Source organism: Notolepis coatsorum, assembly GCF_963971535.1.
Source record: "Notolepis coatsorum genome assembly, chromosome: 19".
In the NCBI taxonomy this organism is placed as follows: domain Eukaryota; kingdom Metazoa; phylum Chordata; class Actinopteri; order Aulopiformes; family Paralepididae; genus Notolepis; species Notolepis coatsorum.
Window position 1 is genome coordinate 85,223,495 of NC_140183.1, and position 72,089 is coordinate 85,295,583.

Here is a 72,089-nt window from a genome sequence, read left to right on the forward strand (position 1 = left end):
GCATTAACGCTGGTGTTAGTAATGCTGCTTGTTGTTTTGTTAGACAACCGAGTTGTATATCGGCGCCAGGGGCAGGATGTTTGGGTAAACGTCCCTCTGAGTTGGACGTTTCTCAGGCTGTCCTGGAGCGCGCTGCTAATACTAAATGCTATAATGCTGGGTCACTGTTCTACTGTTCCCCGCTGTGGGATGTCACTAGGCATGACAATGCTGGCGTTTGTGATGTTGCTCGAGTTGTCCCGGGAGACAACCGAGTTGTGTATTGGCGCAAGCGGCGGGATATCTGGGTAAACGCTGTTTTCCCCGTTATCCTGGAGCGCGCGGCTAACGCTATGCTATGTTGGGCTACTGTTTCTGTTTTGTCTCCCTGCTGCGAGAATGTCTGTCTACACTACAGTCTTCCCTCCTCTTAACCATTCATGCTGACGGTCAATCGGTGTCTACTGTGGGAGTATTGCGGGGGGGCTTTGTTTACCTTTTCATGGGTAAATGGGCTGAGGTCTAGGGCTGGTGTGCTGTTTGTGAATATTATGAATGAATGCGGGACTGGTTCTCTGGTCCGCATCCCCTTAACGTTGTGTGTATGGGCTAGCCCATTCTACAGTATATTGGTGGTGTTAGTTCATTTATTCATTAACCCCTTCATGGTGCACACCACAGTGGAGGTTGCTGGTTGCAACCACCACTGGTGCTCTGTGTTAGCATCAGTCCTTTGCTTTTGACATGTTGAAACAGTGCCCCGCCCGGCCGACGCCATGAGGTGGGTCGGCCCAGCGAGTGGCTGGTGGGTTGTTAAAGCCTGTACCGCCACGGTATGGAATTGGCAGCGATTAGTAACTGTGTTCGAATTGCTGTTTTTTTTTGTCAAAAATGGTGTCTGGTGGCAGGGCCTTGAGGGCCAGCCGACGTCGACACATCGCGCGAGGTTGTTGACGCCCTTGACAGGCGGCCATGTTTTTCCCCCGCCAGAGGTATCCTGGGCGTTGAGTCGACAGGTGTCCACAAGGCCGACAGCCTTGGCGGGCCGAGGGAGTGTTGTCAGCAGGGGGGCTCGAAACCTTTTTGAGGCACACAGTGCGGGCTTCCACGACCTCACCTTCGCCAGGCCGGGTATCATGTTGGTGCCTCCCACTCCTGAAAGATTGGCAGTGGTCTCGCAGGCGCGCGTGATTTGGGTGGTAGTAATATCACTGCAGGGCTACGGTGTGTAGGAACCCATGGGGGCCTCACACCTTGCATGTCCGGCTGCAGAACAACTCCTCAGCATGTTCTGGAGGGGTGTTCAGTGGGGGAGCTTTTGTCACCTAGACTGATGTCAGCTTCCCCCGTATCAAACCGGCCCTTTCTGTCGGGGTCCCCCCTTGGGTGTGATTGCCTCGTGGGTAGTGTCAGGGTCAGATGTCCCGACACGGAACGCTCTGCTCGCACGGGTCCAGGGTTGGCTACGCACAGCGGGTGGGACCGGGCCGCCTATCTACAGTTCCTAGCGGACCTGCGCCACATGGCGGCGGGTGCGTTGGGAGTGTCATCACATATGGCTACAGCAGTACCATATGTCGAGGTGGATGGAGAGAACGCTGAGGCGGGGACTTGTATTTACACAACCCCACCCGTTTTCGGGTTTGGTACAGACCCTATTGTCAGGGTCACCAGCAGTGACAGCTCTGGACGGTGATACGCCTGCTCGGTATGATGGCATCTGCTCATTCTGTGGTCCCTCTTGGCCTCCTCTTCACCCCAGGAGGAGGTTACGGAGGTGGTTCTTTTCCAGTATGGAAATAGACCCGGTGAAAGGCAAGTGGAAGCGGCTAAGGTTCCCGTGTCAGTACTGGGGGACCTCGCCCCCTGGGGAGGGCCTGGGGTCCTCACCAGGGGGGTCCCCATGGGCAGTAGGCTGTCACACGTCATGTTTTTCACCGACGCCTCCCTCGCTGGAGACGCGTCGGGCCAACGCAGTAGGGGGCAGCTGGCAAGCCATGCTGCCCGGTCTGCGCTACGTTCAATGTGTTGGTATTGAAAGCGGTCCTTCTGGTCCTCAAACGGTGTTTGATCAGGACGGACAATACGACATCAGCGTCGTATATCGACAGACAGGGAGGAGTACGCTCCCCCCGTCTGCACCGGGTGGCTGGCTATGGGCGTTCTCCATCTGCGCGGCCTGAAGGCTCTCCACATCCCCGGCAGGGTGAATGTGGGTACAGGTGTGATGTCGCGGGCGGTCCTCACCCTGACGGGTGGGGATTACGTCCGGACATAGTCAGGCAGGTCTGGGACCGATGCCGTGCCGCCTGGGATTCTTTCCCCCATACATCTGTTAGGTCAGTTGTTGGGGCGGGTACGTTGAGGAGCGCAGGTCCTTGATCCTGATTGCGCCGGACCGGGGCGCAGCTGTGTGGTTCCCGGTCCTGATCCAGCTCTTGGTAACCCCGTCATGGCCTGTTCCTTGGTCATCGCGGGCCCTCTCTCAAGCGCACGGGTCTCTGTGTTAGTTCCCTGTGCTGGGCCAGCCGCTGATGGTTTGGCTGGTGAGAGGGTGAGTCTGGAGAGGGTGGATCCTTCTGTGGTTGGTACCATCCGGAACGCACATGTTCCCTCCACTATCGCGGGTTACGCGGGTAGGTGGCGTACTTTCCAAGAGTGGTGTAAGGCCACCCTCTTGTGAAGCGTTTACTGCTTGGCGCTCGGCGCCTTAAGCCGGTGAAACGTTCTCTGGCTCCAAGGGATCTTCAATTGGTCCTCGGTCGGTTGTCCGAGGCCCCGTTTGAGCCTCTTGAGCAAGCGCCGTTGGAACAGCTGTCGTTCAATACTGCGTTCTTGCTGGCCACCACCTCCGCTAAGCGCGTGGGTGAGCTTGTGCTCTCTCGGTGCGGCCTGAGTGTCTGTCTATTCGTTTCGATAGCGGTGCCACTCTGCGGCCTAATCCAGCCTTCGTGCCAAAAAATATCCGGAGTTCTTTCCGCTCCAGGGATATTATGGTTCAGGCGTTACATCCGCCTCGTCACGCTAGTGAGTTGGAGGCGGGCCTTCACCTGTCATGTCCGGTCCGGGCTTTGGGGATTTACCTCAGCCGTACTCAGGGCCGCAGGGCTACCGATCAGCTCTTTGTCTGTTACGGTGGCTCTCGTGCTGGTAAGGCACTGTCGAAACAGCGCCTGTCCCATTGGTTGTGCGAGGGCATTGCCCTTTGCTACACGTTGGCCGGGCTGGCTCCCCCTGGGGGCGTCAGGGCGCACTCCACTCGTGGGGTGGCAGCCTCTGCCGCCCTGCTGGGTGGGGCCTCGGTGGAGGACATCTGTGCTGCGGCTTCATGGTCCTCACCGGGTCCCTTCGTAAGGTTTTACCTCATGGACATGACCGGGGGTTCTGTCTCCCAGGCGGTTCTGAGGTCTGGAACCTCTCCTGCTTCCCGTCCTTCAGTGGGGTAGCAGGGGTGTGTGGGTGTGGGCCACAATGTGTTGTGTCACACGTGGTCCCGCCTGTGCTGTGCGTTTAAGAGGTTCTAGTTCCCACTTTTTCGCACTTTGGTGGAGTTGACTGCCGCCCCCTCTTCACTAGGAAGGAGGGGTGACGGGACTCCCCTCCCCCCTGATGTGGGCTTTCGGGTCCTCAGGGGGTGCATTTGTTGGTCCTCGCGTCTGCTCTGTCCCCATATCTCAATGGCGAAGAGCAGGACGCGATTCGCCAGTACGACTATATAACGATAGGTTATGTATATAACCTAGTTATATGAGTACTGGCTGAGCGTCCTGCTCTTAGCTTGCCCTGAGGTCCCTTGGGGAAACATTTCTTTTGGAAACGGTTTTCCGAGGAAGAGCGAGTGGTGACCACGCCTAGTGCTTTATAGTACGTCACTAGGGCGGGGCCTGGCAGGTGCTGGGTGTATTTGTTTTATTCGTTGATGGAGTACACTAGGTACTGGAGATGAGGTATATCTCGATGGCGAAGAGCAGGACGTTCAGCCAGTACTCATATAACTAGGTTATATACATATATACTAGTGGTACTGCTGGTGGTACTTGAAAACATTTTATAAAGGGCGGCTAGGTGGCGCAGTGGGCAAGGCGCTCACCACCAACACAGGAGACGCTGGGTTCGAGCCCAGCTCTCTGCGTTGCTACCAGCTTGGCTGGTCGTTCATACTAATACAATTGGCAGTATTAGGGGGTGGGAAGCTGGTGGGTGGGGATCGGACGTTGTGGACATCGACTCCTACAGGTCGGTTGGTGCGCCTACGCAGTAGAATCAGGAAGCAACGAGGGTGGCGTGCCCATCCCACACAGACCCTCGCCGCTGAGAGATAGCGCTGTGCAGGTGAAAAGATGCGACGGCCGCTTCCTCGAGTACCGGAGGGGGCACGTGATGCAAGGCTTCGTCCACATTGCAGCCGGCTTGTGGGAGGCATGGCCAACAGCGTTCGAGACAGGGGAGGGTAGAATTGGACAATACAAAATTGGGGAAGGGAGAAAAATAGAAAATGGGGAGAAAAAGTAGATACAAAAATAAAAAACATTTATTTTTATTTATTTTTTTTGCAGTCAGGCCACTGAACTTAGCAGCAGGCCAGGCCAGTGTTTCTAGTTGTGGTGGCGCAATAATTAGATAACCTAAGTGGGGAACAACCAGGAGATCACTGTGACAGAGAGTAATGCAGTCTAAACAGTCATAAATCTTTTATTCAACTTCAGCCCTGATCATAACCATTTTTATTTTTAGATTTTTTGTAATGTCAGATAAAAAATGAAATACTCCCACTTTTCTGAAAAGAGTTGTTGTTAAATCTGACATTACAAAAAATCCATCAAAATCAGTGTTGTTGCTAATCATTGACACATGCCTAGCCTGTAATAATCCCCCCAGAAAAATTTACTTTGCATTTGATATATTGAAAATATTTTACTTTTTGTGTGTTTTTTTTACAATAATTTGTGATGCCCATCACAAACACTGGAATTTAAAGGGTAAATAAAAAAAATCCTGCACCAGAATTCAGGAAATTAAGTCTTTGTAACAAAATAATTCCTGGTGGGGGACCCCCACTTAGAAAGTGGCCTGACTGGGGCTATATTTCACACTATATTTCTCAGCCTGAATTATTTCCCCAGTCCGGCCCTGCTTATGTGAGTTGTCAATGGACAACAACATGCTGTGTGTGTGTGTGTGTGTGTGTGTGTGTGTGTGTGTCTGTGTGCATGTCTATAGGTACTTGCGAGGACATACTATGCTCCGCCAACCTTCATTGTGAGGTCAAATCCACTTGCGAGGACTTTTTCCTGGTCCCCAGAAATAATATACTTTAGATGACTTTAAAATGATCTTTAAGTCCCTAATATACATTTTTTAGACTAGGTCCTCACACTGGTATAATTGTTGATTTCACCCGACTCTACAGCATTCCTACAGGACACACTCGAGTACTGCAGGGGGAAATATGCGTTTGGCGCAGATGTGTGTGAGGACCTTTGGAGACTATTTTTGATTGGTTGGTCTGAGAGGGGATTGTTTTGATTGGCTGCTCGTGACCTGTCACTCATCTGCTAGCTACGTGACCTCACGTGGTCTGAGAGGGGATTTTTTTATTGGCTGCTCATGACCTAACGTGCATTCTGGGTAGTGTAGTACAATACTATCATATAATAATTCTACTATTATACAACGAGGGCGCCTATAGCACTGCTATCTTATGCAATGACACTATTGCATAGATTATGCAAATTAATGTTTGGCTGAACATCATAATCAAAATCGTAAAGGAGAATGAACGCTAGCTAGCAGGCTATAGATATCTATGACTATGAGCTAAAACGCTAGCTAGCAGGCTAGCAAGCTAAAAGTGACCTCACGTGGTCTGAGAGGGGATTTTTTTATTGGCTGCTCATGACCTAACGTGCATTCTGGGTAGTGTAGTACAGTACTAGCATATAATAATTATACTATTATACAACGAGGGCGCCTATAGCACTGCTATTTTATGCAATGACACTATTGCATAGATTATGCAAAGTAATGTTTGGCTGAACATCATAATCAAAATCGTAAAGGAGAATGAATGCTAGCTAGCAGGCTAGCAAGCTAAAACGCTAGCTAGCAGGCTAGCAGCAGCTGGGCAATCCAAAAGGAGAATGAATTAATGAAAACTTTATTAACAGATTGCAGAATGGGTACAATACAGTACGGCTCAATACACACAATTGTTAATGGGATGCAGACCAGAGAAAGACATTTGTCTTGTTTACAATAGTCATAATTAACAGTTTGTTATTCATTTAGATAATTATAAGATAAGATATTCCTTTATTGATCCCCTTGAGGAAATTCAGGCATCATAGCAGCATGGGGGAGGGGGGAGTTTGGATGATTGATTGAACATTTTATTAACAGATTGCAGAATGGGTACAATACAGTACAGCTCAATACACACAATTGTTAAGGGGATGCAGACCAGAGAAAGACTATTGTTTACAATAGTCATAATTAACAGTTTGTTATTAATTTAGATAATTATAAGATAAGATATTCCTTTATTGATCCCCTTGAGGAAATTCAGGCATCATAGCAGCATGGGGGAGGGGGGAGTTTGGTTGATTGATTGAACATTTTATTAACAGATTGCAGAATGGGTACAATACAGTACAGCTCAATACACACAATTGTTAAGGGGATGCAGACCAGAGAAAGACTTTCGTCTTGTTTACATCAGGGTCCCCCATTTTCAATTCATCAAAACATAACATGTTTTAGGACCATTGCTATTTTTATTGTACATAAATGATGGGGGGGGAGGCCTTACAGGTTTGATTGATTGATTGATTGATTGATTGATTGATTGATTGATTGATTGATTGATTGATTGATTGATTGAAAACTTTATTAACAGATTGCAGAATGGGTACAATACAGTACAGCTCAATACACACAATTGTTAAGGGGATGCAGACCAGAGAAAGACTTTCGTCTTGTTTACATCAGGGTCCCCCATTTTCAATTCATCAGGAAACTGGGTACTGGGTAAGGTAAATGCCCGCACCAGGTTTTAAAGCAGGGAAGGCCTAAAGGCCTCTACATGCTACAGCAACTTCTGCTTGTTATCAATGGGTTGGTTGAGAAGGGAAGTGTCATCTATCTAGGGAACCTAGCTACATACCGGGTACAATGTTACATTAGGCTGTGCGTCGATGTTGCAGAAGCATAAAGGCAGAGTGTTTGCAACACCGTTGCTTTGTCGATGTTGTGGTGCAGTAGACTCTATAGGTCCTACAGGCTACCACTAACAACATGAGTTAGCCCTGGCTAGTGCTGTAATGTAGACTATATAGCTCCTACAGGCTAACACTAACAACATGAGTTAGCCCTGGCTAGCGCCGTAATGTAGACTATATAGCTCCTACAGGCTAACACTAACAACATGAGTTAGCCCTGGCTAGTGCTGTAATGTAGACTCTATATAGCTCCTACAGGCTACCACTAACAACATGAGTTAGCCCTGGCTAGCGCTGTAATGTATACTATAGAGCTCCTACAGGCTACCACTAACAACATGAGTTAGCCCTGGCTAGCGCCGCCATGTAGACTATAGAGCTCCTACTGGCTACCACTAACAACATGAGTTAGCCCTGGCTAGCATGTAATGTAGACTATAGCTCCTACAGGCTACCACTAACAACATGAGTTAGCCCTGGCTAGCGCCGCCATGTAGACTATAGCTCCTACAGGCTACCACTAACAACATGAGTTAACCCTGGCTAGCGCTGTAATGTAAAGAGAAAGACTTTCGTCTTGTTTACATCAGGGTCCCCCATTTTCAATTCATCAGGAAACTGGGTACTGGGTAAGGTAAATGCCCGCACCAGGTTTTAAAGCAGGGAAGGCCTAAAGGCCTCTACATGCTACAGCAACTTCTGCTTGTTATCAATGGGTTGGTTGAGAAGGGAAGTGTCATCTATCTAGGGAACCTAGCTACATACCGGGTACAATGTTACATTAGGCTGTGCGTCGATGTTGCAGAAGCATAAAGGCAGAGTGTTTGCAACACCGTTGCTTTGTCGATGTTGTGGTGCAGTAGACTCTATAGGTCCTACAGGCTACCACTAACAACATGAGTTAGCCCTGGCTAGTGCTGTAATGTAGACTATATAGCTCCTACAGGCTAACACTAACAACATGAGTTAGCCCTGGCTAGCGCCGTAATGTAGACTATATAGCTCCTACAGGCTAACACTAACAACATGAGTTAGCCCTGGCTAGTGCTGTAATGTAGACTCTATATAGCTCCTACAGGCTACCACTAACAACATGAGTTAGCCCTGGCTAGCGCTGTAATGTATACTATAGAGCTCCTACAGGCTACCACTAACAACATGAGTTAGCCCTGGCTAGCGCTGTAATGTAGACTATAGCGACTTGTGTGACTGGGAGACTTGTGTGACTTGGAGACTTGTGTGACTGGGAGACTTGTGTGACTGGGAGACTCGTGTGACTGGGAGACTCGTGTGACTTGTGTGACTTGGAGACTTGTGTGACTGGGAGACTTGTGTGACTTGTGTGACTTGGAGACTTGTGTGACTGGGAGACTTGTGTGACTGGGAGACTTGTGTGACTTGGACACTTGTGTGACTGAGAGACTCATGTGACTTGGAGACTTGTGTGACTGGGAGACTCGGGAGACTTGTGTGACTGGGAGACTCGTGTGACTAGGATACTTGTGACTGGGAGACTCGTGTGACTTGGAGACTTGTGTGACTGGGAGACTCGTGTGACTTGTATGACTTGGAGACTTGTGTGACTGGGAGACTTGTGTGACTTGGAGACTTGTGTGACTGGGAGACTCATGTGACTTGTGTGACTTGGAGACTTGTGTGACTGGGAGACTTGTGTGACTGGGAGACTTGTGTGACTTGGAGACTTGTGTGACTGGGAGACTCGGGAGACTTGTGTGACTGGGCGACTTGTGTGACTGGGAGACTTGTGTGACTGGAAGATTTGTGTGACTTGGAGACTTGTGTGACTGGGAGACTTGTGTGACTGGGAGACTTGTGTGACTGGGAGACTCGTGTGACTTGTGTGACTTGGAGACTTGTGTGACTGGGAGACTTGTGTGACTTGTGTGACTTGGAGACTTGTGTGACTGGGAGACTCGTGTGACTTGTATGACTTGGAGACTTGTGTGACTTGGAGACTTGTGTGACTGGGAGACTCGTGTGACTTGTATGACTTGGAGACTTGTGTGACTGGGAGACTTGTGTGACTGGGAGACTCGGGAGACTTGTGTGACTGGGAGACTCGTGTGACTTGGAGACTTGTGTGACTGGGAGACTCGTGTGACTTGTATGACTTGGAGACTTGTGTGACTTGGAGACTTGTGTGACTGGGAGACTCGTGTGACTTGTATGACTTGGAGACTTGTGTGACTGGGAGACTTGTGTGACTGGGAGACTCGGGAGACTTGTGTGACTGGGAGACTTGTGTGACTTGTGTGACTTGGAGACTTGTGTGACTGGGAGACTTGTGTGACTGGGAGACAAGTGTGACCTTTGGCTGTAGCTAACATGTTTATACACGGAGGAGACAGAGGAACATGTTTGGACAGCTTGGCACCGGGGTACCTCTCGGACCTGCTGGAACCTTATGTTCCTCCAAGGTCCCTCAGGTCCTCTGACCAGCTCCTCTAGGCCGTTCCAAAGTCCAGGCTGAAGCTATGGGGGGGCCGTACTTTTGCTGTGGCAGCCCCAACGCTCTGGAATGAGCTGCCACTGCATGTTAGGCAGGCCCCCACTCTGCAGGTGTTCAAATCACGCTTCAAGACACATCTATTTGCTCTGGCTTTCGGTGTTTTAAACAGTTTTTGAGAGACCTGCCTTTTTATGTGACACATTGTACTGTTTTTATTGTGTGCTTTTATTAAAATGTTTTATGTTTTATGTTTTATCTTATGTTGTGGACTTGTACAGCACTTTGGTCAACTTTGTTGTTTTTAAATGTGCTTTATAAATAAAGTGGATTGGATTGGATGATATGTGCATATTTAATGTGGGAAGTGCCTCATTTGCATATATAAACATCAAATTCAGAAAACTTGTAATAAATTTTTTCTTAGTTTATATGTACATAACAAGCTGGGAACGTTTAAGTGATATCTATCCAAGTATCACCTTAATAAAATTTTCAATCAATCAATCAATCTACTGCCACTCTCAAAGACTCAGCTCAGCTCAAAATTGTGTAGCCTACTGCTGCATGCACCCCTCCCCCACAGGTTGAAAACATTATCATTAGTTGCAGTGTGGGGGAGGGGTAGTTTGTGGCGTTTGTGTGTCTCGACTCTCGACTCCTCTAAAATCCGAATTAACCCTTTCACAGTCGGCGGCATGTTGGAGGATTAGGTTCTATTAATCTGATGATAAACCCACGCTCCAATTTGAAATGTAAGTCTTATCTTGCATACAGCTTGTGTCATTTGGATATAAACGGTGTAATTTCAGTTTAGTTTATAGTAGATTAACACTAGCTATAGTGTTTCATGTGTTTGCTAAAAGGATTGTCACCGTGACGTTAGCCTGTAGCTACCAGGCTAATATAACACAGCTAAATTACTAGCAACGTGTTTCGCAGACTGCAGATTTACTAGCCAAGTTAAAAGAACGCCAACATTTTGGGATATTAGCTTATTATCGTCTTCTCCAGAGAGAGACAAGAAGATAGATACCAGTTTCCTCTCTGTGCGTTCAGTAGAAAGCTATCTGGCTGCATGTTAGCCTTAGCTTAGCACAATGAATGGAAGCGAACATGACCAGTTAGCCTTCGGGAGCGGTGTTAGTTGGACAATGCCTAGGCTAACCGGTCATGTCCGCTTCCATTCATTGTGCTAAGCTAAGGCTAACGTGCAGCCAGATAGCTTTCTACTGAACGCACAGAGAGGAAACTGGTATCTATCTTCTTGTCTTTTTCTGGAGAAGACTGTAAGCTAATTTCCATGTTAAAAACAAGTCACAGCAATGTGTTTGTTTTGATTGATTGATGTAATACAGTACAGCTCAATACACACAATTGTTAAGGGGATGCAGACCAGAGAAAGACTTTCGTCTTGTTTACATCAGGGTCCCCCATTTTCAATTCATCAGGACATATATGACATACAGATAGACAGTCCTGCTACATCTATACATTTATGACATACCAGATTTGCAAATACAGTACTGTTTGTGATACAAAAAGAGTCCAGAAAAGGGAGTATATACATTTGACGTTAAAAACTGTGCATAGGAGGAGGTTGGGTGGGGTTGTGTGGGACATATATATAATATATACATATATTATCTTTCAAATGCATGCATAAGAACAGATAATGAAATCTACTGTAATCTACTGTACTTTTAAATTGTCCCCACAGTGCAACCGTTTTTAAACTAATTTCAGATCTAATTGTTCCTACATGTTAACAATAGGGAAAGCATTTCATATAAAAGTATTCTGTATTCTTGTATGACAACTAATAAAGAAACTTGAACTTGAAACTTCCTGTTCATCATCGCTGACAATAATATTAACAACTATTGTCCATTTTATTCTCTACCTTCCAGAACTGTCTGATCAGGGTGACGTCGCAAGGCCGGGATGCCCTGGTCACTGACTTCGGCCTGGTCAGGGAGGTGGTCGAGCAGCCAGTCCAAGACCCCCCGGCAGGAAGCGCTACAATTGTGTGTATTGAGCCGTACTGTATTGTACCCATTCTGCAATCTGTTAAATATTGATTGATTGATTGATTGATTGTTATTAACAGATTGCAGAATGGGTACAATACAGTACAGCTCAATACACACAATTGTTAAGGGGATGCAGACCAGAGAAAGACGTTCGTCTTGTTTACATCAGGGTCCCCCATTTTCAATTCATTCATTTGGGTTTCTCTCCCAAACCAGAAAATTGAGAAGTAAGAATCAAACCTGTGATGTCATCAAGTATAAAGTCTGGACCCACAGAACTTTTGTTTACTTTTTTTTATATCCAAATTATCTTTATTCTATAGTAGAACATGTACCTACGAACTCAGAACATTCACCTGGGTGCTCAGTGTCACCTATAACATATTTCAAAATTCATTGTCTATTGAGCAGCTTCAGTGAGAGTTGGAGTTTTTTTTCATGTTCACTAATATTTTTGTACTTGTATGTTCAATTGTACAGAGGTATAACTGAAGGAATAAATTGTGAAATTGCATGTAGTTCCTCTTTAATGTTTTTCTCACTAACTTTCTCTTTTCTTATTTTACAGCTGCATGTCCATCTTGAACAGTGTACAGTGAGTACCTCCCCTCACCAGAACCAGCAGTACCGCTTTTGGAGTTCGCAAAGTTCTAGAGGAAGCAAGGTAAGCAAAAAAAGCCATATAATGCGCAGCTCCTCCCCCTCAGGGAATGCTACACCCATTTGCAAGGGGGCAGAACAGGAAGCACAGCCCCCCTCGTCCTTCGCATTGGCTTAGCGGGGCAGGCAAAGCAGAAAGCTTCAGAGAGTCCCCCATTTTCAATTCATCATAACATATGACATACATGACATACAGATAGACAATACTGCTACATCTATACATTTATGACATACCAGATTTACAAATACAGTATTGTTTGTGATACAATAAGAGTCTAAAAAAAGAGTATATACATTTGACGAAGAAACTGTACATTGGAGGAGGGGGGGGGGGGGGGCTGTACATTGGAGGTGGTTGGGTGGGAGGGGGGGGGGGTAACTGTACATTGGATTATCCACGAAACCGAAACAAGTAGGCTCCCTTAAAACGCTAACGCTATTAAAAAAAAATTCAGTGGAGGTTAAAATAAGAATATGACTTGGCCTGAAAAAAAGTTCAGTCAGGTGATTTAGTTTTTTGCTTTAATCCCTGCCCATACTGCTGCAGTGCTGGCATGGCAACAGCATTCGAGAATATGTTCCAGATGTGGCATATTCCGAAAGAAAATATTCATGTCATACTCCAATGCCCGAAACGTGGTCAAGACGCAGGATTACAACGTTTGGGATGTATGGCCCACGGCGCGCTTCAGCTGGCTGTCCAGTGTCCCCGCCAATGTTCTGAGACATATTTATATATTTGTATAATTGTTAGGCTATTTGAATCCACCATTTAGGGCTGGTGTATTCAAATAGCCTAACAAATAAAATGTAATATGTCTCGGAACATTGGCCGGCAGATGCACCACTGCAAACCAAAGAAATGTGAACTCAAGAAGCCAAAACGAAGTTTAGCCTGTTTTAAAAGGCTATAGCCTAAAAGAAAAAGTTGCCTTTTACCACCGCTTGGCCTATATTTTATGCAGTGTTTAGCCTATTAAATAGGCAAATTTTTTTTTTTCTTCGTTTTAACTTTCAGCCTGTTAATAAATGTGTCATTAATTCAGTATTTAACTTCTTGAATTCATATTTATTTAGGCTATGCTAATTAAAAACACAAATGTTATGGACATCTAATTTAATTATCTGCTTATTTATTAATGCTTCAATTCATTCAGAAACGTTGCAGCAAACAATCCATATGTGCATTTGTTTACATTAGGGGTGCACGATATTGATTTTTTGACCCCGATACCGATAACTTTCTGCTCCTCAAGGCCGATACCGATAACCGATATTTATTGTATTATAATATTTTTTTTAAATGTATATTCCTGTAGTTTTGACCTAACCAGATTTATCATGACATGAGCGTTATGAACAAAAAAAAGCCAAGACAACAGTTTTTCCAAATAAATATAATTTGAATCAGAAAATTCACAATCCGTCAATAACTTATAATACATCCAACCTAACAAGTCACCTGCAACATCACCACCGTAAAGCTGCTGTGAATCCAAAGCCAGCTACAAAGGAACCCGCAGCGATTGTACCTATTGACGAGGCGTTTGCTAAATTAAAGAAGTTTGACAGAAATGACCCAAGGGCTCAAGCCGCTAGCTTTTAAGCAGTGCTTGGTGGTGCAAATTAACCTGGCTACTACAGAGCAATAAGTGACTGCGTATTCAACCAAGGGTTGCATCACAGTCATGAAAGGGGCTAGATTTGCGTGTCGTCGTAGGCTTTTAACACACCATCGTAGCGGTGGTGATGTTGCAGGTGACTTGTTAGGTTGGATGTATTATAAGTTGTTGCCCGTTTCCCTCCTCATGGAACTTCTGCATTGCATTTGTTACAAATAGCAAGTGAACTTTTTTCCTCTAAAACTATTCCCACACTACTGACGCCATCTTTGTTTACATCCGCGCTGCTTCTGAAACTTACGTGGCTACGTCACAGCCAAGAATGGGAGTGCTGGATTTGTGTAAAACGCCCTCTTCCTAAACCACACGCTATCAGTCGTACCACAGTACTGGCAAAACGGGAGGAGCCTACAGTAAAAACAAACGCCCTTCATCCCAATTCACCCGCACCGCATTTTTTTTTACCAAAAAATATATTATATTATCGGAGCTATCACCGTTATCGGGATGATGTCATAATTGCTGATATCGGCCCGATAATTATCGTGCATCCCTAGTTTACATAATGATAACGTACATAAATAACATTATTGAGGGAGGAAAAAAAGGAAACTGATACCTACCTACTTCACCCTGTTAGTCAAGTTGAACTATCGCTCTGACTCAGACTGGATGTCTCGCAGATAATACAATAGTATAATTATATAATATATTTTTTTTCTGTAGGTAACGTTACATTTGGTTGACAATTTACTGACTGACTTTCACGACACTCCATATTTACGTAGCTATCTAACCGGCACTCTAAACCGGACCCAGCCCAAACCATTACCGTGACGTCACCATCCAGCTATATCTAAAATGGCGGCCCCCATGGCAAAAACGGGGAAATTACATTTGAGTTTTCAGACAAATAAGCAGGATTTCACATTTGATTATAGGACCATGTCTTACCCAAGGTACACAACAAACAAACTAGGCTCATATTGTTTAACGCTTCATCTCCCCTTTAAAGTATTCCATAAGAAACCTCACTCATATCACCACTGTCAGATTCTTCAGAGGTACCATTTTTTTAGTTTTGCCAATTTAATTTTTTTAAACATGCTATTGTTATTTACAAGACCCTACATGGTCTGTGCCCGCCCCCTCTGAGGGAATTCATAGAAAGGAAGCCCGATAGAGGATTCAGCACTAGAGGGGATTGCGAAGTGCCCGGCCGGCAAACCGCCTTTGCTAAAAACACCCTCTCAGTCCAGGGATGTTTAATCTGGAATGATCTACCACTGACCATACGAGATTGTACATCATTTCCATCTTTTAAATTCAATCTAAAAAAAATTGTTACTCGACAACCAAACCTGGGCAATGATGGGCAAATACACTACACATGCAATCGGTCATACAACTAATCCATCCATCCATTTCTCTCTCTCTCCAGGTGCAGTGGTTCTGATCCACGGGGAGGTGATCCACCGCAGTCCCCAGAACACCCACTGGAGCCCAGAGAACTGGTGAGTCACTGCGAAATCTGATTCTATATCAGTGGTGGAACAAGTACACAGTTACTTTACTTAAGAAATACCCAGATATCTGCTTCAGAGAGCCCATCTGCTTCAGCTATCTGCTTCAGAGAGCCCATCTGCTTCAGCTATCTGCTTCAGCTATCTGCTTCAGAGAGCCTATCTGCTTCAGAGAGCCTATCTGCTTCAGCTATCTGCTTCAGAGAGCCTATCTGCTTCAGCTATCTGCTTCAGAGAGCCCAACTGCTTCAGCTATCTGCTTCAGAGAGCCCATCTGCTTCAGCTATCTGCTTCAGAGAGCCTATCTGCTTCAGCTATCTGCTTCAGAGAGCCTATCTGCTTCAGCTATCTGCTTCAGCTATCTGCTTCAGAGAGCCTATCTGCTTCAGCTATCTGCTTCAGCTATCTGCTTCAGAGAGCCTATCTGCTTCAGCTATCTGCTTCAGAGAGCCTATCTGCTTCAGCTATCTGCTTCAGAGAGCCTATCTGCTTCAGCTATCTGCTTCAGAGAGCCTATCTGCTTCAGCTATCTGCTTCAGAGAGCCTATCTGCTTCAGCTATCTGCTTCAGAGAGCCTATCTGCTTCAGCTATCTGCTTCAGAGAGCCTATCTGCTTCAGAGAGCCTATCTGCTTCAGCTATCTGCTTCAGAGAGGCTAACTGCTTCAGCTATCTGCTTCAGCTATCTGCTTCAGCTATCTGTACACACCATATACTATACATACTGTGCACACCATATACTGTACACTTCAGAGAGCCTATCTGCTTCAGCTATCTGCTTCAGAGAGCCTATCTGCTTCAGCTATCTGCTTCAGAGAGCCTATCTGCTTCAGCTATCTGCTTCAGCTATCTGCTTCAGAGAGCCTATCTGCTTCAGCTATCTGCTTCAGCTATCTGCTTCAGAGAGCCTATCTGCTTCAGCTATCTGCTTCAGCTATCTGCTTCAGCTATCTGCTTCAGAGAGCCCATCTGCTTCAGCTATCTGCTTCAGAGAGCCCAACTGCTTCAGCTATCTGCTTCAGAGAGCCCATCTGCTTCAGCAACTGCTTCAGAGAGCCTATCTGCTTCAGCTATCTGCTTCAGCTATCTGCTTCAGAGAGCCTATCTGCTTCAGCTATCTGCTTCAGAGAGCCTATCTGCTTCAGCTATCTGCTTCAGAGAGCCTATCTGCTTCAGAGAGCCTATCTGCTTCAGCTATCTGCTTCAGAGAGGCTAACTGCTTCAGCTATCTGCTTCAGCTATCTGCTTCAGCTATCTGTACACACCATATACTATACATACTGTGCACACCATATACTGTACACTTCAGAGAGCCTATCTGCTTCAGCTATCTGCTTCAGAGAGCCTATCTGCTTCAGCTATCTGCTTCAGAGAGCCTATCTGCTTCAGCTATCTGCTTCAGCTATCTGCTTCAGAGAGCCTATCTGCTTCAGCTATCTGCTTCAGCTATCTGCTTCAGAGAGCCTATCTGCTTCAGCTATCTGCTTCAGCTATCTGCTTCAGCTATCTGCTTCAGAGAGCCCATCTGCTTCAGCTATCTGCTTCAGAGAGCCCAACTGCTTCAGCTATCTGCTTCAGAGAGCCCATCTGCTTCAGCAACTGCTTCAGAGAGCCTATCTGCTTCAGCTATCTGCTTCAGCTATCTGCTTCAGAGAGCCTATCTGCTTCAGCTATCTGCTTCAGCTATCTGCTTCAGCTATCTGCTTCAGAGAGCCTATCTGCTTCAGCTATCTGCTTCAGAGAGCCTATCTGCTTCAGCTATCTGCTTCAGAGAGCCTATCTGCTTCAGCTATCTGCTTCAGCTATCTGTACACACCATATACTATACATACTGTGCACACCATATACTGTACACACCATATACTGTACACTGTACACAACATATACTGTACACAACATATACTGTACACACTGTACACACCATATACTCTACATACTGTACACAACATATACTGTACACACTGTACACACCATATACTGTACACACCATATACTGTACACACCATATACTGTACACTGTACACACCATATACTGTACACACTGTACACACCATATACTGTACACACCATATACTGTACACACCATATACTGTACACTGTACACACCATATACTGTACACACCATATACTGTACACTGTACACACCATATACTGTACACTGTACACACCATATACTGTACACACCATATACTGTACACAACATACTGTACACTGTACACACCATATACTGTACACTGTACACACCATATACTGTACACAACACATACTGTACACACTGTACACAACATATACTGTACACAACATATACTGTACACACTGTACACACCATATACTGTACACACTGTACACACCATATACTGTACACACTGTACACACCATATACTGTACACACCATATACTGTACACAACATATACTGTACACACTGTACACACCATATACTGTACACTGTACACACCATATACTGTACACACCATATAATGTACATACTGTACACAACATATACTGTACACAACATATACTGTACATACTGTACACAACACATACTGTACACACCATATACTGTACACACTGTACACAACACACACTGTACACAACACATACTGTACACAACATATACTGTACACACTGTACACACCATATACTGTACACACCATATACTGTACACACCATATACTGTACACTGTACACACCATATACTGTACACACTGTACACACCATATACTGTACACACCATATACTGTACACACCATATACTGTACACTGTACACACCATATACTGTACACACCATATACTGTACACTGTACACACCATATACTGTACACTGTACACACCATATACTGTACACACCATATACTGTACACAACATACTGTACACTGTACACACCATATACTGTACACTGTACACATCATATACTGTACACAACACATACTGTACACACTGTACACAACATATACTGTACACAACATATACTGTACACACTGTACACACCATATACTGTACACACTGTACACACCATATACTGTACACACTGTACACACCATATACTGTACACACCATATACTGTACACAACATATACTGTACACACTGTACACACCATATACTGTACACTGTACACACCATATACTGTACACACCATATAATGTACATACTGTACACAACATATACTGTACACAACATATACTGTACATACTGTACACAACACATACTGTACACACCATATACTGTACACACTGTACACAACACACACTGTACACAACACATACTGTACACAACATATACTGTACACACTGTACACAACACACACTGTACACAACACATACTGTACACAACATATACTGTACACAACACATACTATACACAACAACATATACTGTACACAACATATACTGTACACACTGTACACAACATATACTGTACATACTGTACACAACACATACTGTACATACTGTACACAACATATACTGTACACACTGTACACCATATACTGTACACAACATATACTGTACACACTGTAAACATATACTGTACACAACATATACTGTACACACTGTACACAACATATACTGTACACACTGTACACACCATATACTGTACACACTGTACACACCATATACTGTACACACTGTACACAACATATACTGTACACACCATGTACCCTCTACTGTGAGCGATTTGTAGTGTAAAATTTCCCTGTGGATGATTAATTTCTATTCTGTCTAGGTGTCTGCGTGCTCCACCGTCCACCCAGGGGTCCTTCAACCTACAGACATGGTCCAGAGGAGAGTAAAGGTATATGCTTTATGTATTTTTATACCTGTTTATTATGTCTATTTTATTATTTTGTATTATTGCACAATCGAAGCGGGCATATACACAACATATACTGTACACTGTACACACCATATACTGTACACACCATATACTGTACACAACATATACTGTACACAACATATACTGTACACAACATATACTGTACACACTGTACACACACAACATATACTGTACACACTGTACACAACATATACTGTACACACTGTACAAACCATATACTGTACACACTGTACACACCATATACTGTACACACCATATACTGTACACACTGTACACACCATATACTGTACACTGTACACATATACTGTACACACTGTACACACCATATAATGTACATACTGTACACAACATATACTGTACACAACATATACTGTACACACTGTACACAACACATACTGTACACACCATATACTGTACACACTGTACACAACACACACTGTACACACCATACTGTACACACTGTACACAACACACACTGTACACAACACATACTGTACACAACATATACTGTACACACTGTACACAACACACACTGTACACAACACATACTGTACATAACATATACTGTACACAACACATACTATACACAACAACATATACTGTACACAACATATACTGTACACACTGTACACAACATATACTGTACATACTGTACACAACACATACTGTACAGACTGTACACAACATATACTGTACACACTGTACACAACATATACTGTACACAACATATACTGTACACACTGTAAACATACTGTACACAACATATACTGTACACATTGTACACAACATATACTGTACACACTGTACACACCATATACTGTACACACTGTACACAACATATACTGTACACACTGTACACAACATATACTGTACACACCATGTACCCTCTACTGTGAGCGATTTGTAGTGTAAAATTTCCCTGTGGATGATTAATTTCTATTCTATTCTATTCTGTCTAGGTGTCTGCGTGCTCCACCGTCCACCCAGGGGTCCTTCAACCTACAGACATGGTCCAGAGGAGAGTAAAGGTATATGCTTTATGTATTTTTATACCTGTTTATTATGTCTATTTTATTATTTTGTATTATTGCACAATCGAAGCGGGCATGGCCACCCGCATTTCACTGTATGTATGTGATGAATAAAACTCTTGAATCTCTTGAATCTTGAAGGTGCATGGGGTCTGGACGATCAAGATGTTTCGTAGTCCCACCACCATGATTCACTACAACAAATTCATGGGCGGAGTTGACCTTTCAGACCAGCTGATCCAGTACTACTCCACACACCGCAGAACTTCCCACTGGTACCGGACCATGTTCTTCCACTTTGTGGACATCGCGAGCACCAACGCCTACATCCTCCACTGTGAAATCAGTAAGGCAAAACAGGAGGCACACATGACTCACAAGGACTTCATGTGCGAGATAGCGCGTGAGTTGTGTGGCGTGGACATCACACTAGCTCCTCTTGACAGGAAGGTAGACCATATCCCTGTTGCCATCGCAGCACCTACAGAGGACGTCAGACAGAAAGCCACACATGGCCGCAGGATCTGCCAGCAGTGTCACAAAGGGGGGAAAAGGACCCTGACTCCCTGGAAATGCAAGCGCTGTGATGTAGCCCTCTGTCTCGTCATTGGCAAACTGTTTCGAATTGTGGCACAGTTGAGCACACAGTACAGCACAGTACAATGTCGCACACACACACATATGTATATGATGTACAGTAGTCTACAGTAGTCTATATAGTGTATATATGTATATTGAATATTCCTCTTTACTTTTACTATTATTATATTATAGTATTTTTATTGCACATTACTTTAGTTACATTCCATAATGATGCTATATTTTTTTTTTACTTTTACTTACTTTTTTACTGACTATTTCTAAAAAAGCATGATGGTGAGATTTTCCAGTTGAGAATCTACATTTCGTCTGGGTTTATTACCTGTGTATTAAGAAAATACTTGTTTTTGAATTGAATTCTGCCCTTTTCTCTTTTGTTTATGTAAATATGCTACCTGAGGGGGCATTTCCACTGATTTATATGCTTGATTGAATATGTTTGCATTGGTTCATAGTAAAAAGAACACATTTCTCAATCCGATTTTGTGTTTTGTGTTGTACAGTATACAGTAGTATATACAGTATTATGCAGTATGAAAACTGTCAGGTCATATATGTGAGGCTGTGCTGGAAAAAAAAGATACCAAACATACCATGGTAAAACATTTTAAAATGGGAATTATACCATTTAAATCAAAATTAGCTAAAACATTGAAAATATCCCACAACTCCGAAGAGAAATAATGTTTAACCCTTATGTGGTGGTAGGGTCTCCAGCGACCCGTTTCAAGGTTATAATATGTAATAACTATCATGTAGTTGATTTGATTAGAACAAGGCTTTATGATATCCTCCACAACACATATTATACATATTATATAAGCGCAGCAAAACTGTCACCATTTTGAAAATTCTGAAGGTATCTGCAGAAAAAAAGGTACGACTGTGGTGTTAGGGTCATTCTTGACCGGGCAAGGTAAACTATACCATAAAAATACTAAATATAAATAAATAAAATAATAAATATACTAAACTTTTTTTCAGTAGTTATATTCTAATATTGTTCTATTATAGTCAGAAAACATTATCTATGGGTTTCACATTTAGTATATTATGATTGAACAACCTCATTTTCATCTAAAAAATAAGGGACATGATGTGATTGTAATACAATCAAATTACAATGGGATTATATGGTTATGAATGCATATAATGTTAGTTAGGATGTAGTATTAACTATATTGAGTGATACTCCTTTCTTTTTAGTGGTCAGGACTGAGTTAGACCCCGGGTCAACATTGACCCGCTAACCGGTCAGTGGTGCCAATTCCTAACACAACATGAGGGTTAAGGAGGTGGACTGTAATGAGCATAGCTGCCTATAAATTCTCGACAGGTAGCCCTTTAGAGTGGGAAGAGGGTAAGAAAAATGTCGAGTTATTATGTTTCATATCAAACCTGAAGGCAGAAACTATGTTTCTTATAAAACCTTCTGAATGCAGAAATGATATATTTACCTTCTGAATGCAGAAACTATATGTTTCTTATAAAACCTTCTGGAGACAGAAACTAGGCCTATATGTTTCATATAAAACCATATAAAACCTTCTGGAGGCAGAAATGATATGTTATAACACCTTCTGAAGGCAGAAACTATATGTATTTATATAGACGTGTGTGTTCCGGTGTATATGCTTTTCTGAGGACAGGCGTGTGTATTCTTATTTATACGCTTCTCTGAGGACCCTCATGTCCCGCCCCACGTCTGTATCTGATTGGCTTACACCACTAGTCCTCACGAGTCTGTCCCATGACATAACATAACACAAAAAACAAACATGTGTGTTAAATTATTTTGAAGTCAGTTTCCAGCAGTTGAGCGCCATCTATTGGTAAATATATTTTTTTCAGGGTCCAAATCACAGCGGAAAGGGGGGTCCTCGCAACCTTATTGATATCTCAAGGTCCTCGGGAGTACCTGTAAACACGTATGTGTGTGTGTGTGTGTGTGTGTGTGTGTGTGTGTGTGTGTGTGTGTGTGTGTGTGTGTGAGAGAGTGTGAGAGAGAGAGAGAGAGAGAGAGAGAGAGAGAGAGAGAGAGAGAGAGAGAGAGAATGAAGGACAATTGCTTGCTGTGTGTGAGAGAGAGAGAGAGAGAGAGAGAGAGAGAGAGAGAGAGAGAGAGAGAGAGAGAGAGAGAGAGAGAGAGAATTAGGTACATTTGCTGAAATACAATGCCCCTTGCATTGTATGAGTTGTGTGGAAGAGTTTGCTAGTTCTAGTTGTGTCTGACAAAAGTTAACAATAAATAATGGTATTAGGAATACATTTGCCTCCTGCGTGAACTGTGCATAGCTGTATTATTATTATTATTATTACTGTATTATACGACTAAGGTACCCATGTACATGTCAAAATACTTCCCAAAGGTCAGTGAATACCACGACCACAACACCAGAGGAAGCTCAACAAATCATGTTAAACCCAGATTCGGCTCAAACAAGGGACTAAACACGTTTCGCAATTATGCCACATCAAGGAATGTGAATCCCTACCCACATTCAAAACCGCTCTTAAAGAGCACCTACGGGAGGCTGCAATTCGAAACTGGCCACCGTAAATGTCCAAACCCCCCACCCCCACCCCCTCCTAATAGACAGTCTCCTCCCCACCGCATGTATATATTCTCCCCCTCCAAATGTACAGTCTCCTCACCACCGGATGTATATTTCTCTCCCACCCACCCACCCCCTCCTAATGTACAGTCCCCTCCCCATCATATGTATATACTCTGTCAGGATCTATGAGTAACAGTACTGTATATTTGGATACCGCATATGTCACAAATGTATCAGTACTAAATACCTATATGTCCCTATGCCATAAATGTCATGTATGTTGAGTATGTCATAAATGTCAATATGAATTGAAAATGGGGGACCCTGATGTAAATAAGACAAACGTCTTTCTCTGGTCTGCATCCCCTTAACAATTGTGTGTATTGAGCCGTACTGTATTGTACCCATTCTGCAATCTGTTAAATAAAGTTTTCATTCATTCATTCATTCACACAAGTCTAGTTACACTAATACACACACTCAACTAGGAGCTTCCCAGTACAGTCTTCTATTGTATGCCACTTAGCAGCTCCATTTGTGCAATTAGAGGTTAAGTGCCTTGCTCAAGGACACATTGACTATAGGAGAAATCAAACAGCTGAGAGCGCTGACCCTCTGGGCACATGCTGCTTCTCTAGACCTCACTGTGATACACAGTGTGATGTATATTCTTTAAACCATGGGAGTTCTTTCTCTGGAATAGTGTAGGAAATAGGAATAGGTCAAAATTCTAAGCCCTTGAAATATTTGTGTTAAATGGTTCGTTATGCAAAGAAACATAATAATCCAGTACAGTGCACATCACAAACTTGAGTGTAATTACTGTTCTTTTGAGCTACAAAGATCATCAGATGATTCTGATGAGTGGTTCTTTAATTAACATCCTCCTGAACTGATGCATTTGGCCTACATGTGCACTTGCTGCATACAAATTGATAGCAGATTGGGTCCAAAAAGGATTTCAGAGATGAAATAGCCTACAGGTGTGCCTATGACTTTTCTATATGGTCATTGGTCAGGTCACTGACTGAGATTTACAACACGTTTGGTTCTGCTTATGAGATGGTCAGGCAAGAATGACACGGCAAAGAGGCAGGGGCTCATGGTCAAGCAGACTTGCTCTCAGCACCAGGCTGGACATCTTGATATCGCAGACTCTTGAGTCTCTTCTCTCTCCATGACTGGTAATGATGTTCACAAATATGGACTGAATTCACCAAGGTTTCTTCTCAAGGCCGTCCACAACTAAAGAAATCTCTGACTCCCGTCTCTCAGCACCACACTGGTGACCCCGACGTTAGTCTCGAAGAAGTTTCCGAGACCTCGACCAACATGGCAAACCACACAGTTTTTCTCAGACTGCCAGCATTTTGGGAGCAGTCGGCAGCAGCATGGTTTGCCCAAACGGAGGCGCAATTCGCCCTGCAATTCGCCCTGAATTGTTGATGACACCGCAAAATATTTCCACGTCGTCTCAAGCCTTAACAGCACTACGGCAGCGGGACGGTAGGGTTCATTACAGCTCCACCTGCCCATAATAAATATGAGGCGTTTAAGACGCACCTTCTCAGAATTTTCGAGTTGTTGCAGTCAGAGCGGGCCCGACGCTTGTTAGCTATACGAGGCTTGGGGGACAGCAAGCCGTCGGAGCACATGGAAATGATGCTGAACTAGGACGGTATTACGGTATACCAGGGTATTTAGAAATCCCGACGGTATTGAAGATCAATACCGTCAAAATCAGATGCGTTTCAGTTTATATTACACTGAAACTGACAGTGGTTCATTGTAGTGCACACACGCGCCAGCAGAGGGCGAGACCAGTCCTCACTAGTGGAGCAAGCCGCAGAGCTGGTTGTCTTCTACACACAGGAGGAGGAGGGGAAACCCCGCTTCAGTGGTGGAAATTAAATGAGACACGCTTACTGTTGTTGGTGCTGCAGGCTAACTGGCTATTCTGAGAGCTAACTGTTGTGTATGTGGATCACAACGGCGTTCACGCTTTACGGTAATGTTGCGACAGTGCTGTGAAAATACCGTAAAGCGCTGTGGTAACGAGAGTGTGTGTTGTTGTGCACTGGTGAAGCAAGCAAATAAACGGTAAAACGTTACGTCGCAGTCCGGTGCGTTTTTGAATACACAATACTAACGTTACTAGTACTAGGGTGCTGTGGGCTTCTGGCTACCATTCTGAGAGCTAACGTTAGTAGTACTAGGATGCTGCGGGCTCCTGGCTACCATTCTGAGAGCTAACGATAGTAGCACTCTGATGCTGCGGGCTAACTGGCCATCTCCGTGACTTGTTTACTTGGTAACACGGGTATACCGGGGTATTAGGTCATCAAGGTATGACGGTATGAAAAAAATTATACCGCCCAAGCCTATGCTGAACCTACTGGGCGCCGAATAGCCAAATTCTTTGTTTATAGAGCTGTTCCTCAGGCACATGCCGCCACAGGTGCAGACGGCACTCGCCAATAGGGCAATTACTGATCCCCGTGCTTTGGCAGAGGAGGCGGACCGATTCTACCTAGCCACTCTGCACTTAGCCCCAGAGGTGCTAGCCCCGACACGAGCGCACACGCCCAGAGGGGGAGGGGCGAAGATGGAGAAAGGCGCCACTGCCGCGGCCGAAGGCAATAATGACACTGGCCTGTGTTATTACCACACGCGTTTCGGCGCAAGAGCGACAAAGTGCCGCCCACCTTGCACTTTTGTCAGAGGGGGAAACGCCAACACCTGCGCCCAGTAGCGGCCGTGAGTGCAGGTACGTCAAACAGGCAGGCTACTGTTCATTAAGGACACACTCTCCGGTTGAAAATGTCTCTGCGACACCGGAGCGCAGAGGAGCGTCCTACCTGCGATGGTGGGGGACACCGCCGGCGGGGATGGAGGTCCGCGACTGACGACCGCCAACGGTAACCCTATCCGCACCTACGGTACGAGGACCGTGGAATTGTGTTTTGGGAGCCAGCGGTTCACGTGGGACTTCGTCACAGCCGACATTTCGTTCCTGCTACTCAGGGCGGATTTCCTTTGTGCACACGGGCTCCTCATGGACGTTAGGCATGGCCGCCTAGTAGACGCCAAGACATATGCTTCATTGACATGCATGCGCAATGAAGTGGTATACAGCGGGCTAGCCAGCTCGCTCGCAGAAGGTGACGTGTACCAGCGCCTACTACGGGAGTTTCCCAGCTTAACACAGCCTACATTCTCTGTCGCGACCACCAAACACGGGGTCGAGCACCACATCGAGACTGAAGGAGCTCCCGTGTACGCTAGGGCCCGCCGGCTCAATCCTGACAGACTAGCAGTCGCTAGGTCAGAGTTTGCCAACATGGAGAGGTTGGGGATTATCCGACGCTCGGACAGTCCCTGGGCCTCGCCGCTGCACATCGTTCCTAAGGCTGACGGCGGATGGAGACCGTGCGGCGACTACAGACGCCTCAAGGATGCTACTACGCCAGACCGCTACCCAGTCCCCCATATCCAGGACTTCTCAGTGCACCTGGCGGGTAAGCTGGTCTTTTCAAAAGGTGGACCTGGTACGTGGTTACCACCAGGTGCCGGTACACCCCTTGGACGTCCCGAAGACGGCGGTGGTAACACCCTTCGGACTATTCGAGTTCCTGCGGATGCCGTTCGGGCTTAAGAACGCGGCACAGTCTTTTCAGAGGCTAATGGACTCGACACTCAGAGACATGCCGTTTATTTTTGTTTACCTGGACGACATCCTCGTTGCCAGCTCCTCGCCAGAGGAGCACCTGGCGCACCTCCGGTGCCTCTTTACGAGGCTTGGCCAATACGGCCTAATCATCATCCCGGCTAAGTGCCAGTTCGGGTTGACCTCCATACAATTCCTCGGACACCTCATCGACAGGAGGCTTTCCGCGCTCGCCACGGCCGTTTCGTGCCCCCGGGTGTCGTGGAGGGCGCAAGCACTTACGCCGCTCCTCCCTCCCCGCCCCCGGTTTTCCGCACGCGCCGAGGCCGGACAGTTGTTTCCCCCCGCCGGGGGGATTTTGACTATGGGTGAATTCTGGGGGGGCTTGTGTAGTGATTGTACATAATTCACACAGAACTGTTGTTGGGAATATTGGTTCCCCCCGAACGATTTAGGGTGTGGCACTTTTTCATTCTAGCTTTCCAGTAACGTACTGTAGCTTGTAGTTGTGCTGATGAATATTAAAGGAGTTACATTCAGCTTTGCAACACCGCCTCCGACTCCCGTCTCCCAGCACCACACTATTCGATTTGTTGATTTAATCAACAAATCTCTAAAATGAAGAATGACTTTATTAAATCTAGTGCACTTATCAATTATGTAATTTTTCACGAAATAACTCATTCAGAGTAAGACAAAAAAAACATAAAACAAACCAATAATTCTAACACCCCTGGCAGATAGGGGAAACAAAGTTCTGCCAGGCTTGGGTTTAGGGTTTTCTAGGTAGCCAGTACTTTAGAGCAGGGGTTCCCAAAGTGGGGGTCGCCAGATGATTTAAAAAAATAAAATAAAAATCCATATATATATATATTTATGCAGTCAGGCCACTGAACTTAGAAGCAGGCCAGGCCAGTGTTTCTAGTTGCAGCAGCGCAATAGTTAGACAACCAGGAGATCACTGCAACTCACACAAGTTGGAGAACTATCTCTCTCTCTCTCTCTCTTGCTCTCACAAACACACAAAGGGAGCCGCATGTGATTAGTGGAGGCGGGACCCTTACAAAAAACAAAAAATCCATCAAAATCAGTGTTGTTGCTAATCATTGACACATGCTAGCCTGTAATAATCCCCCCCAGAAAAATCTACTTTGCATTTGATATATTGCAAATATATGCCATCACACACACTGGCATTTAAAGGGTTAGAATTATAAAATGAATATGTGGTGTTATTATCAGGGCTGAAGTTGAATAAAAGATTGTATTTTTTTCAATCTGACATTACAAAAAAACAGAAAATCCATCAAAATCAGTGTTGTTGCTAATCATATATGCTAGCCTGTTTTTTAACAATAATTTGTGATGCCATCACAAACACTGGCATTTAAAGGGTAAAAATAAAAAAAATCCTGCACCAGAATACAGGAAATGAAGTATTTGTAACCTGGTGGGGGACCCCCAGACCCCCTGCTTAAAAAGTGGCCTGACTGGGGCTATATTTTGCACTATATTTCCTGGCCTGAATGATTTCCCCAGTCCGGCCCTGGTTAAAAGCCTCCAATGCTTATTAGTGTGTATGCGTTTGAACGTTTGCATGTTTCAACCATACATTTCCATTAGGGATGCACCGAAATTTCGGTGGCCGAAAACTTTCAGACGAAAATGGCCAAAAATGGCCTTTCGGCTTTCGGCCGAAAGAGTTTTTTCACCGAAAATATATCACCGAAAGTCAAAGAACATAAACAACCTGTAACCTAACGCGTGTTGTTGTGATGTGTTACGGACGGTGTCCTTATGTATGTATATAGAGGGAGTAATGTATGTTATCTGTTGTATATATAGGCATGTTTTGTTTGTTGTTGTCTTGTCTCCCTCTTGTGTCTACATATCCCCACTCTCAGGTGTCAGTTCCAGCAACAACAGCAGCAGCAGCAGCAGCAGCAGCTGAGACTTGTCAGGCAATCAGGCTCCACACTCCTTCATATACCCATTTGTGTGCAGTGTTAGTTAGCTCCCTGGTTCGTTTGGTTGTGGTAACTATGCTGTGTCTGTGTGGGAGAGCTCTTTGATGTGTTTTGGTATAGAGCTGAGGCTCTTAGCTAGTTTTGGTGTGAGAGCTGGTCAAAGCTCTGGTTCATTGTTTGTTAGCATAGGAATTATTGTCAGTGTTGTGTATTTGGTGTAGAGCTGGTACCTGAAGCTCTGGTTTATTGTATTGTATTTAGGTCATTAGTTTATTGCACATTTCTGTTCTCTTGTATCACCCAGCCTATGGTGATTGTTTTTCTTTGTTTATTAATCTTTTGTTTCGCACACAGGGACATTGAGGACAGGAAGATACCCTGGGTCTACATTTTGCATCACATAGGTGACTTACTGTTAAAGACACCAGCCTTGGGGTGCTCCAGTAGCACAGGGGTTCCCAAACTTTTCAGGCCGGGGCCCAGAAAATAAGGCGTCAGAGAGCCGCGGCCCAATGCACATCGTCTGGCTTTTTTTTCTTTTTTTTTTTGCCAGGCGACCGATTTTTTAAGCCAAATATCACTTCAATCCTATTAAGTTAGTTCAAGTTAGTTATTCATTTATATGTGCTATTTATGAGAGGGCTAACTTGTTGCAAAATAATAATGATAATAATAATAGCCTCATTAAAATACTATTGTTGCTTCGGTTGTTTTCAGCGTTTTATGTGCATAATCTGTTATTTAGTTTGAAATGTTCGTTGAAATAAGTAGATTTTTCGTTTTTGTTTATTTATTAAGTTAATATAAAACCATATAGTCACATTTTAGAATACAATAGAATAGAATTTTAGAATACAACTAGAAACACTGTCCTGGCCTGCTTCTAAGTTCAGTGGCCTGACAAAAAAAATAAAAATAAAAAAAAATAAAAAAATAAAAAAAACATTTTTTTTTATTTTTTTTTTTAAATCATCTCGCGGCCCACCCGTGGCTGCTCGCGGCCCACCTTTGGGTCGCGACCCCGACTTTGGGAACCACTGCAGTAGCACACCATGTTACCGCGCTGCGTCGCGGGACTCCGTGCTGTGTCACGGATCTGGTTGACTCCGAGTTCGATTCCCGGACTCGCCGTCATTTGCCGAATGTCTCCCCCTGCTCTCTCTCCCGTTTCACCCTACAACTGTCGGTCATGCTTGACCAGAAAAGCGATAAACGCTAAAAAAAAATAAAGTTAAAAAAAAAAAAAAAAAAAAGACACCAGCCTTAGAAGTGAGCACCACCACCTGTACTTTGGGGCGTCCGCGCCTGTAAGGGGGGGTGGGCTTTTATTTCTTGATATTTCATTTGGTGCTCACTGGTAAGTCCTCCTTGCTCTCTGTGTTGCAGAGTTTGTGTTTGTGAAATAAATATTATTATTTTGCAAATAGTTTCTTGTGTTTTGTGTCACTGCACCCTCACCTATCCTGTCTGTGGCCTAGTGTTGCGTCTCCCCACTGGGGTACGTAACATGATGACTTAATCAAAACGCGGCTTCAGTCATTACATGCGCAACGTGAGCTCTTCAGTCCTGCGTTCTGGCAGCCTGTGATAATTTTTATGTAGATTGGTAGCGAGCTGCAGCGCAGTTCTCCTCTCCGGTCTGAGACCAATAGGGTCCAGCTGCAGCGCCGGAGAATCCTCTCACTGGGCAATCCTGTGGCAGCCACGAACCTTCTTTCTATAGAAGCAGCTCGGATGTTCAATCAATCAATCCAATAACACACGCTCGTCGCTCACTTAAAACAGCGCCCCTCCCAGCTGCTATATATAAAGTAGTAGGTTCGTGGCTGCCACAGGCTTGCCCCTTGAGAGGATTCTCCGGCGCTGCAGCTGGACCCTACTCGCGGAGACACACTGTGCTGTGGGGTGTTGCAGCCTGTGATAACTCCTCTTGGGACTCGGGAGTCGCGCTGTTTCTATGTAAACTCTGCGCGCAGCCCGTCCAATAAATGCGTCTTTAACATGCTTTATATCCTCGCCATTACTATATGCCCGTTGCGGTTAAAAACCTTAACTAACGTTAGCGTTAAGCTAGCTAACAACGCTTCAGTTCCTCTTTCAATCGTCTTTCTTAAGCTACGTCATCCCCCGCTAAGAGTCACGGGAGATGTAGTATATACAAGTCCTTCCATGTAGGCTAGAACGCAGTGAATTATGACAGTAGTTCAAGTTTCTTTATTAGTTGTCAAGTACTTTTATATAAAATGCTTACTGTAGCCACTACAGTAACATCATTAAGTCTGCTATAAGCTATTCTCCCTCTTGTGTGTGCAGATCTTTAAGCAGTTTTAAAGCACCTTGGCTTTGTTCTGAATGCACTTGGTTGTAGTTATCCTACGGAGAAAAGAAAATGCACTTTACTCTTTTTTTTTTTTTTTTTTTTTGTCTTTTTCCCCCTCCATTTTTCCTCCGATGTTCTCCCATCCCAATGTTAGTCGTATGCCAATTCCCAGTCCCTTCCTGGTCGCTGCGCACTTACCCCCCACAGTCAGATCATCTGGGAGAGTGGAGGCTACCACGTGCTTCCTCCGACACACGTCCAGCCAATCACCGCTTCTTTTCACCTGGCAGCGCGGATTCTCATTGAGAGGGCGTAGCGTGTGGGAGGACCACACTATCCCCCTCAAGTCCAATCCGCGCTTAGCAGGCGCCCCGACCGAACTGTAGGAGTCGCTGTTTACAACGACCCGGACCCACCCCGCCAGCTTCTCCCACCCTCTAATACAGCCAATTGTATTAGTGCAGACGGCCAGCCAAGCTGGTGACAACCCCGGAGCTGTGAGCTGGATTCGAACAGGCGAATCCAGCTCACAGCTCCGGGGCTGGTGACGAACGCAATCTCCGCTCGGCCACCTAACCGCCTAATGCACTTTACTTTTATTAATATTATTTAAGTTAAGTTTTGCCATAATCATGTCTTTTGTCATAATCAGGTAGCTGAACAATACATTATATATATATATATTTCTATTAATCATTTTCGGCTTTTCGGCATTCGGTTTTCGGCCAACTGTTTCCTATTTTCGGTATCGGTTTTGGCCAAGAATTTCCCATTCGGTGCATCCCTAATTTCCATTTATAAAAATATATATATATGGTAATTTCCGGACTATAAGGCGCACCTGAATATAAGCCGCAGCAGCTAAATTGAATGATGTGTACATTAACATTTCAACAAACAAGTTGCATATTTGCATAACGTATTCAAGTGTTACCATTTAGTGCAATAGTAGCTACAGAACATGTACTGTGCTGTGTAGCTGTAAAAATCCATAGATTGGGGGGGAAAGGCGCGGCTTATAGTATATATATTATCTTTTTTTATTTTATTTATTTTATTTTACCTCCTATAATAGTGGGGGTCGCGGCTCTCTGACACCGTTATTTGGGGGTCGTGGCCTGAAACGTTTGGGAACCCCTGCTTTAGAGGGCAGTCCTGACCTTGGCCTTGGTCCCCGTCCTGTGGAACCAAATACGCAAGATTCTCAGGCCTGCTATCTCTGTGATTGGACTGAAGTGGTGCAGGACGACTGATGACAGTTGCTTAGTGAGGTGATGAGGGAATGTGTGTGTGTGTGTGTGTGTGTGTGTGTGTGTGTGTGTGTGTGTGTGTGTGTGTGTGTGTGTGTGTGTGTGTGTGCGTGCGTGCGTGCGTGCGTGCGTGCGTGCGTGTGTGTGTGAGAGAGAGAGAGAGAGAGAGAGAGTGTGTGTGTGTGTGTTTGTATCTAAGTGTGCGTATGGGCTATATGAGCGTGTACGTGTCTTTAGGTAAGCTGTATGTGTGTGTTTGCCTGCGACCTTATCGTTGTGAGGTGGGACATGTTTCAAATAACCCCTCGCGGGTGAACATCCATGCAGGGGAGTCTGGGAAAAGTGACTTGTCAGTTCACACTATCACAGCCCCCTGGACAGTGTCAGATCCACAGCACACACACCAAGAATGGTGTGTGTGTGTGTGGGTGGGTGGGTGTGGGTGTGTGTGTGTGTGTGTGTGTGTGTGTGTGTGTGTGTGTGTGTGTGTGGGGGGGGGGGGTTCTGAGGTAGCATACTGACTGAAACAACACCTCTCACATTACAGTTACTGGGTACAGGTATTGGATATCGTCCTGATACCAGACTGAACTACCTGTACTTGGTGTAAGAGCTATAGATACTAGGAATTGAAAATTATTACAGTGCTATTCCAACATGCTGAAATAAGTAATGGATAATGTATAAGTTATACGCTATCATTGTCGCTAGAGCTGCCGCGGTATTGATTATTTCCTTACCGCACAAATTTGCTAAATATTTCCTACCGCCGCGGTTATTACCGCATGCACACAAAAAATTTAAAAAAAAAGTTTGAATGCATTTTTTTTTAGTAGTAGTCTACTCTTTATAGCATATAGCCTGCCTCTAGTCTAAATGTCTATTTTTAGAGGATGACTTTGCAGCATGAATATTGTTTGGGATTCGGCAAGCACGCATTAGTTATTGAAAGTGAAACACGGATTCGAAGTTTACCCTCTGGTCGTGCGCCGTTCACTCGGTGTCGCGGGCAGGGGTGGTTACCCCTAACCACCCCGACCCTTTCTTATTATTATTACTATAAAGTTACTACTTTATAATAAAGGCATTAGTTTTGTGGCATTAACATTATATAGTTATACGTTCAATAACATCAGCGTATTTACCGGACAATAGCAAGGCAAGCAATACTCTATTCATATCTCAGTTCCTTTCTTTGCTCAGAGCGTGCTGAGATGTCCCATTCTGCGGTCTGTTAATAAAGTTTTCAATCAGACAAGTGTATAGAACGAAGGGCTTTTATTATAACATTCGTTGCAGACAGTAAAATCATTATGTCTCGTTTAGTACTCCTTAGGAGCGATCGTAGTCCACTCCGGCGGAGAGTTAAAGCTAACGTTATTAGCCGTGTTGTGATGATCTGACATTCAGGAAGTAAAAACCTAATACGCGCTTGCCGATTGGTGGTGACGCTACAACGTGTGACGCGTCTCTCTTCTGACCAATCAGTGGTCTGCAATGTTTCACGTGACTTTTCTGGTACCCAATAGGGTCGCTTGGAACCTCGATAGATGAGTAGGGTATATCTGCAGAGCCGCAAGCCCAACGAGAGGCGGGTAATTTATTATTATTATTATAAAAAACAGCGGTGACGCGGTATTCAGCCTACTCTGCGGTGGCCGTGATGTAACAGCGATACCGCGGTAATGCGGTAATCGCGGCAGCTCTAATTGTCGCAAAATAATTGACCGACACTGTGTTCTAAACAATGACATTATCCCGCTTATTACAGGGCTAACTTACTAACAATATACGTAATTCATTTTACACCATCGACAAGACGAGATCAAATGCAGACGCGGTTGTTCTTTTGCTCCTCTGGCGTCGGCAGGTGTGCGGGCTTGATTGCACCTGATGCAGTGCAGCTGTGCATATGGTAAATCTTAGCCCCTTTCGTGACTGCGATCAAAATGCTTGATTGTGATTGGTCAATAGCGCTCCGTTGCCCCTAACAGCGGTCATTATTGCGCGTTGCCCCTAGCAGCGGTGAATTATCGAGAAATAATTGACCGCTGCTAGGGGCAACGGAGCGCTATTGACCAATCACAATCAAGCATTTTGGCACATTTTAAAACGCCATGTAATAATCTCTATTAAAGCAGCCACTAGGATCTTTAATTTTGTGTTGATTTTGGCGTCCCATGTGGACAGAAGCGGTAGCTTCCCCTGGAGAGAAGACTGTGACATTTCCCATGAGAACCACTGCCTTGTGTCGTTAACACAATGGCGCCCGACCACGGAGATGTCCGTGTTTCGAATCCAACGGTTGAAGACCAACCACAGACATGTCCGTGACAAGGTTGTTTTGGCTTTTATTCCATTGTAATAACCTACTCGATTTAACCGAGCAGCACTGCAGAAGTACCCTACTCTTTGAATTCGAAAAAGTGCATTACCGGCCAGATCCTCTTAGGGGCGCTATCTCGATAATGCGGTGTTCCCTGTGGCAGAAGTTGTCTTCTTTTTTCTGGATCTCCAATGTAGTTTTCTGCTAACATGAAGCGATGCCTATAGCCTGTAGCTTGGAATACGTTTTGGGACGTGGATTTCAGTGTGCAGTAAAGGAATATATCATCAGCCAATGGACATATCGATCTACCAGATGGCGATCGATAACTGGGAAATCCTTTGGGGGATCCAACCGGCCCACGGTAAGAACTTTTTCACGTAAATTACATGCTGATCAGGGCTTGTTATGATAGCCATCCACCCGATCAGCGAATGTGGTTACTGAGGCTGACGCGGTTATTGGTAATCAATAATCAGAAACGACGTCCCCCGCCCCCCCCCCCCCTTTCATGCATTCATGGTGGACCATCATACCGATCATATGCAGTTTGAGTTTTAACTGTAGCTTCTGTATATCCGAAATGCCATTGGATTTAACGTTAGTAGCTTAGCGGCCTGTATCTCGCCTTCCAGGAAATATACTAGCCGAAATCCCTTATAACGCTTATATTCAAGACGCTATCAAATGAGAATGTATTGATGAAAAAAATATTTCTTTAAGCCATTTTGAAGGGACGGTTTATGGTGTCAATTGACAATGAGAATGGACAGATAGCAATACTATAAAGTATAGATTTAGCTCTACAAACAGCCCCACGGACTATGCAAGTCTATTATGAAATGCTGGCCGTCTAGAGTGATTTTAGACTAGGGTGACCAAACGTCCTCTTTTGCCCGGACATGTCCTCTTTTCACGCCCTGTCCGGGACATCCGGGGGGGGTTTATAAATTCATGGAAATGTCCGGGTTTCATTGTTTTTCAGTTTCAGTTTCAGGCCCTTTGCGAGCATCTGAAGGCTCGGGACTGCATTTTGCGCTGAACATATAAATTACAGAATTAAAGCGTCATTCGTTGCCGTTCGAATGCCATCTGAATCGCCAGAATCCGTGCCTCGGTTCTCGAGTTACATGCCGATATGTCAGGCGTGCGACAGATTATCACCCCGGACTCCCGGAGAAGCATGCAGCTGCAGAGCCGCAGAGCCAGCGGCGCTCTCAGGGCCGCGCTCTGACGGCCGCGCTGTGAGGGCCGCTCAGCAGCGCCACCCACCCAATGGATGAATTGCCAATGGCTGAATTGGAGTATTGCACTGTGCGGGCACAGCTGTGAGATCCGCATGAGGCCTGAGGATGTACATACTGTATGAGTAAATTAACTATACTTTTGCTCACACAATATCTTGAATGAATGCGTTTATTTATTTAGAATATAAATTGAAAATAAATAATAATAAAAAACAAGTAATAAACAGATTAAAAAACAAACAAGCAGGAGTAGGATGAAGTGTAAACGTATGTATTCCTACCCCCTTGATTGATTGATTGAAAACTTTATTAACAGATTGCAGAATGGGTACAATACAGTACGGCTCAATACACACAATTGTTAAGGGGATGCAGACCAGAGAAAGACTTTCATCTTGTTTACATCAGGGTCCCCCATTTTCAATTCATTATAACATATATGACATACATGACATACAGATAGACCAGTGGTCACCAACCCGTCGATCTTGATCGACTGGTCGATCTTTGAGACTGTCCCTGTAGATCTTTCCATGAAAATTTAAAATAAAAAAATAGATAAAAAACGTTTTTTTTTTAGATCTTACCCTGAGAGTCCACATTACAGTTCTACCTTTGTTTTGATGTGAAAAGTGATGCTGCACTTAGCACTGACTGAGAAAGTACACATACAGTTCTACTTTTGTTTTGATGTGAAAATGATGCTGCACTTAGCACTGACTGCACTTAGCACTGACTGAGAAAGTACACATTACAGTTCTACTTTTGTTTTGATGTGAAAAGTGATGCTGCACTTTAAGCACTGACTGAGAAAGTACACATTACAGTTCTACTTTATAAAATGCTAATTGTAAATATGTTTGTCAATGTTAATAATATGAGAAAGTCCACATTACAGTTCTACTTTTGTTCTGATGTGAAAAGTGATGCTGCACTTAGCACTGACTGCACTTAGCACTGACTGAGAAAGTACACATTACAGTTCTACTTTATAAAATGCTAATTGTAAATATGTTTGTCAATGTTAATAATATGAGAAAGTCCACATTACAGTTCTACTTTTGTTTTGATGTGAAAAGTGATGCTGCATAAGATGACTGCACTTAGCACTGACTGAGAAAGTACATAATAGTTCTACTTTGACGTTTTAATGTTGGACCAAAGCATTGCATGTAATTAGAATACAGGCAAATAAAAGTCATTTAGTTTAAAGTACAATCTTGGTTGTCTTTTTCTCTCAACGCTTCAATAGGTAGATCTTGCCTTCACCAAAAAAAATAAGTGATCTTGGGCTTAAAAAGGTTGGTGACCACTGAGATAGACAGTATTCAGTATACCTTCACACTCTATTATCTTATGCAACTCATATTCACTTCACAAACTGAAATATACATACATTGTTGAATCAACAGCCTGTTTCTTGAAGTTAGACTATCCTCTAAAGTCTAAATTGTAACCCGCCTCTCTATAACAGAATTTTTGGATGTTACCCGGGAGTGAATTGTTTCGTGCTTTAAACATGATTTGTGCAGTCTTAAATTCAGCCAGGTCCCAGAGTTTCATGGCATGTGATTTAAAAAGTTGTGTGTTTGTGTGTTCCAGATATCACCTTATTGATAATCAAATCAAAATCAAATGTATTTGTAAGGCCCGACAACATGTGTATTAGTATGGACGGCCAGCTAAACTGGAGGCAATGTGGAGCGCTGGGCTCGAACAGGCGAGCCCAGCGTCTCCGTCATTCGTGGTGAGCGCCTTGCCCACTACGCCACGTAGCCGCCCAGAAAATGTGTGTTTTACACATGTTTTTATTATGGTATGTATAGGTATGTTTATCCAAAATGGCCATTGGCACCAATTAAGTAATACTCGCAGCAGATGTCGAACGAGTCTGAACCTTTACACAGAGAGAAAACCATGTATAACCTGGGAAACATCCCTCAAGTCAGGTATCGTTGTTTCCAGAATTTCATTGACTACAAAAACTGTCAATAATTTTCACCGTCAGAGGTGATTGGTCCGGTCACCGGGAGGCGAAACCGGAGGTGATCACTCAAGCTTGTTGGCTGTTTGGTCTTATAACTGGAAATTGGAAGCACGTAATAGGTCAAGTAGGGTGTCAATCACACAGCGGCCATCTTAGCTTTCAACTGATGTATTGGTTCAGAGACACTAAAACAGCGGTACACCGTCAAACAAGGGCAAATGTGCTGTGACGTGCGTTAAGAACTAATATGGCGGGGAGCTCCCGTAGCTCACCGCATATCTCGGCGCTATTTCTGCGTCGGGGAAAACCGTGCTCGTCACGGATCTGGGGGACACGAGTTCGATTCCCGGACCCGCCGTCATTTCTCAGAATGTCTTCCCCTGCTCTACATCCCATTTCAACCTGTTTCTGTCGGTCATGCTTGACCAGAAAAGCGATAAACGCTAAAAATAAAAAAGTAAAAAAAAAAAAAAAAAAACTAATATGGCGATGGAGGAATAAAGTTAACTTTGTTGTGATCAATCGAGTTTTGACTTCCCACGATCATGAAAACACGATAATCAAGTGCCGTGTTGCTCTCATTTTGTCTTGTGTTGTAAACGCAGTACACCCTTCCTTCATAGTGGTGTGCTCCAAATCCTGCAATTCTCTCCATCTTGAGCTTTTTTTTGTTCTTTGGTCAATTATTTTCTTTGCTGACCCGGCCCCAGTATCAGCCATCACCACAACATATTACATCAAAAATAAATTTCTCTAAAGAAAAATCTCCTGCTTCCTTTGAATTGGCTAGTTTTGTTTTTTGCTTAATTGGCTGTTTACCTATGTAGGTCATATCAGGCATTATATTAAATTGAGACTGTTTCATAACCAGTTAAAAACTCCTAGTAGCTGCTTGAATTACTTGGCACCATTTGATTGAAGGATGCCATTTGATTAGATTGAGGCTAACATGAAACGGCTAGCAGAATGCTATCTTATTCTGCATATCTACATGTTTTCTATAAAACCAGGAAGCTAGGGAAGGACTTGTTGCGGATATTGATTGCAATAGCGCTGAATGTGTGTTATGGTCAACCCATTAGCTAGCAATGTTATAAATATTATAAATGTTACACAATGTTAGTAACGATAGCAAGATAACATTGAACATTGTTAGTAGAGTGCTAGCTGAGTTACAATGTGCTGTAAATGTCACTCTATAAAACATTTAATTGGATGCAACATTTGTATACACTCCTGTGTACAGGATGACTCATCAACTTTAAAAGAAATTGTTTTCTAGGAAATGACTACTCTAAAATACCATTATAAGAATACCTACAAAAATAAATTGGTAATTGTTGGGACAGATACCGTATAGGTGACAATCAGTGCAAGAGATTTGTGATAAAATAACTTAACATTTATTTTGATATCATGCAGCCTTTAAAAATATAACAGTCTGTAGAAAAGTACAACCCCCCCCCCCCCCCCACCCCCATTATAGGAAAAGTATATAGTCCATATTAAGAACAGTATAGTTCATATAAAGAACAGTATAGTCCATATTAAGAACAGTATAGTTCATATAAAGAACAGTATAGTCCATATTAATAACAGTATAGTTTATATTAAGAATAGTCCATATTAAGAAAAGTATAGTCCATATTAATAACAGTATAGTTTATGTTAACAGTATAGTTTATATTAAGAACAGTATAGTCCATATTAAGAAAAGTAGTCTAGAGTTTAGACGAGGGTTTTCATGATTTCGTACTCGTGGGCTACTTGGTCAACAGGAAATGGTATGGATGCATACAGTAGGAGGTAATATTGCCAAATGCTCTGTATCCTATAGAGTCTGTGTTCATGAACAAGATGATGAATGCAGCTATAAAGGTATGATTTCCTTACACAGAAAAGCTGATAACTGATAACTATATCACCTCAGGACTGATAAGTGTTCAGACCTTCCTTTCAAACTAATTTCATCATGGAGGTCAGTACATAATAAGATATGAGATAAGATAAGATACTCCTTTATTGATCCCCTTGTGGACATTGGGGTTTATAGGGCTCTTGGGGCAGAGCTGTTTCCCAGACTGTGTGTGGAGCAGGCGTAGGGGCAGCTCTGTGTAGGAGTGTGTGGAGCAGGCGTACTGTAGGGGCAGCTCTGTGTAGGAGTGTGTGGAGCAGGCGTACTGTAGGGGCAGCTCTGTGTAGGAGTGTGTGGAGCAGGCGTACTGTAGGGGCAGCTCTGTGTAGGAGTGTGTGGAGCAGGCGTACTGTAGGGGCAGCTCTGTGTAGGAGTGTGTGTGGAGCAGGCGTACTGTAGGGGCAGCTCTGTGTAGGAGTGTGTGGAGCAGGCGTACTGTAGGGGCAGCTCTGTGTAGGAGTGTGTGGAGCAGGCGTACTGTAGGGGCAGCTCTGTGTAGGAGTGTGTGGAGCAGGCGTACTGTAGGGGCAGCTCTGTGTAGGAGTGTGTGGAGCAGGCGTACTGTAGGGGCAGCTCTGTGTAGGAGTGTGTGGAGCAGGCGTACTGTAGGGGCAGCTCTGTGTAGGAGTGTGTGGAGCAGGCGTACTGTAGGGGCAGCTCTGTGTAGGAGTGTGTGGAGCAGGCGTACTGTAGGGGCAGCTCTGTGTAGGAGTGTGTGGAGCAGGCGTACTGTAGGGGCAGCTCTGTGTAGGAGTGTGTGGAGCAGGCGTACTGTAGGGGCAGCTCTGTGTAGGAGTGTGTGGAGCAGGCGTACTGTAGGGGCAGCTCTGTGTAGGAGTGTGTGTGGAGCAGGAGACACAACAAGGACTCCTTCCCGATCAAAATCACTTTCAGGTTTGTGGACTATCTCACCACAGGAATCATCATTCATCTCACTCCAGAGTGACTCTGGAAGACGACAACGGGACAGCCGCTAGTCGAATCAGTTTGATTGCGTTAAAATGGGCGTTACTAGGAACCGGCCCAAAACATCCTGCCTCCAAACATCTGCTTCAATGGACCTATCTCAAACCCCACCCTCCTTTCTTGATCCTCCAATCACAACTTTTTCTTCCCTCTGACAATTTGTTTATCTGACGGAAGCAACAGTTGTGATTGGAGGATCAAGAAAAGAGGGCGGGGTTCGAGATAGGTCAACACAGACCCTCTCTTTCACCTGAAGGGCCCCACTAATCAATTTTTATACTATATAGTATATTATATATGTCTTTCACTCCTTTCCTTTATTCTTTGTCTGTCACTCCTACGCTCTTTCTGCCACCTCTGCCTGCCCCTCACTCCAGTCAGATTATCTGATCATATTAAGGTGTTATGTAGCCAGATTAAGGTTTGCTTGGAATATGATTTCAATGACATTGAATTAAGCCACAGGATAAACTACCTCTCTCTCTCTCTCCTGTCACGTGTACGACCTCACCCCTCCTCGCTGTGGCTCAATTCTGGTAACAAAAAACCTGCACACGTCAAAATGTCAAACCTGAAGCCAACATCTAAGCTTCACACTAAACGCCTTCAACTGCTTGAGGATGTGCTGGTATAAACTCTGCAGTTAGTGATGACCGGAGTGTTGGACGTCCCGTGATGATGATCGGGAGGTTGCGACCCTCTCTGCGTCGCCCCCTGTCTCCCTGTCTCCGAGTGATGAACGGAGTGTTGAACGTCCCGTGATTAAGACGGGGAGGACACGACCCTCTTGCGTGAACACTTTCGGCAACCAACATGCCCTTCCGCGTTGCTCTGAATTGCTCTGATTGGCCGAACGCGCGCATGCGCATGAGCCGCGATGCGCTCCTCAGAGGCAGGAATACTAAGCTCCCCCTTAAAGGAACACGCCAACATTTTGGGAAATTAGCTTACCGTCTTCTCCAGAGCCTATCTTAGCACAATGAATGGAAGCGGACATGGCCGGTTAGCCTTGGGGAGAGGTGTTAGTTGGACAATGCCTAGGCTAACCGGCCATGTCCGCTTCCATTCATTGTGCTAAGCTAGGCTAACGGGCTGCCAGATAGCTTTCTCCTGAACGCACAGAGAGGAAACTGGTATCCATCTTCTTGTCTCTCTCTGGAGAAGACGGTAAAGCTAATTTCCCAAAATGTTGGCGTGTTCCTTTAAGCTCCAGGAGAGAGGAGAGAGGCTGAAAACCTGCAGTTCTTGCCCGACTGATGGGAGCCGAATCCCGGATCCGATTTTTCTGATGAATACCCCCAAAACATGGAGGTCCCGAACGCAATTTATACGCATGGAAGTATTGATTTGCGCCGTGACGAATCATAAAAAAAATATATACCGTTAACTGGAATATGTTGTGCCTTTACACATATGTTGGATTATGTAATTGGTTTGTCATGACAAACCAATAAAAAAATCACGATTTACCCGGTGGCTACAACAACACACAGTGACTACATGCATCATTGTTTACAATGAACGGTGGGGCTAATCTAAAGGACTGGACGCGGACGCGTTAAACTAACCTAAAGTTAGTTGTTCACCAACAATCTACAGACACAAACAAACACAGAACCGGACTGTTATATTAAATTAATTGATTGCTGTTTAATGCGTCCGTGTCCAGTCCTTTAGATTAGCCCCACCGTTCATTGTAAACAATGATGCATGTAGTCACTGTGTGTTGTTGTAGCCACCGGGTAAATCGCGATTTTTTTATTGGTTTGTCATGACAAACCAATTACATAATCCAACATATGTGTAAAGGCACAACATATTCCAGTTAACGGTATATTTTTTTAATGATTCGTTACGGCGCAATCAATACTTCCATGCGTATAAATTGCGTTCGGGACCTCCATGTTTTGGGGGTATTCATCAGAAAAATCGGATCCGGGATTCGGCTCCCATTAGTCGGGCAAGAACTGCAGGTTTTCAGCCTCTCTCCTCTCTCCTGGAGCTTAAGGGGGATCTTAGTATTCCTGCCTCTGAGGAGCGCATCGCGGCTCATGCGCATGCGCGCGCTCGGACAATCAGAGCAATTCAGAGCAACGCGGAAGGGCATGTTGGTTGCCGAAAGTGTTCACGCGACCCTCTTTGCGCCGCCCCTGTGTAGGCCTGTCGCGATAAGCAATAAATCAATTTATCGCCCGATAATTAAAATGAATGCAATGATTTTGACGGGGCGCGATTAATTGCTATTTGCGTGTTTGTTTTAACACAAAAGCCCATCGTTTTCAAGGAAAATATAAAGATTCCATGATAAAAGACATTTACTGGAATATTCTAGAATACACAAAAACGTTGTCATTTTTCGGCCTATTTATGAATCGTTTTCAAATAAACGCTAGATTATTGATAGTATATGTGTACGTATGCACGCTATGGACGCAAGCTGAAAAATCGATTCTCTTATTTCCTCATCAGCGATCGCGCACACACAGACATCACACATAGGGCAAATGCTGAGATCTCAACGAATACAACTCTGATTATCCCAAGACTGGTAAGATAGATTCCTTACCTCAGATCAGATGTTCTCCAAAAAGATCATTCCAATTCCTGATCGCCATTCCAAATATCGATCACGCTTATTGATTGAGTATTGGCTGCTGTGAATATATATTCCAGGCTGATTCCCGTCCCGCGATGACTTCCATGTTGATCAGACTTCTTGCTAGCACAAGGAACCAGCTGGCTCCGCCTCTACATATCTACAGATCCCAGGTCAGTCTAAGCGACTGACCTGCAGTTACACAGGGATAGACGATAGGGGGCGCTTTTTTCCATTCTGAGCTCCTGTAGGAGCTGGTGTACCAACGGGAGACTCGGTTGATGAAATATGATTTCAGATCGCTAATAAAACAATAAAACGATATTTGTCGTCGTCGGCACTCAGTGGGGGGGCTAGTAAAACAAGATATGTCGTCCGTGGCACTGAAATGTTTTATTTTTATTATCTTTTTCCCCCTCCTTCTTTTTCCGATTTTTCTCCCATCCCACTGCTAGTCGCCATGCCAATTCCCAACCCCCCTCCTGGTTGTTGCGCACTTTCCCCTACTGTTGGTTCGAGAGGCCGGAGACTGTCACATGCTTTCCTCCGACGCATGTGCAGCCAGCCGGCAGCCAGCCTGGCCGCGCAGATTCTCACCGGGAGAGTGTAACGTGTGGAAGGTCGCACTACCTCTCTCCAGATCCTACACTCGCTGAGCAGGCGCCCCGACCGAACTGTAGGGGTCGCTGTCCACAACGCCCAGGACCCACCCACGGCTCCCCTCCCCTTAACTCAGCCAAACGAGTTAGTATAGCGATCAGCCCGAGCCAAGGCAATGCTGACTCTCCGGGAGTCGAGACCGCAGCCTCTTGCATTGGTGACGAGCACAATCTCCGCTACGCCACCTGACCGCGGCACTGAAAGGGTTAATGAGGCGGAACCAGTACCTCTTGTCAGTCACTCTCCGTGTGGGGAGGCGGGCCGCTGGCGTTACTAGAGTACAGCACGGGAGCTCCTGTGAGCACCATGCGTATGTTGGGCAGTAGCAACGCTACATAGCTTAACTACATTTCTCAATAGTGTTGCTCCTTTTGAACCAAGTAGCGTTCTTTGTAGTGTAGCTATTTTTAGACCCAAGTAGTTACTCGCTACTGCCCGGAGAAACTGGACTGCTAAATAAAGATTAAAGATCTAGCGTTGATGCTATTACATTAGCTAAATAGCTAACCAACGAAATACAATGTATAACATAGCTATAACACACAATAACGTTAATACAATTACATGCATCATTGTTTACAATGAACGGGTGGGGCTAGTCAAAGGACTGGACACAGGGACAAGTTAAACATGAATTAATTTATTATAACAGGTAGTTTCGAGTTGCGCTGTCGTGCCTACACACCACAGGGCTATTCTATTATAATATATAAGGCTTTGACGCTTCCTCCTCATCGTTGATTGCCTGTAGTAGCTGCATCTAACGTTAGTAGCTAACGTTAAAACTAACCTAAAGTTAGTTGTTCACCAACAATCTCAACATTTGTTTTATCATTAGCTCAAAAACACAGAACCGGATGAGACAAGTTGTCCGCTCAGGATAATAACAACAATACTTTGGTTGGTGGGTTTCAAAATAAAAGAGCAAAGTCTAAAACACCAGAAAAGACGTTTATTTTGTACAGCGTTTTCCTCCACGAGTACTCGAGTACATCATGTGATCAATCGATCTGGATTATATAGTATATATTTTGGTGTTTATTTGATTATTGTTTCACTGCCTTTTATTTATTACGTTTCCACAGTTTTTTCCTCATACTTTATTAACATTTTGTACATGGTACCGCAAGGTACATTAATAATACAAGTACATGTTAAAAGGATGACACAAAAAGCCAGACAGAGGGCTTGTTTCCAGTTTCAGTTTGTTTTATAATAAACAATCAAACTGAGCATTTTTGGCCTGTCTATTTGTTTGGTGGAAACTCGATCATGAAGTTGATAAAAAAAAAAGGTAGTGCCGATGTAGCTAGCTATTTTTTAGGGATGCCCCGATCGATCGGCCACCGATCGTTATCGGCCGATAATCAGTATAAATATGCGATCGGGGAATTCCGATAAACGGAAACTGATCAAGTGGATATCTCACTCGCTTGTCTCAGACGCACAGGACCTGCAAACTGCTCCTCCTCCCTAGCCCCGCCCGTACCCGTGTGGAGTTTGTAAACACAGAGGAGGCGGACCTCCTCTGCTGAGTCTAGATAGTGCATTCGACCTGAGCTAACGTTAGCTACCTAGCTATCGTTACTGTTTAAACAAAATTACCCAGTCAACTATTCACTTTTAGTAGGCATTGTCTAACGGTATTTAGCCGGCTAGCTACTGATAGCTCCGGATATCAACAAATGCCCCAGGAAGTCTAGTAGCCCATGTTGATATCTCCGTTAGCTTGCGTTAGCTTGCGTTAGCTGACGTTAGTTCACGGTTCAAAACGAAATGTCCGATTGAACTAAATAGTTGTCTTAACGTCATCTAGCCGGCTAGCAGTAGCTACAGATAGCTCCTGATATCAATGTCTTATAACATTGATTGAATGCGTATTCGAGCTGAGGGCTTGCTGAATGTGAAATGACCAAAGCATAACGTTACAAATAGGGTCCCGCTGCAGCGCCGGAGAATCCTTTTTGGAGCTAGGGCTACTAGAGTACACACAGACAGTGGAGCTGTTTGCAGATAGCGAGCATTTTGACTTGTTGCGTGGTGGCGATGTCTCGCAGATAATACAAGTACAAGTCTAATTATATAATATATATATTTTATAAAAAAAAAAAAAAAAATTATATAAAATAAATTTTAATTTCTTTTTAATCAAAAACGATCGCTATCGGATCGGTATCGGCTGATATGGCTCACGACGATCGGTGATCGGTATCGGTGGCAAAAAAAGTGATCGGGGCATCCCTACTATTTTTGCCATGTTGTTATATAGTCGTACGGTACTGGCAAATCACGTCTTGCTCTTCGCCATCGAGATGTACCTCATCTCCAGTAGTTTCAAGTTTCAAGTTTCTTTAATAGTTGTCATACAGAAGTACAGAATACTTTTATACAAAATGCTTCTTACTGTTACGCTCCAGAGACTGTGCTAGACAAGATAAGTATGAAATAACATAGTATAGCATGTAAATTAGAAGTAAAAAATTAGGTCACGGTGTTCAGTATAGACATATGTACAATGTGTTCGATGCAGAATATACGTAAATGAGTTACCATATAATATACAATATACTATGCAGTGTACTATTATACAATACTATATAGTGCAAAGCAGAAATGGGATGAGGTACAATTTAGGTACAATTTACAGTAAGGTGTACGAGTTGTAGTGCAAATCCTTCATCAATAAATATAAAGTGTGTTTAGGTGATCTAAAGTGTGGAGAGTGGGTGCTGCAGTGTGTTGTTTGTTTAAAGTGAGTGTGTGCGTGTGGATGTGTGTGCTGTGTGCATTTGATGGTTGTTGTATAGTGTTTATTGTTCGTTGAGCAGCCTGATGGCCTGGGGATAGAAGCTTCTTCTGAGTCTTTCTGTGCTCGCCTTGAGACTCCGGTATCGCTTGCCTGACCGCAGCAGTTCAAAGAGGCAGTTGTTCGGGTGGCTGGAGTCCTTGATGATTCTCTTAGCCTTACCCCTGCACCGCTTGTTGTAAATGTTCTGGAGGGTGGGGAGCCCCCCTCCAATTGTGCGTTCGGCTGAACGTGTCACTCTTTGTAGTCTGCTTCGGTCTTGTGCAGTGCTATTCCCAAACCAGGAGGTGATGTTGCCTGTCAGGATGCTCTCTATTGTACATGAGTAGAAGTTCTTAAGGATCTTCTGACTGACTTGGAACTTCCTTAGGCGCCTGAGGAAGTAGAGGCGTTGACGTGCCTTCTTCACAACACTGTCAATGTGTGTGGTCCATGTCAAGTCCTCGGATATGTGGGCTCCGAGGTACTTAAAGCTGTTCACTCTCTCAACCGGTGCCCCGTCGATGCTGAGGGGGCTGTAGTCCTTGACCCCCGACCTCCTGAAGTCCACAATCATCTCCTTTGTTTTGCTGACGTTCAGGGAGAGGCTGTTCTCCTGGCACCATCCCGCCAGGACCTTGACCTCTTCCAGGTAGGCCCTCTCGTCGTTTGCAGAGATCAGGCCCACCACTACTGTGTCGTCAGCAAATTTGATGATTGTGTTGGTACTCCGCTGAGCCACACAGTCGTGTGTGTACAGGGAGTAGAGGAGGGGACTCAGAACACAGCCCTACTGTGTACCTACTGTACTTCATTAACGAAAAAAACAAATGCACCCAGCATCTGACCAGGCCCCGCCCCAGTGCCGTACTATAAAGCACTAGGCGTGGTCACCACTCGCCCTTCCTCTATTTCGTTTCCATCATGGCGGATGCTTGCACCCTGTGAACTAGCGTTATGAAAAGTATAAAGAAATTGCGCAATGTTGAGTATTCGCCGGAGATTTGCCAACCCCTGGAATCTTCTCGACATGTTCCAACGGCACGTCGGTCTGTCCTGGTGTTTCCTTGTCTTGTGGCAGCAGATCGAGGGACAGCATGCGAGGTTTAGCTATCGAGCTGACTCGTACCCAGGTAGGCTCTGTGTCATCAGGCATTAACGCTGGTGTTAGTAATGCTGCTTGTTGTTTTGTTAGACAACCGAGTTGTGTGTCGGCGCCAGGGGCGGGATGTCTGGGTGAACGTCCCTCTGAGTTGGACGTTTTCCAGGCGATCTTGGAGCGCGCTGCTAACACTAATGCTATAATGCTGGGTCACTGTTTTAATGTTCCCCGCGGTGGGATGTCACCGCTTTTCCCTCCTCTTAACCGGTTCATTGATGAAGGTCAGTCGGTAGCTAATGTGGGGGGTTTTGCTGAGACTTATTTACCCTTTTTACGGGTGAATGGGTTGACAACAGGGGTGCAGGGCGGGTGTGCCGTGGCTAGAGAGCCAGGTAGCATAGATCCTGTGCCCCGGCGGGGTTGAACGGTGTCCCACCCGGAAGCCGACGCTTGAGAGCAGGTCGGCCCGGCAGGTGGCAGTATGGACTGATGAGTTATACTGCCACAGGATGGAATTTAGCTGCTGCCAGTGTTGTGGCTCAGCTGACTGTTTTTCTGTCCACATTAGCGTCGGGTAGTGGGGCAGGACCAGCCGACGCTGAAATTCTTTTGCATGTTTTTGGTGTTATAGAGATCTTGAATCGGTCGCAAGCTATAACTGCGGGGAGGATTAGGATGCTATCAACACTTGTTAATAGGCATTTCTGGTTGGAGCAGTCTCCTCTTGGGGAGGAAGAAAGGTTTCTTCTCCTCACGGCTCCTCTTTCCGTGGAAGGACTCTTTGGTCGTTCTGCGGAGACGCGGCGGTTGTTGACCTAGGTCCCACACCGCCTCACGCTATGCAGCCGGAGGTTGGAGCACGGCCTCGTCAGCGACTATGGCGAGGCCCTCGACAGGCAATCATGTTTCCCCCGCCAGTGGTACCCTGGGCGTTGAGTCAACAGGTGTCCACAAGGCCGACAGCCTTGGCGGCCGAGGGATCGGCCATGTTGGATGAGCTCGGCTTGGAATATACAAGCCGTCGCCGTCGTGCCGCGAGCAGCCCGCTCCCCGATCACTCCCTCCCCCAACACCTGCGGAAAAAGGGCTCTGATCCGTATGCGCATGCGGCCCCACGTTTCGCTTCTCATGGGGACAGGGGCTGACACCCAGTTGATGGCTGAGCCTGGGTCTGTCCGTGAGAATGTTGTGCTGTCACGTGGCTCCCTCGCCACGCGTTGTGCGTTTGGTGAGCCTGGTGTTATGGCTGCCACTGTCGACGGTGGTCAGCAGGGGGACTCGAGGCCTCTTCGAAAGAATGCTCAGCGCGGGTTACCCCGACCTCGCCTTCGCCAGGCGGGGTATCAACTCCCGCAAGATCGGCAGTGGTCTGGCAGGCGCGCGTGATTTGGGTGGTAGTAATATCACTGCAGGGCTACGGTGTGTAGGAACCCATGGGGTCCTCACACCTTGCATGTCCGGCTGCAGAACAACTCCTCAGCATGTTCTGGAGGGGTGTTCAGTGGGGGAGCTTTTGTCACCTAGTTTGATGTCAGCTTCTCCCGTATCAAACCGGCCCTTTCTGTCGGGGTCCCCCCTTGGGTGCGATTGCCTCGTGGGTTGTATCAGGGACCGTTGTCCCGATTCCACGGAACGCCCTGCCCGTGCGGTTGGCGGTTTCAGAGGCTACGCACAGCGGGAGGGACCGGGCCGCCTATCTACAGTTCCTTGCGGCCCAGCGCCAGTTGGCGGCGGGTGCGCTCTGGGATTATTATCACATATGGCTACAACAGTGCCATATGTCGAGGTGGATGGAGAGAACGTTGAGGCGGGGGCTTGTCTTGCAGTTCGCACAACCCCACCCTCCGTTTTCAGGTTTGGTGCAGACCCTATTGTCAGGGTCAGCAGCAGTGACAGCTCTGGCCGACGAGATCCAATCTCTGTTGGCGAAGCAGGCCGTAGTCGTGGTCCCGAGAGAGGACGCGATGTCAGGTGTCTACTCCCGTTATTTTCTGGTGCCCAAAAAAACGGGAGGTGTCAGACCTATACTGGATCTGTCCACGTTCAATCGTCTGATTGTGGCGAGACCGTTCAGAATGTTGACCGTCAAACACCTGCTACTCGCTGTCAGGGTGGAAGACTGGTTCACCTCCATAGACCTGAAGGATGCGTATTTTCACATCCCGATTTTCCCTCCTCACAGGAAGTTCCTACGGTTCCTTTTTCAGGGCGTAGCGTACGAATACCAGAGGTTGCCGTTCGGCTACTCTCTGGCCCCCCGCACATTCACCAAGTGCGTAGAGGCCGCGCTGGAGCCTCTACGTCGTCAGGGGTTACGAATTATTTTCTATCTCGATGACTTGCTGCTCCTCAGCCGGTCGGAGGAGGTCGCCAGGTCTCATACCAGGCTGGTGGTGGAATTCCTCACCAGGCTGGGTTTTGCTGTGAACTGGAAGAAGAGTACGCCTCTTCCCAGTCAACAGGTGGAGTACTTGGGCTTAGTTCTAAGTTCAAGGCCCATGAGGGCAACCCTCTCGGAGCAACGGAGAGTGTCTATCCTCAACACGCTCGGGGGTTTCCGTCCTGGAGGGACGGTCACGGCGCTGCAGGTGATGCGCCTGCTCGGTATGATGGCATCTGCTCACGCTGTGGTCCCTCTTTCCAGTATGAAAATAGACCCGGTGAGGGGCAAGTGGAAACGGTTGACGGTTCCCTTGTCGATACGGGGGGATCTCGCCCACTGGAGGAGGACTGGTATCCGCACCAACGGGGTCCCCATGGGCAGCAGGCGTTCACACGTCACGGTATGGGGGGGGGACGTGTCGGACCAACGCAGTTGGGGGCAGCTGGACGATCCATGCTGCTCGGTCTGCCCTGCACATCAATGTGCTGGAATTGAAGGCGGTCCTCCTGGTCCTCAGACGGCTCGCCCAATTGGTGGTAGGCGAGCACGTTTTGGTCAGGACGGACAGTATGACAGCAGCGGCGTATATCAACAGACAGGGTGGAGTACGCTCCACCCGTCTGCACCGGGCGGCGGTCGAGCTCTGGCTATGGGCGTCTCACAATCTGCGCAGTCTGAGGGCGCTCCACATCCCTGGCAAGGAGAATGTGGGCACGGATGTGATGTCGCGGGGCGGTCCTTATCACGACGAGTGGGAACTGCGTCAAGACGTAGTCAGGCAGATCGGGGATCACTTCGGGGAAGCTTCAGTGGATCTGTTTGCGAGCAGACGATCTCACAAGTGCCCCTTGTGGTTCTTGGTCAGTCGGGAGGACGATCCTCCCTTGGGGGTGGATGCCTTCTCAGTGTATCCATGGCCGCCCGGGCTTCTGTACGCCTTCCCCCCCTCACACCTGATAGGTCAGTTGTTGGAGCGGGTACGGTGGGAGCACAGGACCTTGATCCTGGTTGCGCCGGACAGAGGCACAGCTGTGTGGTTCCCGGTCCTGATCCAGCTATTGGTAGCCCCGCCGTGGCCTGTTCCTTGGTCGCGGGCCCTCTCTCAAGCGGCCGGGTCGCTGTGGCAGCCCCCTGTGCTGGGCCAGCCTCTGATGGTTTGGCTGGTGAGAGGGTGAGTCTGGAGAGGATGGACCCTTCTGGGGTTGAGACCATCCGGAATGCGCATGCTCCCTCCACTATCGCGGGTAGGTGGCGTATGTTCCAAGAGTGGTGTAAGGTGGGCGGCCGGGACCCAGTGTCCTGCCCCCTGGATGCTGTCCTTGCTTTCCTTCAGTCTCTCCATGATAGACTGTCGGCTTCGACGGTGAGGGTATATGCTGCGGCTATATCCTCTTATCATGAGGGGTTTGAGGGCGTTGTGTTGTTCAGCCACCCTCTTGTGAAGCGTTTCCTGCTTGGCGCTCGGCGCCTTAAGCCAGTGACACGCTCTCTGGCTCCGAGTTGGGATCTTCAATTGGTCCTCGGTCGGTTGTCCAAGGCCCCGTTTGAGCCTCTTGAGCAAGCGCCTTTGGAACAGCTGTCATTCAAGACTGCGTTCTTGCTGGCCATCACCTCCGCTAAGCGCGTGGGTGAGCTCTGTGCTCTCTCGGTGCGGCCTGAGTGTCTGTCTATTCGTTTCGATAGCGGTGCCACTCTGAGGCCTAATCCAGCCTTCGTGCCAAAAAATATCCGGAGTTCTTTCCGCTCCAGGGATATTATGGTTCAGGCGTTTCATCCACCTCCTCACGCTAGTGAGTTAGAGGCGGGCCTTCACCGGTCATGTCCGGTCCGCGCTTTGGGGATTTAACTCAGCCGTACTCAGGGCCACCGATCAGCTTTTTATCTGTTACGGTGGCTCTCGCGCTGGTAAGGCACTGTCGAAACAGCGCCTGTCCCATTGGTTGTGCGAGGGCATTGCCCTTTGCTACACGTTGGCTGGGCTGGCCCCCCCTGGGGGTGTCAGGGCGCACTCCACTAGTACGGTACTGGGGCGGGGCCTGGTCAGATGCTGGGTGCATTTGTTTTTTTCGTTAATGAAGTACAGTAGGTACTGGAGATGAGGTACATCTCGATGGCGAAGAGCAAGACGCTCAGCCAGTACTCATATAACTAGGTTATATACATAACCTATCGTTTGTAGTGTAGCTTGCTACATTTCTCTGGGGATAGCTATTGTTGTAGTTGAGCTATATTTAAATCGAGAGTAACTGGTAGTGTAGCTTACTACATTTTCCAAGTAGCTTGCCCATCACATAATCCGCCAGCCACAGTAAACAAACGCGAACCGGAATAATCAATTATATATAATTAATTAATTTCTTTGTGTGCTCCTACATTTTTTCATTTAGGAGCACATGTGCTCCTTGGGAAGAAGGTTAGCGTAGAGCCCTGAGTTAGGGTGACCAGGTGTCCCGCTTTTGGTTGTACTGCACAGCCATTTTACCTAATGTCCCGCGTCCTGTATATTGAGAGGATGTCCCTCTTTTCGAAGCAAAAAAAAAACATGGGTCTAAAAGCCCCTTCCTACAGTAAACCTAGCAACCCGCCTCTTGTCCACACACATTGCTCTGCTCGTTTTATCATTGCTCTCACGGAGATAAAACTGGGAACGAGGTTACTCTGCTTGTTGTGACGCTACCTCATATCGCAGATCTGATTGGTTAGGTAGTCATTTAGGATATTTAAAATGTCTTCCAATGTTAAATAAAGGTTTATTGCACTTTGAAACGGGTTCCTTGCATTATTATGCTATTATCATTATATTAGTAAACAAAATAAAAAGGTTAATTGAAAACTTTTGGGAAATACATTTATCAAAAAAATGAAATTCTCTCAAAACCGCAATAATATCACTTATCGCAATAATTTCTGGGACAATTAATCGCCCAGCAAAATGTGTTATCGTGACAGGCCTACCCCTGTGCCTCAAATAGATCCGCTATCAGCTCTATCTTTAATCTTTCAAAATGTTCAGTTGCTATTGCTATCGCTATCAGCTCTATCTTAAATTTTTCTAAATGTTCAGTTGCTGCGACTGGGTGGCGTAGCGGAAATTGCGCTTGTCACCAATGCAAGAGACTCCGGTCTCGACTCCCAGAGTCGGCATTGCCTGTGGCTTTGGCCAGTCGTCATACTATCTCAATTGGCAGAGGTAGCGGGTGGAAAGTCGATGGGTGGGGATTGGATGTTGTGGACAGCGACTCCTACAGGTCGGTTGGGTGACGCCTGTACAGCAGAGACAGGAAGTATCGGGGGCATCGTGAGCCTCCCACGCATTACTCCTCGCCACTGAGAGTCCACACTGTCTGGTGAAAAGATGCGACAGGCTGCCTCCTCGTGTACCGGCGGCGGAGGGGACACGTGATGCAAGGCTTCTATCGTCACTACAGCCGACCAGTGGGAGGCATAGTCTAGCAACATTCAAGACAGGGGAGGGGAGAATTGAAGGGGAGAATTGGCGATACGAAATTGGGATGGGAGAAAAATAGAAAAATAAGGAGAAAAAGTGGATACAAAATTTTATATTTCAGTTGCTATTGCATGCACTCATCTGTGTTTCACTACACACTTACCAACTGTCCGCCTGTTTTTACTGCAACACTACTATCACCGACATCTAAGAAGGGAGATCCCCCCTTGAATGGCCCTTCTAAGGTTTCTCTCCTCCACATTGCCTGTGGTGCATTTTTTCCTATTGCTAGGTTTTAGTGAGTTTTTCCTTACCTTCGCGTGGGGTATGTCTGGGAGTGTTGCATTTATTTTGCATTTATTTTAAAAATGTTGGACCTTATGGTGTTCTTGTTTTGTTCTTGACTTATTGTGATGTTTCTTCTTGACTTGTTTAAAGAAGACGTGTACGGCCCATGGGGACATTAACGTGTGTTGTCGGGCCTTACAAATACATTTGATTTGATTTGATTTGGGACCAATGTGCAAAACAACAATCAAGACAATGTAGTTATTAAACGTGGCTTTGGATCAGCCTGTAGAGGAAGCTTCCATATGACGCACTGGACTTGAGTCACGTGACTTTGTGACGAGTCACAAAGACCTGACTTGACAAAATCAAAAAGTACTACAATTGGACTTGGACTTCAACACCTGAATGAATCGTGCCTTGTGTCTTGAAAGACCCTCCACAGCCTAACAGCAAAAATCATGACCGAAATGTTCTTGCATTGATATACCCTTGTGTGAAAAGAAATAGAGAAATAGATAATTTACTACTCTACTCTTTACTACTACACCAAATGAGTTGTATTTATTTTTATTATTGTTGTTGTTATACTGGTAGAGTCTTATTGGTTACCCCTTTATTTCCATTTCAAAGTTTCAAAGTAAATTTGGAATAGCAATAAACACATTTTCCTTTTATGACTAACTATAGCCTAGCCAGTGTTTAGGACTGGAAACTGGACAATTTGCACTTGTGACTTGACTTGAGATGATCACTGTGACTTGGGACCTGATTTGAGACGTCTTGACTGGGGACTTGAGTGTCAACACTAAGTTATGACATAGTCCCACTCTGGACACAACCCTCTTCTGACTGCTGTTTCACATGGCCGGAGAGACACACGACTGTAATAACAAAGAGGAATTCAATACATTCAATAAATCACCTGAAAGGGATTTATTTATAAAATGTTTAAGTTATGTCATAGATTTCATCTCAACAAACTGGCTTTCCTGTATATATAAAAAATTTAAATAAAGAAGAAGAGGCTGTATTTAAAGTAACTTCGGGTGCAAACCAAAAGCGGTTAAAACCACAATGCTCAACTTAATTGCTTATAAACTATGGTGGATGTGTGTTACAATAGATTTGAGTTTTGTTGTGGTATAGCCACGTTGTCTGTGTAGAATACAGAGTCCTGGAATGGCCTATTGGTTGTGATGTGACAACCCAGATATGGAGACATCAATACTGTACATTGACTGTGGGTCTGAAACCAGGGCAGAAACTGTGTCTCTCTGTCCGGGTCACATGGCTCTCTCAGGGCCACTCGCCTGTCTCTCTGTTCTAGGCTACTTTGTTCTCTTCAACTATATTGTATGTATTGAGCTGTACTGCACTGTACCCATTCTGCAATCTGTTAATAAAGTTTTCATTCATTCATTCATTCATTCATTCATTCATTCATTCATTCATTCATTCATAGACCTGTTCACTGTATACGTCACACCCAGTGTGCGCGCGCATCACCGGAGCAGAAAGGAACGTAATCCTGGTCAGAACAACGGGGCAGACTACAATATATTTGCATTTGTTAGCCATGCTAGCAATCAAAACAATCAATCCATGCCAAAGCTAGATATGTAAAAGGTGAAAGACTCACACTTACAGCCATGCTGATTTAGCAAAATGACATCCAGCCGTTTTCGGTTTAAACTTTTTAGTCAGCGGAGTTTCTCCATAGAGTCGTATTTTTTTAGCGCAGCAGCTTGCGCAGGTCCGAGGCAACTTAGTCACGTGACTCAGTTGGTATTGCTGATTGGCTCGAACACGGTATGTTTAGTATACAGCGAACAGGGCTATATTTTTCGATGCGAGTCACTAAGGGTTAACCGCTCTGCCCCTAGTGGTGACTCACTGGAAATGCGCTTTCTGTAAGCTTGGCATCTATGACAGTGTGCCTTTCCTTGTTACAAAGGCAGAGGTGCAGTGCTCATGCCACGCGGTACCACGCCGTTCCACTACTTTTCTGAGCAGAAGCACACGCACGCACATGCACGCGCGTGCACACAAAAATGCATTCACAATTTTTACTCGACTCGTCGCGCCGTGCGCTAAGTACCGGTACTCACCTATCACCTAGTCTTTGCATAACAATAGCATAACAAAGAACGAGAAGTGCAAAACCAAAATACAAGCCCTGTACCAATTGGTGGGGGGTTGCTTGAGCTGTGGAACCTCTCACTATGTGACTTATTGTTCCCGACTGGAAGGTTGAGACATTTCTTAAGTTGTGCTTCAGAAGGAAACTGTCCTTCTGTAAACTGTAAGTTACATTGTTAATTTAGTTTGTATTTACTTTTCTAGTTTAAGTTAATTCAATTAAAGAAATTGTAACTATAATATTGTATCTTCAATAACATTTAAAACATTGTTTGTTTTTCAACCATATCTGTTGACAATATAATTTCTTTATATATTGAAGGCTACATCCTGCTACCTTTTTCAGCTTCTCTATTTCAAGGCAATATTTACAAAAACTAAACTAAAACTAAACTAGTCATTTCCTATACAAACATGTTTCCTACTATTTATGCATAATAATCATCTGTTCTGTGCGCACGCGAGGGAACATGTATGCACACGCATACATGCGCGGGAGGAGCGCGCGACGCGCGTGCATGTGACATAATTTAAACAGAGTACAGGCACTTCTGAAATGACCACTGCACCCCTGTACAAAGGCACATGACATCAAAGTAGCAACACAGGCTTCATGTGAGATCCCTGTGACGGCTAATCTCACATGGCAGCCAACATGCAACGCAGGCAGTGAAACATGACAACACTGTGACAGTGTGACTGACTTCCTGCTCTGCATCCCATCTGATCAATACTGATCTATATAGTGATCTTTCACAGCTGATTGTGGTCCAGAACCAGGATAACAAAGCACCCCGGCATGACAACCATTAACACAACTAACGTCATGAATAGAATAAGCCAGCTGAATATTTGACTAGACAATAGAGTCTAGACATGGCAGTGGTATGTGCACAGTCTAAACTTTTTATATAGTTTCATACAAAATAAAAAATTCCTTCCAGTGCAATTAGCATACCTCTGAAAGTGAAGAACAGCGTAATCCTGTGCTTTGGAGTCCTTCGACTTAAAACAGCATGGTCTCGTGGAATTGCTGTATTTTGGAATTTTAGCATTTGAGATTTTGAGTCTTTAAAAATCATGTGTGACTTAATTGTTCTTGCTTGTCACATTTCGACATTCTGATGCTCATCCTTGCCATAATAACCCTAACCGTTGCAACTTTCACTGAATTCCAATAGCTAAATGGCAACACATTAAAATAATAAATAATAATAGAAATAATAAATAATAATAGAAATACTGATCAAGTACAGAACTGATCACCAAGGAATTTGTAGCTGTAACTATGTAGTGCTTCCTGCCTTTCTCTTGACATACACTAACATCTCTTCAAAAGCCTTAAAGGGGAACTACACCCAATTTATGAATTCATACATGGAATTCCTTTGGTAAAATATTAGTGAGAACAAACATGATGTCATCAAGTACAAAGTCTGGAGCTGCTCCATAGATAAATGAATTGCATGAGATGGTAAAGGTGAGACTGAGAGCAGCAAGGGGGGTGGTCTTATGTATACGGATACATTGTCTCTTTCAGAAGTGAAAACACTACCATAGAATAAAGTAAAAAAAAAAATGTTTTAACTCCAACAAAGATTCTGTGGGTCCACAAAATCAGATGTTATACCGGATAACTGTCCAGCATTGATTTATAGATGTTTTAAGAATGTTTTACAAATCATTTGTTGAATATGAACAAATAAATGGAGGTATAGTCGTTTTTTCATATCCATTTTTCAAAGCATCTACAAATGTGTTACTTACTACACATTAAACAACATTATTTAATGATGAACAAATAAAGTACAAACAATGTTGTATAATGTTATACAAATATAGTTATAAATTATTTAATAATATTTTATGAATGGATATAAATGGTTTGTTCATGATTAGTTCATTATCTACAAATACCTTATAAAGGTCTTATAACTGAGTGTTATTATAAAGTGTTACCAATACGTAGGTTAAAACTGATACGTAAATTGATTCCTTTGCTCCTAATCTAAGAAATGCAAATATCACCGGGCTGGTTCTTATCAATTATCTATAAACTGATCAAGAATCAGATTTGTCCTCCACATCATATGCAATCCTAGATCAGTACTGTGCTTGATAAATACCTGCCCTGAACTGTGCACATGTAACCCACGGACCAGCAGATCAGACTTGACTTGTGAATGGTGATGTCAGTATTCCAGGGGTACACAACCTCATAGTGAAGTCAGACAGACATTTTTGGAATGACCTGATGAATACACACACATGCATGCATGCTTGTCAAGCCTGATGTTGCCTTGCTGCACAAAAGAATGATCCCAGTCTCTTCCACACAGTGACAGTGAGGCATACAGTTTATTAATTGAATGAATGAAGTTTATTTTCTGTCTTTGTTTACAACAAATCAAAAACATTCTTAAAAACAAAATATATTTGAATATAAAAAATTAAAAAACATGGATACATTTTTTTTTTTTTTATATATATATTTTTTTTTTGGGAAAGAAATTGGGTCAATGGGTATCGGATCGGTATCGGTATTGGCCGATACCCAAACCCAGGTATCGGTATCGGGACTGAAAAAGTCGGATCGGTGCATCCCTATTACAAAGTGCATGGACGGCAGAACACTGTCGGACACATCGGACATGAATCATAGGTAAAGGAAACAACGCCTCCTCCAAATTGAGCGGCTTCCTTTCCTATAATAATAGCTGATACTGAGCAGTACCTTGCTAACTGCTTGGCCTTCCTTTTGGGGAGACCGGCTATTTGTAGGCTCCTCACAAGTCACAACCAACTTGAAAAAATAAAATAAAATAAAATAAATAAAAACTAGAAGTTTACATCTGTAGCCTAGCTGTGAGATGGTCTGCTGTAGCTGTTGGTATTTCAACACTTTGGTTAGAAAGGCTTCTTCTAAGCTGTAATCAAAAGTACAGCCAACCTCAAGAATGGACACCTCCCCAAGGTGTTCATTTACAACAAATACATCAGGGGTGTTAGCTGTAATATTAGAGAACACAGAATCATTATTGCACAGGTTAAACATGCTTGGCTTCACAGTAGAATGCTTAAACAGCGTGATGGAGGACCTACAAATAGAATAATAATTATCTTTATTTATATAGCACCTTTCATACATAGAATGCAGCGCAAAAAAAAGTAAAGAAAATAAAAGCAGGAGTTTAAAATTACAAAAACAAATTTAAATTGCAAAACACGATTAAGAAAATAACAAAAAATAAATGACAAAAGGGATTTTAAAATCAGCTAAAAGCAAGAGTATAAAAATAGGTCTTGAGCTGTGCTTTAAAGCTATCCACAGAGGCTGCCTGTTTTATATGTAGTGGGAGATTATTCCAAGCCGTCGGCCCATAGAAACAAAAAGCTGCTTCGCCATATTTTTTATATTTCATTGTAGGCACCTCAAGCATGTCCGCACTAGAGGACCTGAGGGGGCGGTTTGGAACATATCTATGTAGGCAGTCGCAGAGGTAGGACGGTGCCAGACCATTAAGAGCTTTAAAAACAAGCAAGATCAAATCAATCCTAAAAACAACTGGGAGCCAATGCAGTGAAGCTAAAACTGGAGTACTATGTTCCCTCATCTTAGTTCTAGTTAAAATTCTGGCTGCCGCATCACAGAAGAGATATCTTTCACTATCAAATCTACTATTCTGTCATGCCTACTTATGTAAAGGCCCCTGTATACATGGCAACTAGGGCTGTCTTAAATACTTCGAAGCTTCGTTCGATGGCACAAGCTTCGAACATAAAAAAAAATCAATGTTTAAAAATAAATTAATTAAATAAAATATATTTTTTTCTCCAAAATATTGCGCCTCCATTCCAATGAAACAAAAGTAAGTGGCGCCTCGACTCCACCTCTCTACAACAAGCATGTGGAGATTATCTGTGTTGAAAACAACAAGGACATGTGCAGCAGACATGTCGACGAAGAAGTCATCAGACGTGTGGTTACACTTTAAAATATGCAAAGACAATGCCCAAAAAGCCGAGTGCCAGATATGCCAGAAGAAAATGGCATATCACAACTCTACAACAACTTTGTCAAATCACCTAAAAAAACGTAAGTATCGTTGTACACGACGGCGACGCCACACAAAACATTAATAAGGCTATGCCTATGCTGCTATGACTAATGTGTTACCAAGTTGGCTAATTTAATTGTAATCATCTGCTTTTGTAGGTGCATTGTCTGATATAATTATAAATTATAAATTAAATATAATATAATTGTTTGCTTGATAGACGAAGGTTGCAACATAATTATGTAATGTCATGTCGTTGGCTGTGAGAGCAGCCCCACTGCACCCAGGCAGCGCAGCCGAGTGAAACCTTGTCGAAAGGGGCTACTTAATTAATTAATCCAATCCACTTTATTTATAGAGCACATTTAAAAACAACAACGTTTACCAAAGTGCTGTACAAGTCCCACAACATAAGATAAAAAAAAATAAAAATAATAATAATTAATACATATATATATATATATATATATATATATATATATATATATATATTTTTTTTTTTTTTTTTTGTTTAAGCTTCGAATTAAAATCGAAGCTCGGCCCCGAAGCTTCGATTGCAAAAAAAAGCTTCGAAGGTCAGCCCTAATGGCAACCATTTAAGATGTGGGACATGGTTTCAGCTATTTGGTCATTGCCATGATGAATACAGTGAGGAGCATGATTGCCTGGAAACCAGATGGAGAGATTCAGTTTAGATGGTAAGACCTGTAATCTCGCTTTCAAAGTAAAGATAACAATGCACTCATCTATGGCAACATTTTTGAACACAGAGTGAGAGACAGAATGGTCCGCACACACACACACACACACACACACACACACACACACACACACACACACACACACACACACACACACACACACACACACACACACACACACACACACACACACACACACACACACACACACACACACACACACACACACACACACACACACACACACACACACACACACACACACACACACACACACACACACACACACACACACACACACACACACACACACACACACACACACACACACACACACACACACACACACACACACACACACACACACACACACACACACACACACACACACACACACACACACACACACACACACACACACACACACACACACACACACAAGACCCTCACCACCCCAACAACAGCCTGTTCATGCTGCTGAGGTCAGGCAGATGCCTGCGAACACCAGCTACTAGGACAGAGAGACTTCGGCTCAGCTTCATCCCCCAGGCCATCAGAGTCTTGAACACTGAACTCTAGACACACAAGCACACATGAGCACACACACACGACACACACACTGTACGCGCTCACACACTAGCAGCCACTTTAACATGAGCAAACACACACTCATGCTGCACACGCTCACACTTATGGTCACTTTACAAAAGGAAAGGTCACTTTAAGAATAGTATAGTATAACTTGAGATTGTATAATATAGCATGTACTGTACATAAAGACCCAGTGCCTCATCCGTAGCTAACAGTGTATTGCACTACCACAGGACCTAGCATGTCCTACCATGCTCTGTAAATAACTCATGTACATATACCGATATGCCCTACTCTGTTTACTTGTTTTATTGCACAATGTCGTTCTATTGGATTCCATTATATATTACTATTGTATTATGCACATCGTTGCGGGCAAGACCAGCCGCATTTCATTGTATACTTGTATGCCGTGACAAATAAAACTCTTGACTTGACTTGACACGCACACTGGAAAACAGAACAAGCGACCAGTGCATGACGCAGCTTCAGACTGGCATTGGGCCTTAATTCCATCTAATTAAAACGTTTCCCCTAAAACCAGCTCTCTCGTCTGCGTGCCGTGACTGAGGTTGTGGGTGTGACGATGTTAATCTGGAGAGGAGTTCATGTGGCGCATTGCAATATGCTGCTACCCACTCTAAGCTAACCTTCCCTAACGCTTTCCTAATGAACAGAATTCTCAGAATACACCCCGAACATATCAAATAAATTTGTCTGCGTCCAAACCATTTGGAAAGTAGCTTTCTGTTCACCCGCTTTCAGATTCACCTTCAGTTTTATTTTCAGTAGGCCTAATACTTTTTTCACATCATCACATCTCTGTTTCTAAATCAATCCCTCCCTGCTAAGCATAATCTAAAGCCAGCCAAACATAATTACTACCCCTCCTAAGGGAAACCATACAATATCATATAAAGCCACATCCTCATCAGACCGTAGAGTAACAACTTAGAGCCCATGTGTGGATGCTGGGGTAGTGCTCAGCTGGGAGTAAAACATGTGAGCAAGCAGCAGCATCTCTGACCATATTCACACGGCAGCCATTTTGCTCTTATGTCATGCTCAGGTTGGGTTCCTTTCTATCCTGTTAAAAATAGCCGCTGTGTGAATTTGGTCAATGAAAGCAGCAGGTAAGTGAAGGCAGCCGAGACATTGCTTAGCAGTTTAAATAGGCTACCCCGTGTTTCCCATACATAGGCTCTACTTGGTCAGATTAAGACCCACCCAGGTAGATTAAGACCCACCCAGGTAGATTAAGACACACCCAGGTAGATTAAGACCCACCCAGGTAGATTAAGACACACCCAGGTAGATTAAGACCCACCCAGGTAGATTAAGACACACCCAGGTAGATTAAGACACACCCAGGTAGATTAAGACCCACCCAGGTAGATTAAGACACACCCAGGTAGATTAAGACACACCCAGGTAGATTAAGACCCACCCAGGTAGGGCTGGGCGATATGACGATATTATATAAATATCGGGTACAGTTCATTAACAATACACTTTTTCAACGTATCGTGGATATCGTGATGTTTTGCCCAATAGGATTGTGTCGCGTCAATCTGGTCCACACGTTACTCGTTCATATCTCAGCCTGTGTTGAGATATGCCCATTCCGTGGTCTGTTAATAAAGTTTTCAATCAGACAGATGTATGGAAAGGCTTTTATTATAACATTCGTTGAGGTAAAATCATTATGGCTCATTTAGTCATCCTGTGGTGCACTGGTCTCCTACTAGTCGGTTGCGGGGAGCTAATGTAAGTAGCTTTGTTGATGTCAGCACACCGGACATTCAGGAAGTCAAAAACTAATGGCGCTTGCCGATTGGTGCTAAGAACAGCAGGGCGGGTGCAAGCGGTGTGACGTAATTGGCAGACTCGACTGTCAATCAAAATTATTCTGTTGTCCGTCAGAATGAATGAATGAAAAGTTTATTAACATATTGCAGAATGGGTACAATACAGTACAGGAGGATGAAGACCAGAAAAAGACTTTCGGCTTTTTTACATAAGGGTCCTCCATTTTCAATTCATCAAAACATTTAGAGACATACAAATATACAGTAGTTTCATAAAAATGCTAAAATGCTATTGATTGATTGATTGATTTAAAACTTTATTAACATATTGCAGAATGGGTACAGTACAGCTCAATACATACAATTGTTAAGGGGATGCAGACCAGAGAAAGACTTTTGTCTTGTTTACATCAGGGTCCCCCATTTTCAATTCATCATATTTCATATCTAAATCATATAATATCTCATTGCTAAATATATGCAATATATTATAATCTAATAATCCAATAATCTAAATCTAATATATAATATAAAAATGCTAAATGCATGGGTATTTTATTTTGTCTTTAATGTTAGCTTGCAAACTCAAATACTGTCTTGGTAAGCCTCATAATGAATCGTTTGGGGTAAAAAAGAAAAACATCGTGATGTGTATCGTGTATCGTCGAAAGGTCAGAAAATATCGTGATATCATATTTAGGCCATATCGCCCAGCCCTACACCCAGGTAGATTAAGACACACCCAGGTAGATTAAGACACACCCAGGTAGATTAAGACCCACCCAGGTAGATTAAGACCCACCCAGGTAGATTAAGACACACCCAGGTAGATTAAGACCCACCCAGGTAGATTAAGACACACCCAGGTAGATTAAGACACACCCAGGTAGATTAAGACACACCCAGGTAGATTAAGACCCACCCAGGTAGATTAAGACACACCCAGGTAGATTAAGACCCACCCAGGTAGATTAAGACCCACCCAGGTGGATTAAGACACACCCAGGTAGATTAAGACCCACCCAAGTAGATTAAGACCCGCCCAGGTAGATTAAGACCCGCCCAGGTAGAATCTTTTTTATTCAAGACGTGGAATTGTAGTAGTAGTAGTAGTAGTAAAAAAAAATTCAGTCATCATCACACACAGTACAATATACATCATCATTTATCAATATTTGATTATTTACAGTGACTGAAAAAGGTACAGACTGAAGCATAGTGCTTATATGTGCCTGTCCTATATTCTTACCAAAAAATACAAAATGTTTTACTCCAAAACAGTATTCTAAAGAAAAGAAAAAAAGCAAGCAAAACAGTATTTTTCACCCTTGTAGTTTTTAAAAATTTAGCTTTACAAAAAAATACAAAAATGTAGATTCCAAAACAGTATTCTAAAAGAAAAAAAGAAAACAAAACAGTGTTATTGATGATTAAGTAGCCAAACCTTACACTATAGAAACTAACTGGATAGTCAATCAATCAATCAATCAATCAATCAATCAATCAATCAATCAATCAATCAATCAATCAATGATGATACTACATATTTCACTTCATTAGCAGAAATATTCTAAAATAATTAAGTCATAAGCCATTCTCCCTGTGTGTGTGTGTGTGTGTGTGTGTGTGTGTGTGTGTGTGTGTGTGTGTGTGTGTGTGTGTGTGTGTGTGTGTGTGTGTGTGTGTGCATGTGTGTGTGTGTGTGTACATTTGCTATAGGCTACTCTTTTTTATGTGGAAAAGTGGATGCTAATTATCTTGAACAATCCAGATGCAGATTCAAAAGGAAGATAATGATATATATATATATTAAGGCTGTAAAATATATCGCGTTAATATCGCGTTAACTCCCGATTCTATTAATGCCACTAATTTTTTTTAACTCAAGATTAACTAAAAAAATTTTTTTTTTTTTACTAGACTTCACTCAGGTGTATTATTGATGCTCTCATTGATACTATGTTTGTTTCTGAAGTGTGTGTGTGTGTGTGTGTGTGTGAGATATAGAGAGAGAGGGGGGTGAGAGAGATGAGGAAGGGGCAAAAGAGAAAAAGAGCTGGGAGAGTGTGTGTGTGAGGGAGAGAGGGGGGTGTGTGATTAATCAGCCCTTGTGTGTGTGAATGTAACAAGTTCCTAACGTTTTCTTTCCCCTATTATTTCATGCACACTTTATTCATTGTTTTAAATTATTATTTTCTTTTAAGTTATTTTGTGCATCACTCTGTTTTGAATTTGATGCAAATTTGCAATGCATGAGGGTCATCCTTTTGTGTTAAATGGCTGCACAAAGCAAGCATTTGTTGACTTGCATGTTGATAAGAGTATTAAAACTTGGAACTTGAAAAATATCTGTTTAAGGTAAAAAAAAAAAATTAAAAAAAAAATGCGATTAATTTGCGATTAATTGCGAGTTAACTATGGACACTCATGCGATTAATCGAGTTAAATATTTTAATCGTTTGACAGCACTAATATATATATATATAATGTATTTTTATAATATTAAAGAAAAGTATAATAGTCATGGAAATCGTGATATAACTCGAGAACTACTAGAAATGTCTGACCACTAAGTGTGTCTGACTCTTCTACCAAACCTGCACGGACTACAATGTATGACGTATATCATGCCAGTTAGGGTACCTTGTACTGCACCTGTGTACCGTTTACTTTTACTCATTCTAATAGAATATATTGCCCATATTTATTGTAATTAGGGATGTCCGATATTATCGGCCTACCGATATTGCCATTAAAATGTGATATCGGAAATTATCGGTATCGGTTTTCAAAAAATATATATATATCTTTTCTTTCTTTTTTTACATTTATTTAACCTTTATTTAACCAAGTAAGAACATATTCTGATTTTATTTATTGTCAAAAGTATGCATAATGTTGTGTTAATTCCACGACAAGAGATATGTAATGTTAATTACCTGAAATTATTACTTTTTTGGGGGGGGGGGGGGGGGGGGGGGAACCCTGCATATATCGGTATCGGAAATTAAGAGTTGGACAATATCGGTATATGTCATAATCACAGCACGGGCCTACTTCACTCCCCCTCCTTTTCCCCTCACGTCCTCCACACGCTCCTCTTCATCCCCCTCTCTATCCACTGCGCACTCCTCATCATCCTCTCTTTCTTCAGTCACCCCTTCCTTCACCCTCATTCACCCAGCTGTATTCCATCCCCCTAATTCACACACGGGCAAACACCCCACTCTCCCCAGCTGCACCCTATCCTCCCCTGATGAGGGGACTATATCTGCACCTCGACGCTGACCAGAAGCTGTCGTGGTATTAATTACCACTGCCCAGGACCACCGTCCCTGTCTGGACGTCACCTGTTCCCGAAGAGGAACATCTATTCTCCCGCTGCCACCCAGCAGCTCCAGCGTCCCTGTCTGGACGTCACCTGTTCCCGAAGAGGAACATCTATTCTCCCGCTGCCACCCAGCAGCTCCAGCGTCCCTGTCTGGACGTCACCTGTTCCCGAAGAGGAACATCTATTCTCGAGCTGCCACCCAGCAGCTCCAGCGTCCCTGTCTGGACGTCACCTGTTCCCGAAGAGGAACCCCTATTCTCCCGCTGCCACCCAGCAGCTCCAGCGTCCCTGTCTGGACGTCACCTGTTCCCGAAGAGGAACCCCTATTCACCCGCTGCCACCCAGCAGCTCCCCCGACAAGCACCAGGACCGCTTGCTCGCTCACTGCCGCCGTGGCAGCCACAGGACAGAACATTAACCCCGTTCTATTTCCCCCCAATTCCTGTGTTGCTCAATTTCCATTAAACACCCTTGAAACCGCTCCTTTCTCTTCTCGTGTATTCAGCAATTGGGCTGTGCTCCAGACTCCAGTTCTCACAGTATATCGGTATCGGTAAAAAAGCCAATATCAAACATCCCTAATTGTAATATATGTAATATAACTGATAGGGCATACAGACCCTCATCTGCACCTTTGATTACACTGGTTACCTTTCTCATATTCTTAGGGCGTTTTCACACCTAGCTCGTTCGGCCGAACACACCCCCCAAAATCTGACCAATGAGTGACAGTTTGCTCGCGCGTGCGTTTGTTTTGGTCCGCTGTTAACACAGCCGTGTGAACACAAACGAACTAAGGGACAAGTGCAACAATTGTATCCCTGAATCGGAAAAAAGCAAACGAACTACAGGTGTGAAAACGCCCTTATATACTTAATTATATTGCTTACACTATTCAGATCTTAATTGTATTGCCTATGTTCATGTCTTAGTTTCTACTATAACCATGCCCATACCTGTACCTCCCCTCCCCATGCTGTGTTATGACGCCCGAATTTCAATAAAAGAATATCTTCTTATCTTATCTTATCTTTCCTCACACAATAATTATAACCATCGATCTTATTATGGTGATGTCCCAAATGCCGTCACACGCCGCGCCACCACAAGTAACTCCTCTACCTGTGGGATACACTGCACCCTATTGGACGACATTGTGTGTGCAGACTGACGTGATAGGCTGGTGGACACCTCACCACCTGGGGATGCAGCACCACTGGAGTGGACTGCCTGAACTAGCTCCACAGGCTTTGCATCATTTTGAGGGGAGGGGGAGACATGGAGTGACACATGAATAATGCCTAAGGTCTGGTTTACCCTGTGTGTGGCCCTGTAGTGGACATCAGGCTATAGTCCTCAGCCTTAACCTTGTCCTATCATTAGCATGCTGGTGGCAGAGTGATGACATCTCAAAACAGAACCACTAGGGCAGGGGTGGCCAACCAGTCAGAGACTAAGAGCCACAAAAATTACTGTGGTACCACAAAGAGCCACACCATATACCAGCGTTTCTCAACCTTTTTTATCAGTCACGGCACCCTTCATGTGTTTATAGGTCTCACCCTCTGGCCTCTGAAGTTGCTAATGTCTTTTTTATTTGGGCCTCACAGGGTTAAAAGTACCCTGTGAGACCCACGGTTGCAAAATTACAAAATCACTTTTAGCCATGAAAAATAATGTTTATTTAAAAAATGTTAAAGGGGAACTATTTTACTATTTCTTTCACTATTTGGGCACTTTTACACAATTCCTGTGAGTCTATGGAACACCTAGGTTTTTTTCAAAAAAAAATGCATTGTTTTGTATTTCTAATCAAGTACTAAAAACCGCATTTTTCTACCTCAAGATCTTAAGCCGTTTTGAGGCTGGGCTCCAACCACTGTGTGGCCTGGTGCCAACTGCCACATCAACTGCCACGTTATTATGCAGCTGAGAAATCTCTGACATCACAGATATGCACATTTTCAGATGACTCAGTTCAGTGAGGGTGAATATTGTGAGAGGAGAATTGGAAGAATGTGCCAATATGAGAATTAGAGACATATATCCTATTAATATAAGTCCACATAGCTAAGAAACAATGGTAAACACTGAAAAAGGCCATTTATAAGATAGTTCCCCTTTAAGCACATGTATAGTCAATTGGTCCTGTTGTTCAGCCTCACAATGCTATTTTATAGTAAATGTGTTTATATGTCCCACCCTCTGGCCTCTGAAGTTGCTAATTTCTTTTTAATTTGGGCCTCACAGGGTTAACCTCTTAAGCCCGAGATATACAGTAAAAGTGTATATTTTCAGCATTACGTTTGTTTACCAATTATTTTAACTGTTATTAGTGAAATATAAGATTATAGAAATCTCAGGACATTGAGTCGGAAACCGGCGCATATTGACAGGAGGAAGTGGCACAGCCAAAAGTGAGTGTAGTCTTTTGAAGGAAGAGACTCAGGGCTTTCAAATTTCGAAAAACTACCCTACCCAGCTCACACCAGCCCCTGTCAATCATCTGACTTCTGGATTTACTTTTTAATTTCTCTTATTTTTTCGGATTATCTCCCACAAACCTGAACGTTATTGCCATAAAACAGAACGCAGTTAGTTTCTCTACCTTTCTGTGAACGTCTTGCAAAAAACGGTGTTGCAATATGATGAAAAATGGTGGAGAAATTTACATTATAAAAAAGATGGCAGAATTCAGTACTGTATCTACAAAACCTTCTGTTTAATCATCTTCCCTTTATTCATTTGCTTAGATTTTTCAGGTCTGGTCAATTTTAGCATGGTGTTATTCACAGTCAAAGATACATTTTTTTTTTTAAATAGAATTGATATTCTCCTTTGGTTCATTACAATTTACTCAAGCCTAGTAACAGACACACTATTTCTGACACTGATCCATATATGTCCCTAGATTCAGATACCAAGAACATGCAAATGGACAATTTAAAAAAAAATTGTAAATGTTTATTCTACGTCCTTATGGAATGAGTGACATACAAATTTTTTTTTTTTTTTTTTTTTAAAGTTAAAAAAGAATTATAACCAACTGCTGATTGACAAAACATTTGTAATTCAGTAACTAGGGGTGTAACAGTACACCAAAACCACGGTACGGTATATACCTCGGTTATATTATCATACTGGCAATCGTGTCTCGCTCTTCGCCATTATGAGATAACTCCTATCTCCTAGCTACCTAATGTGCTCACGAAACAAACTAATGCACTCACATGCACCTGATCAGGCCACGCCCCCGCGTCCCACTATATGACGCCGGATATGGTCACACTCCACCTTCCTCTTTTCGTTTCCAACACGGAAGTAGCAGTGCACTCCGTGAACTAGCTGTTATGAAACGCAGGGAGAATTTACACAATGTTGGGTATTCGCCAGAAGTTCACCACCCCCTGGAATCTTCTCGGCACATCCTAATCAGTGCAACGGGCCTGTCCTGGGTTTTCCGCGTCTCGTGACAGCGGACTGAGGGACGTCGCGCGACGGTTAGCAGTCGAGCTAAGTCGTGCAAGTTTCAAGTTTCAAGTTTCTTTAATAGTTGTCATACAGAAGTACAGAATACTTTTATACAAAATGCTTCTTACTGTTACGCTCCAGAGACTGTGCTAGACAAGATAAGTATGAAATAAAATAGTATAGCATGTAAAATAGAAGTAAAAATAGAGGTCACAGTGTTCAGTATAGACATATGTACAATGTTCGATGCAGAATAGAAGTAACTGAGTTACCATACAATATACAATATACTATGCAATGTACTAATATACAATTACTATATAGTGCAGAGCAGAAATGGGATGAGGTACAATTTAGGTACAATTTACAGTAAGGTGTACGGGTTGTAGTGCAAATCCTTTACCAATAAATATAAAGTGTAAAGTGTGTTTAGGTGATCTAAAGTGTGGAGAGTGGGTGCTGCAGTGTGTTGTTTGTTTAAGTGAGTGTGTGCGTGTGGGTGTGTGCTGTGTGCATTTGATGGTTGTTGCATAGTGTTTATTGTTCGTTGAGCAGCCTGATGGCCTGGGGATAGAAGCTTCTTCTGAGTCTTTCTGTGCTCGCCTTAAGGGCCCTTTCTCACTCACTGCTCTGTGTCGAATCAGACCCGGCTCGCATCAGAAAAGGGTGTGTCTGTCTGAGTGAGAACGCTGTCCCCCGTCCCCGCCCCCCGCTGATTCGTCCCCGGGGGCGCTGAACCGTGGCCGGTGAAATAGGTGGTCTCAGGTGCGCACTAGTGGGGGCGGTTAGGCCTGGCAATTTTGTTTGCCATTGCTATGTCTATACATTGTTCGAATGCATTTATTTCTATTAGACCAGTGGTGCCCAACCAGTCGGCCGTGGTCGACCAGTAGATCAATGACATGCAATATAATTGCCACAAGCGATGGGATAATGTTAGCTTCTGAACAGGCTAGCTAACTAGCGTTAGCCGTTAGCCATTGCTGTATACTATACTTTCTTGTTCGAATGCATTTATTTCTATTAGACCAGTGGTGCCCAACCAGTCGGCCGTGGTCGACCAGTAGATCAATGACATTCAATATAATGCATATAATCGATGCAGCAATGTTACTAGTAAAGGCCAAGCTAACTAGCGTTTAGCCGTTAGCTTAGCGCTATCGTTAAAACGCTCAAAAGCGGACTCTACAACACCATCCATTCGTGATAAAATGGGGTGGGTTATATTGACAAGGCTTGACAACAGAGGTTCAAATATAACTTCATATTTATTGGCAATTTGTTCATTTTATATCAGCATCCAGAGTCCGCAGTCGTGTTAAGACATTCCTGTTTACATTTTCGAACGTGACATCATTGCCTACGGCAAGCGTAAACGCTCAAAAGGCAAACCGTAAACAGAACCCGAAGCGAACCAAGACTGCAGTGTGTACACAAACTAGAGGGGGGAGAGGGGGGGGGGGTTCGCACTCTGACCCGGAATGAGGGCGGTACGCGACCGGTACGGACAGAATGAGTGAGTGAGAAAGGGCCCTTAGACTCCGGTATCGCTTGCC